General features: G+C 32.3%; 4 protein-coding genes across 4 annotated transcripts; 1 reads left to right on the forward strand and 3 right to left on the reverse strand.

Annotated features, from left to right (window-relative positions):
* Nucleotides 1–1095: 1095 nt before the first annotated feature.
* LOC100930033 (olfactory receptor 5D18-like) lies at nt 1096–2031 on the reverse strand. Its single transcript, XM_003774331.1, has one exon. The coding sequence runs from the start codon at nt 2029–2031 to the stop codon at nt 1096–1098; it is 936 nt and encodes a 311-aa protein (XP_003774379.1).
* Nucleotides 2032–13570: 11539 nt separating this feature from the next.
* Nucleotides 13571–14503, forward strand: LOC100929773 (olfactory receptor 5D18-like). Its single transcript, XM_003774330.1, has one exon. The coding sequence runs from the start codon at nt 13571–13573 to the stop codon at nt 14501–14503; it is 933 nt and encodes a 310-aa protein (XP_003774378.1).
* Nucleotides 14504–27135: 12632 nt separating this feature from the next.
* LOC100927970 (olfactory receptor 5D18-like) lies at nt 27136–28083 on the reverse strand. Its single transcript, XM_003774323.1, has one exon. It carries the CDS (start codon nt 28081–28083, stop codon nt 27136–27138), a length of 948 nt encoding a protein of 315 aa, XP_003774371.1.
* Nucleotides 28084–39388: 11305 nt separating this feature from the next.
* Nucleotides 39389–40333, reverse strand: LOC100929524 (olfactory receptor 5D18-like). Its single transcript, XM_003774329.1, has one exon. It carries the CDS (start codon nt 40331–40333, stop codon nt 39389–39391), a length of 945 nt encoding a protein of 314 aa, XP_003774377.1.
* Nucleotides 40334–72089: the final 31756 nt, after the last annotated feature.

Here is a 72089-nt window from a genome sequence, read left to right on the forward strand (position 1 = left end):
GGAACTGCCTCTTAGTCTCCTTGTATCATTATCATCCTCTCACATGAAGGAATCTATTCTGCTGATCAGAATTAGATCCCCAGCAGCCACTAGTAGGTGACTCTCATAACAATCATATTAAAATTATGTGATCTTTTTTAATGCTTTGCAGTTATGATTAGAAATATCCATCAATTTGTATATATTTATTTATACCTACAACAATATTTCTGGACATATATATGTACATCAATGCATGTGGATGGATTACATATGCATATAGATGTTTATGTAAATATGTACATGTATCTGTGCATAAACCCACATAATATGAGTCTAATTAATGCATGTCACTGGGGAAAGGGGGATTAGAAAATATTTCAGCTCTAGAAGGTAGTGCTACTACTAATCAGTATAGAAAACTAGAGGTACAAAAAGGTAGAAATAGTAAAGTAGTACATTTCAGAAGAGTGGGATACATCCACTATTTTCAGAAAATATTGCATTCCTGTTGGGTACTTTACAATTGTATTAAATTACATGAACTTATTTCTGAGTGTTTGGTGATATCCATTCTTCTTCATTATGATCAACAATAATTTCTCAGTATCTTATTATTTGGCATAACCTCTCCTGTATCCAAAATATTCAGTCACAAGCTCCTAGATATGGATTAAGAATTATAGATAGATCTATATCTAAAAACCAAACCTAGAAGACCATATTTGACTAAATATCTGGTCTTAATAATGTAATTGTATTTTGTTTGTTATTTTAAGGAAATAATATTTAAGCTGATGTATTGGTGCCCAATCTATCCTACACAATAAAGATCAAAGGTATTTGGATTTTGTTTTCAGTGTTTATATTCTTCCTTCTCTTATGCAAGGACTCACAACAGTAGAACACAGTTAAGTAGCTAAAACCCTATACAACAGATGAGGATAAGAGGTACTGAATGTATTTTTTTTTCATTTAAGGGAATAGAAGTATCAATTCAAGTAGCATATTTAAATAACAGGTGTTTGTATTGTTTTCCACTTTTTGCTATTGGTTTAGTTGCTGTTATTTTTGATAGTGCTGGTGATAAAGGTGATGATGATAATTTAGCGAAAATCATTTTTTGTTCATTAACTTCTTGAGTGTTCCCTTCACTTCATTGTTCCTTAGACTGTATATAAGGGGGTTCAGCATAGGAATGATCACTGTATAGAGAACAGAGCCCAATTTAGTGGTAAACCAAGAGTTTTTAGTATTGGGTATACAGTAGAGGAAAAGGACTGTTCCATAGAAGACTCCAACAGCTGTCAGATGAGAAGCACAAGTGGAGAAGGCCTTATGCCTTGCCCTAACTGAATGCATCTTCATGACAGTTACAAAAATAAAAATATAAGAAGAGATTATTACCATGAGTGTGCTCAGCATATTAAAATTTGCAAATATAAAAAGTATCAGCTCACTGAAGTGTTTATCAGAGCAGGAGGCAAAGAGTATGCCAGAATACTCACAGACAAAATTATTAATAATGTTAGTCCCACAAAAAGATAATACAAGGAGAGAGTAGGTGAAGAGCAGAGAGAAGAGTATGCCCCAGGAGTATGCTGCAGACATCAGCAGGACACAACGTTTCTGGGATATGATAACCATATATAAAAGGGGATTACAAATGGCCACAAAACGATCATATGCCATCACTGCCAACATGAAGGTGTCAGTCAAAGCACAGTTAGCAGCAAAGAAGAATTGTGTGATACAAGCAGAAAAAGGCATTGCCCTATCTTCTGCAAGTAAGTTTTCCAGCAGTTTTGGTGCAACAACAGTAGAGTAACAGAAATCCACAAAGGATAAATGTTTAAGAAAAAAATACATTGGTGTATGTAATTTGGTGTCCATAATAATGATTGCAATCATTCCAAGATTACCCAACACAGTGATCACATAAATAGTCAAAAATATCAAAAAGAGAAGAATCTGAAAGTCTGGGTAATCAGAGAATCCCACCAGAATGAAAATGACTGGAGCAGCACTGTGATTTTTACTAGATGTCATCATGGCTGAAGTTGAAAGGAATTTTATAATATATCCTGAAAAGAAGAATAGTGCAATGAGAGGGTGGTACAGCTCAATAAATAAAGGCATTTAGAGAACATTCAATGAAATCACGTTTCCATCATGAAAGCCAAGATTTCCTAGTAGATAAAAGATCAATCTTGAATTCAGAAAGTCTTAGATTCTTATCTTCTTTGACACATACTAACCTGTGATTCTCCCACAAATACTTAACCTTTCAATGTTCAAGGCAACTCACTAAAACCTCAAAGTGACAGGTCAAATATCAGACTAATTTGGAAGTTTTATGTCTATAATGAAATTAATTTATGTCAAAGAAATAATAGGTCTACAAAAAGTAATACTAATTCATTTGTGAAATTAGATTTTACTGAAAACTCAAATAAATTTGTGTTTTGTGAAAATTTTCATAAAGGATAAATGAAGAAAGGAGGGAATAAGAGGCACTCATAATTTAGAGGAGAACAAAGGACAGAAGTAGAGAGAAGAGGATATATTATGTGTGCAGGTGAACAGGGGGGTAGAATTAGGGGTGACTGATAGGCTCTATCATGTTTCTGAACGTGACAGCCATAAAACATTTAATAGTATGAAATGATGCAAATGGAAGCAATGTCGAAATGCTGTAAATTCTGAATGGAGAAAATCCAAAAAATATGTTTCTTTCCTTATTAATTTTCCTAGCATTTATTTCCAGATAGGAATAAAACAATCATTTATTTTTATCTTTATTTCTTTTCAATTTTCTCTACTCAATTTTTTGATACTCTTCCTGCAATGTCATCATTTAACTTAGTTATCAAAACTTCTACATGTTATTATTTATAATTTCATTTTTCTTTCAAGTATATTTTCAAACAAATATATGTGTGCATCTGTGTGTATGTGTGTATATATGTATATCTATCAATATGCATACATATATATATTTCTCTATATAGAGATATCTATCTGTCTGTCTGCTATTTAGTTTGTTATCCTCTTGCTGAATTATTATGTGATTTCTTAGCAGTCATTGGGAATTATAGGAAACACTTCATATAAATTTCAGAACTTATATTTCTGACTTTTATAAATAGTCTACATTTTCTCAAGCTATACTATATGGAAAAATTAGCCTCCTATTACTTGATAATAATAATGTTTGTTAATTTTTAATATACTCACCAAATACACTTAAATCTGAAAATTCATTAAGTATTTACTCTATAAATTTTGAAAAAAAATTTATAAAGAAAAGCAAACTACAATTGGTGTTAAGTGACTTGCCTAGGGTCACGCAGCTAGGAAGTGTTAAGTGTCTGAGGCCAGATTTAAACTCAGGTCTCCTCACTTCAGGGCTGGTGCTCTATCCACTGTGTTATCTAGCTGCCCCAATTCCATTTTCTTTTCCTATGATCCTCTATTTGAAACTTTCCCAACCTTTCATTGTTATTCAGTTTTTGACATTCAATTTTTAAAATTGTTTTATGCTGAAAAAATATCTTCTTCCACAACCCTATCTCTGTAATGTTCTCCTAAATGAAGGCACTTTTTCAGCTAAAGTATACTAATCATAATTTCCTGAAATATAACATTAATCCTTTCTGATTTTATTCATACAATTGCTCCTACCTGTAATGTAGCTCTGATCTTCAGCAATTATTCTCATGCTACATTTCCTTCAGGATTTATTCCAGTTTGACCATTCATAAAGATTTTCTCAGTAGCTAGCCTTAATTAACTGCACTTTATCTTAAAATCAATTATATATAAGATATATAATTATATAATTATATAATTATACCAATTATATATAAGAATCAATGGGCATTTAATTTGTGATCTCTGACTTCTGCATTTGTGTATTTGTGTGTGTGTGTGTGTGTATGTGTGTGTATGTTCCCACATGCACTATGAGACTTTGAATTGAGAAGCTAATACTTCTTAGCATCCTTGTGGCTTAGCACAGAGCTCATGAGACAATAACTATCTCTTTAATATTCAAAGATGATAATTAAAAGGATAATATGAGAACAGTACCTACCTTCTTTGCCTGGCAGTTCCTTTCAGATCAAAAGATTTGCAGAAATTTTCTAATAGCAATCTTTGTTTTTTAAATAGGATTTTAAATAGTAAACAGAAGGGGTTTTCTAGATATATCTATAGTAATCAAAGGTTAATTCTTAAATCCATGGATCAATGAATATTGAACTTGTAAATGGTAGCCAAAATGACCATTAATAGAAAATATCTTGTTCCCCAATATTTTATCAAAATCAGAAATAACCCAGTAATGAACATTTGAATCATCTATGAAAATGGAAAATTAAACCACATTTTGAACTGACTGTAGCAAAGCAATAAATGTCTCTACATGTACAGCAAAACTCAGAGTGAGAGACATGTGTTCCTGTTGTGGAAATCACCTGGTTCTGCATGGATGCTGCCAGTTTTATTTGTATCTAAACAAACAGTGTGAAAGAGATGCCAGCAACTAATGAATTTGCCTGGCTAGGGTTCAAACAAATAATAAGTGGAAATAATGCCTTTAGAGAATTGTATTTCCTTGAAATCAGAAGGAATGGTTACTATCAGAGGTTTATTTTCCATTCATACTATTTGAAATTGAATAAAATCTCTTTTGCTATTATTAATGAAGAACTCTCCTAAGATGAAGCAATAGGGAAAAAGTATAATCCAAAATATTATAAATATAATTGTCCTCCTTAGTAATTGACCTGTAGTGGGGTTGAATTTGGACTGCCCAGTATAAGAACATTATAAACAGACTCACCCAAATAGGATAAAACGAAGGATAACAGAATTACTTCTACCCTTATTATTTTTAAAATTATAGCTTTTTATTTACATGTTATATGCATGGGTAATTTTACAGCATTGACAATTGCCAAACCTTTTGTTCCAATTTTTCCCCTCCTTACCTCCATCCCCTCCCCCCAATGGCAGGTTGACCAATACATTCTATCTTTATTTTAATAGATTTATTACTCCCCTAGTTTGCTTCCAGTCTGAGTTAAAACCCCACCTCCTACAGAAGCATATTCTGATATCCTTTTAATCGTAGTCTTTTAATCCATTTTAATTTTCTCTAATTAATCATATAAAATCAGTATATATATATATATATATATATAGAGAGAGAGAGAGAGAGAGAGAGAGAGAGAGAGAGAAATATGAATGTTTTGTGTTTTTTTCTTTACATTACACAATCTTCTTTAATTAAGAAACTATTTTATCTTTCTTTGTATTTTTAGTGCTTGGCATAGGTTTCACACATTGAAGTCAGTTAATCACAGAGGATATTTATATATAGGAATTGCTAAGGGTCACATGATGTAATAACCGATTTATAAATCTTATGTCATCTAATTATTATAACAACCTTAATTTTTTGTGCAAACTATATAAACTACATAATCATTTGGAATTAATCCTAGTATATGATGCAATATGCTGATTTATAATTAGTTTCTCCTATACTATTTTCAGTTTTCTTAGTAGTTTTTTGTTAAACAATGAATTTTTGTTCTAATAGCTTACATATTTGTTTATCATATCAAGGATAATTTATTATAATATATTGTATAGCAACAGTACTCTATTAATAAAACCCCCTATTTCTTAGTTAACATAAGATTATTTTGATAATTACTATTTTTTAATAAAAATATCATTCTTATCAAAGAAGTATTCTACTTGGGCACAATTTCCACAATAAAATAAAAATATGTGAATTTAAATAATATATGGCAGGACAAATAAAAAAGTTCAACCAAACTAAACAGATATCCATCAATTAAGAAGTATCTATTGAACATGTTTAAGTGCTACAGATATAGAACAAAAGAAGCAAACATTTTAATGTTCTTACTTTCTAACATTGTAGTAATAACAACTCTTATTTTAATACTTTTTTATTAATTTATGAACTCTTTTGTAATAACAAAACTGAAAGCTATATATATATATATATATATATATATATATATATATATATATATATATATTTCCTTCAGGAGTTGATTAATAGCTTGTTCTATTTCTTTTTCTTAAATGGGAATATTAAAGTAATTTATTTCTTCTTCTGTTAATCTGGGAAATCTATATTTTTGTAGTAATTCCTCCATTTCAATTAGGTTATCAAATTTATTGGCCTAAAGTTGAGCAAAATAGCTCCTAATTATTATTCTAATTTCCTCTTCGTTGCTAGAAAGTTCTTCCTTTTCATTTTTGAGACTAGCAATTGGATTTTAGTCTTTCCTTTGTCTAATCAAATTAACTTAATCTGTTTTGTGTTGTTTTTTCATAAAAGAACTCAGTTTTACTTATTAATTCAAAAGTTTGTTTTTTATTTTCAATTTTATTGATCTCATTTTATTTTTAGAATTTGAAGTGTGTTATTTTATTGGGGGTATGTATGTATCACTCTTCTTTAAATGCGTTTCTTATAAGCAATATGTTGTAGGATTCTAGTTTTTAATTCAGTCTGCTGTCAACTTCTGCTTTATGGGACAGTTCACCCCATTAATATTTAAAGTTAAAACTACTAATTCTGTATTTCCTGCAATCTTATTAAACCCAAATTATACTTTTCTCTTTTCTTTTCCTCTTTCCCTCCTTCCCAGTATTTCACTTATGAGCACTACTTGCCTCAATCATTTCTCCCCTTTTAGAGAACTTTTCCCCTTTCATATACCTTTCACCTAGTATTTCTCTTTTCTCTTCTATTTAGCCTACCCCTTCCTTTTCCCCCTTTCCCCTCTCACTTTCCTATAAGATGAGACATTCCTCCAGGTAAAACCAAATATATCAAATATTCTTTCTTTGAACCAAATCTGATGAGAGTAAGGTTCACACAATGTTCATCACCCTCCCTTCTCTCCCTTAATTATAATGTTAGTGTTTTTTTTTTTTTTTTTTGCATCTTCCTGAGATGTAACTTCCCTCATTTTACCTCCAATTTCCCCCTTTTTTCCTGTTAAAATCCCCTTTCCATCTCTGGTTTCTTTTTTATAACAGTAAAATCAGATTGTGCATATACTCACAATGTATGCCCATGACAGAAATACTGTTTTCAAGAGTTTTCTTTTTTCTTTTCTTTTTACCTTTTTATACTTCTCTTGTATTCTATATTTGGAGGTCAAATTTTTTGTTTAACTCTAGTCTTTTTATCAAAAATATATGGAAATCACCAGTTTTATTGAATATCCATCTTTTTTCTCTGAAAGAAAATGCTGTTTAGCAGGATAATTTATTCTTGGCTGTATTCTATGTTCCTTTGCCTTTTGGAATATCAGATTCCAGGCTCTTCAATCCTTTAAAGTGGAACCTGCTAGGTCCTGAGTAATTCTTATTGTGGCTCCTCGGTATTTGAATTGTTTTTTTCTGGCTGCTTATAATGTGTTTTCCTTCATTCAATAGTTTTGCAATTTAGCTATGATTTTCCTTGGTTTTTTAATTTTGGGATCTCTTTCAAGAGGCATGAATTCTTTCAATGGCCATTTTACCTTCTGATTCTCTGATATCTGGTCAGTTTCCTTTGATGATTTCCTGAAAAAATAGTGTCTAGGCTCTTTTTTTCATCATGTATTTCAGGGAGTTCAATAATCTTTAGATTGTCTCTCATAGATCTATTTTCCAGGTTGGTTGTTTTCCCAATTAGGTAGTTTACATTTTTCTATATTTTTCTTTTTTCTTTTTTTTTTTTTTTAGTTTTGCTTGACTGATTCTTGTTGTCTCATTGAGTCATTCATTTCCATTTGTTCAATTCTGAATTTTAATGAATTATTTTTTCATTTACTTTTTTTTTACTTCTTTTTGTATTTGTCCAATTGGATTTTTAAATGAGTTGTTTTGTTCTATGGATTTTTTCCCCATTTCACAAATTCTGTTTTTTTAGGAGTTATTTTCTTTTTCACAAATTCTGTTTTTTTTTTTTCGTATGTTTGGGTGCAAACTCCACAGGGTGGCTAGGAAACAGGGAGATTTTTTCTGGGAGTTGCTTTCCTTTTCCATGTTATCAAATCTAACTTTCAAAGATTTATATGCCTTTTCCAAACTCTCTTGCATATTTTTCATTTCCTTTCCCCGCTTTTTTCTTCTAGCTCTCTTTTAAGATTCTTTTTAATTTCTTCTAGGAGAGCTTTGTGTGATGGGAACCATGCTTCATCTGGAGACAATCTGCCTTTAGTCTTCTCAGGGTTTGAAATCTGTTCTCTTTTGGTATAAAAGCTGTCTATCTTCACTCCTCTTTACTTTTTTACTCATTTTATTATTATTGTTATTATTTTTAAGTTAAGGTCTGCCTTTAGGGCAGGGGAGGTTTTCCAAGCACCTGCAGCTGTGCTGGATCAGAGCTGATTCAGTCCAGATGCTGGGTGGGCGTGGCCAGGTCCTGTGAGATTCTGGCATTTGGGGGTTCACTTTTGATCTTTTGTTTTTGTGTTAAATGTTTTATAACTTCTCTGTTGATCTAATGGCTTGCAACTGGGGCAGGGTAGCCAACACTGCTGTAGATTCCTCCCCATAGATTCTCTGCCTCATGGATTCTGCACCACCTGGAACTTTGTGTTATTTATGCAGGCATTTGTACTCAGCTACTTGTGTTTTGCTGCCTCCCTTCCATTTCTGATTGAAATAGATCTTTTCTGCTCTGTTTCCTCCCTGTAGATTATCCACCATGTGGAGTCTGCACCCAGACACACACAAATCCTTTCCCCTCCTTGCAGAAACTGTACCACCCCTGGACTCTGCACTGTCTCTGCTGGCATTTGTGCTCAGCCTTGTGCTTGGCTCTCTACTGTTTCCAATTGAGACAGACCTTTTCTGGTGATCTTCAAAATTATCTTCTGCTGATATTTTGTTGCACTCCCAATATTTGTGGCTTCAGCCAGTCCAGAGATAATTCAGAGGCTGGATTAGTGTGTGGGTTGTAGTAGTGTAGAGTGGTGTAATTAGTGTGAGGGTTGTAGAGACAGTTAGAAAAAAAAGTGTGTCACCTCTGCCATCTTGGCCCCATGTTATTCTTAAAGAATGAATTTCATTATATGAAAAAGAATCTGGCTATATAGTCCAAAGTATTTCTAGAACATAAAACTATTAATTGATTATTAAAGGACAAGAATCGAGAATTGTGTTAAAAGTGACTGAAATCCCAGTGTCCAAACAAGAATATGGCCATAATAAAGCTCTGAAGAATCTCTACCTTACTTCTTAAGCTAGAAGAGGAGCAGGTGGATGACATAAGTGGAAGAAAAAAATATTGTCTTTAAAGTCCAGAGCTCATTTTACAGCTTTGTGACTATAGATGAATCAGTAGAAAACTAGGCCTATCTTTTTCTTACAGGGTTCTTTTGACAGAAAGTTAATCATAAAACTTAAAACACCAAATAACTGAGAATTATCTTTTTGTAATGCTTCTACTAGTTAACATGCTTTCTTTGGAAACAGATAGTCTTATGTAAACTTAGTATTCTCTCTCTTTACTTAGTACAGTATCTGCTTAACAAATGAGTGTTTAAGGAATTGACTTTTGATTTTTTACTGTTAAGAAACTCACTGCTGTCTCCAATGTGAAAGTAAACACATTTATCCCATAATAGTGAAAGAAAGCATGAGGCTTACTTGGAAATATTTAGATGATTTGAATCTAATGCAAACTCCTTAAAAAATTATTACTTAGGGAAGTGATGTGAAAAAATTTAACTTTATAGAGAAATGGAAGTTATCATTATTAGAAATATTATTACCATGTGAGTTATTATTTGGTTTAGCTCTTCCACTTCTGTAATCTACAAAACATAATTATTTTGATTTTGTTTATTATTCATGCCAGTGTCAATAAAGCATTAAAGTAACTAACCAGTGCTTATGGATAAAGCATTGGACCTAAAATCACAAACATCTGAATTCAAAAGTGACTTCTTATAATTTGCTAGCTTTGTGATTGTAGATAAGTCACTTATATGATATTTACTTAAATTTCTTCATCTGTAAAATGAGGATAATAAAAGAACATGTTTCCAAGAGTTGTTATGACTCAAATGAGGTGTGATCGAAAAGTGATTAACATAGTTCTTGGTACTTAGTAAATGATGTATAAATGTCAGCTATGACAAAGTGCCTAAAATGATTCAATAACTAATTCTAATCACTAGAAATACAAAGAGATTTTTGTCTCAGATTTAAAGGAACTAGTTTCATATAAAGAAGAAATCATAAAAATAATTTGTCTGTATGTATGTCAATATCTTATATGATTAATTGGAGATAAATAAACTAGAGAAATATTAAAGGCAAGTCAGGAAAAGCTTTAGTAGAAGGTAGGATTTTAACTAGTACTTGTAATAAATTAGGGAAGAAATAGGCCAAATAAGGGAGGAAGAAATTCCATATTTTAAATCCAGACTGTTACCCTGTTTTTGATGTTGTAATGTCTTATCATAGTCTTATGCTGAAAATCCACCATTCAGCCTCATCATGGATCAATTATTAAGTTAGATGACTATAATATTTTAAATGAGAATTATCTCTTTGTTTTATTTTGGGAGTCTTCATTAATATTATTAAAAAGAAATTTTGGTCAATAACAAATGATATGATTAGAAAATAAACTTTTAGTAACTATCCCATATTTCAAGGAAATACTATTCCCTAAAGATTGAATTTCATCTGATTATTTGTTTGGGCCCCATCCAAGAAAGGTCATTAGTTTTTGGCATCTATTTCACAATGATTGTTGAGATACAAGTAAAACTGACAACATCCATGCCAGAATCAGGTGACAGGCACAATAGGAATAGGTATCTCTCATTCTGAACTTTACTGCCAAATGTAGAGGCATTTGTTGTCTTTATATAATAAATTCAAAAAGTGGTTTAAGTTTCCATTTTCATTATTTAAAATTTATTTAGATTATTTAAATTTTGTTTATTAATTCTCATCAAATTTATGGGAGGTATTATTTTCTATTAATGGCCATTGTTTGCTACCATGTACAAGATCTAACATTCATCACTTGCTAATCTGGTGATTATAGTAGATGTGCCTAGAAAATTCCTTCTATTTCTTTTTTCAGAATCAAGAAATTAGTCCCAGAAAATTCATACAGATCTCTTGATTTCAAAGAACCTGCAGGGCAAAAAAAGGTAAGTCCTGTTCTCAAATCATCCTTTTCACTATCATCATTGTACATTTAGTGGATAGTTATTGTTTGGAGAACATTTTGCTAAGCTCCAAAGATGCTAGGAAGTATCAGGGTCTGAATTCAAGAATTCACAATGGAGGTGGGAAAAGAGGATAGATATACAAAAAAACACATACAGATGTCAGAGAACACAAACTAAATGTCTAATGATTACTATAGATAATCTGGGCAATTGGTTTTAAGAGAAATGCAGTCATTAATGCTCCTACTTTGAAAATACTTGTCAAAGAAAGAAACCCTATCAAAGAAAAAACCCTCAAGAAAAGAGTGCATGAGGATCAAAAGCATTTAAGGCAGTGATAATTAAATGACTAAGATAATGAAGATGAAATATTTCAGGGAAGTATTATTAGTATATGTTAATTAAAATAATACCTTCATTAAGGAAAATATTATAGAGATGAGATTATAGAAATGGGTACCTTTTAGTTCTAATGTTTTATTCTCAACATCCCTTTGTACAACTAAAATTTTTTGAGCATCCGTCCAAAGATTTTTTGTTTATATGTGTTATATTTATATGGATTATGTTTATAAATATTTACCATATTAGAAATAAAATCTCATTTTTAATTTATAGATATTCTGAAAAGATTTCAGAGATGCCCAGGATTCTATGGATCACATTTTGAGAATCACTTGCTTAGATTTAAACAGGACCTCAATGTCAGGAAATCGAGTTGATGATTGTTTTTAGCTTTCCAGATAGTCTGGTATACAGATTGAACTATACAGTACTTATTGAAACAAGTCTCAGAAGAAGTTTCAGAGGTTCAGATTTCTGACTCGCAATCTTCTGATGTTCCATATGAACACTTTTTTCTCATTTCTGCTCAAATAATCCTAAAGTCAGAGGAAAGTCCTGGTTCTTTTATTTACTCCTATCATCCTGTAATTTGTACTACATCTGTTCTTGCATATGTCAACATTTTAAAGCAAGAACCAAACAAGTTGAGAAAAATTGCCTTCTGGGCAATGATTTTTTTTTAACATATTAAACATCACTATTGTCCAACAGCATAGATGGAGGAAGGCTTTTGACTATGAAAATTTCATTAGAAATCATAATTTGTTTAGACCAATAAGAAATTGCAACTAAGGGTTCAGAAGGATTCAAATACAAAACTTTATTTTACAAATGTGATGTTCTACTTTTTAAACTTTTTTAATGCTTTATCATTAAAGAATTGATAATTAATGAATTCTTAGATATGTATACATGTTGGAAATAAATTCACAATAAACAGAAAGAAATTCACCAGGTCTGTTCTTCATTCTATAAAGTTTATAACAATATAGAAGATTCATGAAAGTAAGAAATGCAAGTTCTGAAGTTTATCTGAAGTGCTTCTTATAAGTTCCACCCCATGCTGTGAAATTACATAGTAACTCACTAAGAGGAGGAAAGAAAAAATGTATTTTAAAATGGAGGAAGCAGAGAAATAAAATGAAAATGGGAATATGTAGTATTTTAGAAAACTAAGTTAAATCATGAGACTAAGACAGAATTAAATAGGTAGAAAATTGCTTGCATAACATCTAGAAGTTGAGTAGGAAAAATTGAAAAGGAAAGATGCCTGTGTATGATTATTTTGTTTTATTTCTGTCTGGAAATGCCAGGAAAAACAAAAAGAAAGAAAGAAAAAAAGAAACTTATTTCTTTGAATTTTCTTTATTCAGAATTTTCAACATTTGGACAATGTTTCCATTTGCATCATTTCCTGTTTTATGACTATCATGCCCAGAATCGTGATAGATTTAGTCACTCACCCTTAATTCTATCCCTTCTCAGAATGCAAGGATAACATTTCTTTTCTCCTCAGCTCTCCTTTCCTCTAAATTATAAGTCCATCTTATTTCCCCCTTTCCTAATCTATCCTTTTTGAATTTCTTGCAAAACTCAATTTGATTTGAGTTTTCAGTAAATATTAATTTCACATGTAAATTATTTTATAATTAAGAGCTAAACTTTCTTTGATATAAATAGGTTTCATTGTGAAATCAACTCTTTAAAATAAATTGGTATCTGAATTGTGACATGGAGTATGAGTGAGTTTCCTGAGCCACTGAGAGATGAAGTAATTATTTCTGTGTCACAGGTTAATACATGCCAAAGATGAGATAAAATCTGAGGGCTTTCGGACCTTATATCTACTAGAAAATATTATCTTTCAAGGAGAAAATGTTGAATTGCTTTAAGTGTCTATTATAGCCATAACTTATTTTAAGCTCTGTTCATCTCATTACCTACTTTCTTCTTGTTGTATATTCTGTTTTCCAGAGTTTAATTTCAAATTGTATTCAACTTTCACCATGATGTCATCTTACAAAAATCAGAGTTTTCCAGTCATATTCATTCTCTTGGGATTCTCTGACTACCCAGATTTTCAGATTCTTCTCTTTCTCATATTCTTGACCATCTATGCAATAACTGTAACGGGGAATCTTGGAATGGTTGCAATCATTGCCATGAACCCCAAATTACACACGCCAATGTATTTTTTTCTTAAACATTTATCCTTTGTGGATTTCTGTTTCTCCACTGTTGTTACACCAAAGTTGTTGGGAAATTTAATTGCAGAAGATCGGGCAATGTCTATCTCTACTTGCATCACTCAATTCTTCTTTGCTGCTACCTGTGCTTTGACTGATCCCTTCATGTTGGCAGTGATGGCATATGACCGCTTTGTGGCCATTTGTAATCCCCTTTTATACATGGTTATCATGTCCCAGAAACGTTGTGTCCTGCTGATGGCTGCAGCATATTCTTGGGGCATATTCTTCTCTCTGCTCCTCACCTACTCTCTCCTTGTATTATCTTTTTGTGGGACTAACATCATTAATAATTTTGTCTGTGAGTATTCTGGTATACTTTCTGCCTCTTGCTCTGATAAGCACTTTACTGAGATGATACTCTATATAACTGTAAATTTTAATATGTTGAGCACACTCATGGTGATAGTGTCTTCTTACACTTTTATTTTTGTAACTGTTATGAAGATGCATTCAGTTAGAGCAAGGCATAAGGCTTTCTCCACATGTGCTTCTCACCTGACAGCTGTTGGAATCTTCTATGGAACAGTTATTTTCCTCTATTGTGTACCCAATAGCAAAAGCTCCTGGTTCACTATCAAAGTGGGTTCTATTTTCTATACAGTGCTCATTCCAATGCTGAATCCCCTAATATACAGTCTGAGGAACAAGGAAGTGAAGGAAACACTCAGAAAGTTAATGGGCCAAAAGTGACTTTTCCTTAAATAGTGTCATCATCATCCCCAGCCCCAACCAAACCACCATGAACAGAACCAGTAATTACAACATCAGTAACTAGAAAACAATAACACCTGTTGCTTAATTATTCTCTTTGAATTGATGCTTTCTTTCTCTTAAATGAACAATTGGTACATTCAGCATTTCTTATTCTTATCTGTTATATAGACTTTTAGCTACTTCATATCTGTTACTCTATTATGAATCTATGCTATAGAGAAGCAAGACTGAGAAAACTGAAGTAAAAAACATAGCTGCCCAAATCTCCTTACTCTTCAATAACTAAGGTGGATTGGCCACAATCATGACCATAAATCTTATCTCCTTAGAACAACAGGAAAATATAACTATTATTAATTTACAATTTTTGAACATTGGGTTTTCCTTGGTTCTTTTCAGTTATTCTATTCTATATATAATATTTGGTGTATGTTGGAGTTTGGAGAAGTTTTGCTAGGAAACAAGATCCTGAGAAGTGACTATGGATGATCAGTGAGGAGAATGGTAATCACGAAAAACTTAGAAACATCATCAGGTTGACATAATTCAGTACAATGATAAATTTACTATATAAAAATTATTATTTTTTTCTGAAAACAGTAATTGTACACCTTTTTCCTGAAATGCATAGAAGCATATTATTTGACAAAATCTTTTGGGGAAAATGTGAAAATAGGGTAGAATAATTAAGGATAGTTTAACATAAATATATTGTACATTAGGATAAAGTCCAAATGAATATATGATTTACATATAAAGGGTGATGCAACAAGCAAATTAGGAGAGCATGAAATAATTTATGAATCAGATCTATGTATTAGAGAAAAGTGTAAGACCAAAGAAAATAAAATTAAAATAAATACATGATTTTAATATATAACTATATATATATATATATATATATATATATAGTATACATAACACACACATAATATATATAAAGAGAGAATGAGAGAGAGAGAGAGAGAGAGAGAGAGAAAATTCCTGGTTCTTTAAATTTAAATCCTTAAATTGCACAAATTCAACTGAACCCAAATTTAAAAAGAAAGGGGGAAACTGGGATAAAACTTGCAACAAGTATCTGATAAACACCTAATTTCTCAAAGATACAGAGTAATGACTCAATTTATCATTCCCTAATTGATAATGGTTAAAGGATAACAACAGTTTTAAGACAAAGCAATCAAAGATATGTCTATTCATATAAAAATGTTCTAGATCACTGTTGTCTAGAGAAGTGCAAAATAAATAATATTGGGGTATGACTTCAAAATAATAAGTTTGGTTCATATGACAAAAAGAGAAACTTGTAAATATTGGATGCTATGTGAAAAACTGGGAGAGTGATGCTCTGTTGATGGCACTGTGAACTGATGCAATTTGAAGATCAGTTTGAAACTGTGATGAAATGGCTATAAAATTGTATATAGCCTATAATTTATTAATAGTACTATTAGATTTTTAAGCAAAAGAGACTTTTATTTAATAGGAAAAAGACTTGTTTTTACAAAAATATTTAAAGCCTCTTCTTTTGTTGTGGCTAAGAATTAGAATTCAAAGAAATATTCAACTGGGGAATGGAAATCAAATGGATACTCATCAATTGGTGAATGGCTGAACAAGCTGTGGTAAACATTTATGATGGAATATTATTGTGATGTAAGAAATGGCAACCAGGGTTTCAGAAAAAAAAAACTGGAAAGATTTATATGAACTAAATCAAAAAAAAAAAAATGAAGCAAGCAGATCCAGATCATTGTGCCCAGTAAAAACAATCTTGTATGATTAAGAAATGTGACTGTTTTAGCTATTCTCAACAATATAATGGAAGATTATAATCTGAAAGAAATCTTGATGAAGTATGCTATCTGCCTCTGGGGGAGGGGGATCTGATATTACCTGGTGATATTTTCTGAATACATACTAAAACCTGCTATTATCTTTCCTTCCTTTCCCTTGCTTCTCTCCTTTTCCCCTTCTTCCCTTCTTTCTTTATTTCTTTCCTTTCCTTCCTTCTGCCTTCCTCCCTCCTCCCTTCCTTCCTCTTTCTTCCTTTTCCTCTCTTCCTCTCTCTCTATTTCTCTCTGTCTTTCTTTGTTTCTTTCTATTTTTTCTTCTTTCCATCCTTTCTTCTTTCTTTCTTTCTTTCCTTCCTTCCTCTTTTCCTCCATTTCTTTCAATCTTTCTTCTTTTCTTTTTTCCAGTCTTCTTGTACAAAATGATTACTATCAAAATGTTTTACATTATGTGAATATTTTATATAACAGAGGGAAGAAAAGGAGGGGTAGAATCTGGAACTCAAAACTTTAAAAAGTTGGAAGTGTTTTAACATATAATTGATGAAAAATAAAATATAAAAATAAAAAAGTTTTCATCACACCTGGAAATCTATTTTTGTGGTTATATTATATATGTATATTATTATATATTCACTGTTTCTTACACTATATTCTGAGCTCTTCTTTGTACTCACAATATAAAGTGAAATGCTTGAAACATCACAATACCTATTAGATGTTTATTTCCTAGTATACTAACTAGCAATATCCCCAACTTCACAAACTTTAGAATGGAGAGGAGATTTTTTTTTTAATCACAAAAATGGTTTTAATAATAAAAGAGATACTAGGCTTAGCATCAGCATTAAACAAAAAGGAAATGAAGCATCCAAGTCATTCCATATAGTAAATAAATCTAGCAGTAGTTCTACTACTATCTAGTACTATCTATGAGTAATACTATCTAATAGTATGTAGTAATAATAGTATCTAGTAGTATCTAGTAGTAGTGTGATCTCAGTCATGATAGTAGCAACATCTCCAGAGATTCTTATCCTACATTTGACTGAGCTAAAATCACCAAGAAGGATTATTTTATGTATTCACTGAAGTTAGCAGGAGACAGAGAAAAGAAGAAATTCTTCACCTTGAAGTCCACTTTTTATAATCCCTCATATGCCATGCCAAAAGTGAAATTAAGAAGTATTTATTACATTTTCTCTATAAGCACTTATTAAGTTAATTTTCACTAAGCCTTACCCAAAATCCTCCAAGGGTAAATCATTCAATTATATGAAACTTTGTACCTAATTATACCTTCTAAAACTTTGTGAAGGAAGTCTAACTGCAAGATTAAAGTAATTTCTAGTAGATTCCTTTCTTTGAGAGTGATATAGTAGAAACATTTATTTGTTTTCTTGAATTACTTCATTTGAGAGCATACATGCCGAGTCACAGAGCAAAGGTATGGAGCCAAGAATAAGTATTGTGTTGATTGTATAGATAATATACACTTGGGTGGAAACTATGACTAGTTGGGAAGGAAAATCCAAGTTCATGAAAGTAAGATTATAGAAAGACTTGAATGCCAGGATAAGAAATCTAAAATGGTCTATTTAGTTGTGATGGTAATTTGAAACAGAAATCTTTATATTTTGCAAATGTTTATATATCTTTTTTAAATGATACACAATGTAGTGAAAAGAGGGATTGAAGTAGACATGGAGGAGCCATGAAAGAATTACAACTCTGCTATATGATGCCTGTGTGATCTTGGACAAATCATTTAACTTCTTAACTCTATCTATCCTGAAAAATGAGGGATCAGACTAGATGATTAACAAACACTAAATCTCCAACAATAAATCATAAAGCTGTAGCCATGTGTTAGAGTTACTGAGCCTACAAATCACTGAAGACATCAGAAATGCAGAAAAGTGATGAATAAGATTGAAAAAGCTGCTTAAACATTTATAAATATTTACAAAGATAAATAGATATATAGAAAAATGTTTCTTTGGAGGGGGTCTAATGTTGACTTACTTTTATTTTTGATTGGTTATTTCTTAACTACATATATGTACATATATTCATACATATATATATACACATCCATATAAACATATATACAAATATACAAGCATCCATATGTATGTGTATATTTGTATGCATATATAAGTGTATTCACACACATATTTTTATACACACACACAAAGATATGGTTGTGAGAGAGCAATAAGTATAATCTGTTTGTAGGAAATGAATTGATTTCTTTCTAATGATAATCATAAATCCTTAAAGTTTAAAGGGGAAGCTTGGTAGTAGAGTAGATAAAGCACCAGTCCTGGAATAAGGGAGATCTGAATTCAAATCCACTCTCAAACACTTACTGTGATTTAACAAGTTGATCAAGTAAAAACATCCATTTTAGCTGAGTTCCACAAATGCAAAGTGGAGATACACTGGAGAAGAAAGTGGCAAACTACTTCAAAATCTTTGCCAGGAAAACCCCACGTACCTTGGGGTCACAGAGAGTCAAACATTACTGAAAGATACCACAAAAAATCACATCAGTAAGGACACTGAGTCCTTACTATCTCCAGCAGAACTATCACAGACAACCAAAGTGACAGAGTGGATAGAATACTGGCCCTGGAGTCTCATTTTCCTGAGTTCAAATCTGGCCTCAGACACTAGCTGTGTGAACTTGGACAAGTCATTTAATTCTGTTTGCCTCAATTTTCTAATATGTAAAATAGACTGAGAATAAAATGGCAAACCATAATAGGATCATTTCCAAGAAAACACTAAATTGGGTCATAAAGATTCAGATATGACTTAAATGACACAGGAAAAGAATATTGGAACATATTAAGGTTATTATTATTACCATGTATTTCAACATGTACTAGTCATTTAACAGCTCTTACTCTATTTGTCCTCTCCTTTTATTTGTTGGTTGTTTCTTATTGTTTATGAGGCATTAATGAGTTAACTTACAGTAATCTATTTAGAACTCTAGAAATTAATCTATAAAATGAAATAATTTAGAAGGGAAAAAAACTAATAAGAAAAGCTATTGAAAATGAAAGAGACCTTGTCAATTGCCTAGCCCACTCTTTTATTGGCTTTATTGTGGCTGGAGAGAGAAGAGTGAGTTTATAGTCCAAATTTTTGAAATAGTGTGACTAAACGTGAGAGCTTTTAAATGGCTGTGTCTCTGAATTCAGGTACAATATTTTTCTACTACACAATGTTATTTCAATTATACATTTATATACCAAAGAATGGCACAAGAACCCTACCATTTATAATACCACTCACATCAGTGGTTTTGCAGATAACCAGACCTGATAACCACAACTCAAGGTCACCATTCTTGTGATTAAAAAGTCAAACTTTCCCATCAACTGGCATTCATGGGGAAAGCAGGCTTGACTATTTAATACAGGAGGACATTGTAATTCAGAGAGAAAAGATGAAGTATCTGTCAGTCAAAGTGAAAGTCTGACACAACTTTTACCACTATCTCCACCCAGATTCTGATATAGACAGCCTAGGACTCTGAATTCAAAAGTTTTGGGAATTGCAGTGTCCCCCCAACCACAAGACCTACTTCCAGTCCAGCCCAGTTAGGTCTTGTTAAAGAAAGAAATAATTGCATAGAAGGGCCTTATCTTCCTCCACATAACTTTTTTTTTAACCAATTTCCATCTACTGTCAAAAAAGCACAAAATATATTGGGGTGACCTCACTCTCTCCCAGTCTCTAACCAATAGTGCTTCCAGCCCAGGTCTTATAGCCATCCCTTTGGGAGTCATTTTTAATAAAAAAAAATCCCAGCTAATTTTAAAAACAACAACAAAAAAAACTTCTTTGTTAGGCACTGTAAATTATAGTTAGCTGCCTGCTAGAAAAATAAAAGTCACAATATTACATGAGATGTACCAGGGCTTTCCCCAAGATCATGATGGAAATATATCACTATCTCCAACTCAAGAGATTTTGGAATAATAATACTCAGTTCAATGTCTTCAGACTTTAACTTAGGGGACAATGCCTACAGAGTAACAACTGCTCCTGAAGATAATATAATTTACATCTTCTAAAGAAAAAAATAAGTTTTTGTCAGCAAAGTCCTTGGACATGACAAATAATAAGCATGCATGATTTTATACATGCAAATGACATTAAAGGAGAAAATTTCCCTTCTTCTTTGCACTTTACCCTGTAGGATAAGGAAATTTTCAATCTGACATGGAATGATATTTTAACCTTCCAGTATTATGTTGAAGATCAAATGAGATAATAATTTTAATCATTCTAGTTTATGAATTCTATGGCCTAAATAGATTGGTCTTCCTGCTGTTCCTCTCATACCACTTCATTGTCCATATCAGAAGCTTGTGTTGGTTGATCTGCACTACAACAATACACTCTCTTTGCAAGTTTTCATCTTAAGAATTTACCCAGAGTATTCACCTTAATATTATAAAAAATCATCACCTGGTGATGGTGTTGGTCCCACACCACGGTAGTGTCAGTGTCAAAATCAGAGGGGAGAAGGGTAAAATATGCAAAAATACTAAGAAGGGAATTTCCACAGAATATGGCAACAGATTAGATATGTGATAGTGAGAAGGTAAACAATGAATATATCTATGTGGGGAACATGAATAACTAGTGATAATATATATATATAATACAAAGATTCTGTCTGGGATAAGCATGAAATCATGCTCTATGGCTAGCATCTTGTTTTCCACCCTGTTCCTTAATTCCTGTTCCCCTCACTGATGTACTTGTCTAATTTGTGATCATGTAGAAGAAAAATAACCCACTGTGGTTTTTCTTGGATTTCTCCATCTCTATTCAGTCTGTTGTTCTTCTTAGATCTTTACTGGAGATGTTAAATGACAACTGAACCACTCATTCTAGTTTGTTTTTCCAAATGTTTTTCTTTTAAAAATAATTCCTTTTTCATCTTTTCATAGCCTGATTTTTAAAGATGCTTTTGTGTTTGACTTCTCTTTGTTTTATGAAACAGTGTTACTCATATGAAATCAGTCTTTTTTTGTTTTATACTTTGTTTTTGTTTTTTGTTGTTCTTGTAAATATGTGCAGAAATACTCTAATTGTGGATGTTTGCCTTTAATTTTCAAAGAGAACCAATGACATCATGGTGTGATACTTTGACTTTTGTGCACTAAATAAATAATCATAAGAAATACATCTGTAGGGTATTTTCAGAAAGAAGGAGAGTAACCATGGGTAATCCTAATAAGATCAAAAGAGTAAAAGAAAAGCATGGAATTAAGGGAAGTGATCAAGATTTCTATAATAATGCCTCAACAATAAATTTATGAATTAAATAAAACAGCAAAAATATATTGAAATTTTCAGATGAATTAATTAAAATGCTAATATTTCACTTGAGCTTTTGATCAAGGAAGAAGTACTTACTGAAGATGTAAAACTTGTCCATGACTTTTTTGGGGAGAGTTGTGGAGAGGATGTTCCAAAATGTATCCTATATGAAACTATCATCCTTATTAAATATTTATTTGCTTCTAGAACTGTGCCCAAAGGGCTATAAAACTGTGCATACCCTTTTGACCCAGCAGTGCCATTACTGGGTCTGTTTCCCTTATAAAGAAGGGAAAAGGAACCACATGTATGAAAATGTTTGTAGCAACTCTTTTTGTGGTAGCAAAGAACTGGAAAATGAGTAGATCCCCATCAATTGGGGAATGGCTGAATAAGTTGTCTATATAAACACAATAGAATATGATTGTACTATAAAAAATGATAATTTGATTTTAGAAAGGTCTGGAAAGATTTACATGAATTGATGCTGAGCAAAACAAGCAGATTGTTGTACATTTTACACAATAACAGCAAGAATGTGTGATGATCAAGTATGAAAGATTTGGGTCTTCTCAGTGTTTCAGTGACTCAAAATGATGCCAATAGACTTTGGATAGAAAATGCCATCCACATCTAAAAAAAATTTACTAAGGATACTGAATGTAAATCAACACATGTTACATTTTCTTCTTTTTTCTGTATTTTTATCTCTCCCATGTTCTTCCCCCCCCTTTTTTTGCTTTGATTTTTCTCTCCTAACATAATTTATAAAGCAAAGTATGTTAAAAATAAATAATTAAATATAATAGATAAAAGCTATTTATTTGCTTACTTTATTTAATATTTCCCCAATTACATACACAAAATCTTTTTTACATTTGTTTTGAGGTTTTGATTCTCTCCCTTATTCCACCCAAAATTAAGAAACCACATGTGAAATTATATATAACTGTAATGGGCTGAGGCTTGAGTTGATGCACTGAGGTCCCAAGCACGTGAGTCTAAATAATAATTGGACTATACTCTATTAATATATATGCTTGGAGAAAGAATGGCCCCCACCCACTCTCTGTGCAAGTCCTGATGTGTTGTATAGGAAATGGCAATTTTGGTGGGTGGAGGCAGAGGGGCAGGAAGAGAGGCGGAGAGAGACTGCTGGCTGGATTCTGGTCTGGTGGCTTCTGGTCTAGCTGACTTTTTACCTCCAATTCCCTTTTACCTCTGATCCTTCTTCACCTCCACTGAGAATAAAGATTGAAGATTTTCCCTTAACCTGAATCCCTGACTCCAGCTGATTTTAAAAGATGTGGTCATCACATATAACATTTCCATAAAAGTCAATTTGTGAAAGAAAACATAGATCTCCTACTATGATGAAAATAAAAATGTTCGAGAAAAACTAAGTTTAATAAAAGAGTGAGAGATAGAGAGAGAATGCTTCAATCCATAGTAAGATACAATCAGTTCCTTCTATGAATTTAATAAAGATTTTCATTAAAATTCCTTCTGAGTAGTCATGGATGATTTTACTACTGAGAATAGCAAAGGCATTTATACCTGATCATCCCATAACATTGCTATTATTTTGTACACAATACATTTCACTTTACTTGAGTTCATGGAGGACCCTTCAATTTTGTTTTATTTTTACTTTTTCAAAGAGCATCCTGTTCATCATTTCCCATAGAACAATAATATTCCTTCACAAACAAATAGCACAATTTCTTGAGTCATTTCCCAATTGATGGGCATCCCCTCGATTTCCTTTTTTTTTTCTCCTGAGAATAGAGTTGTTAGGAAAATTTTTCATACATATAAGTCATTTTCCTCTTTTAAAAATCTTGTTTAATATTCATGCTTACTAGTGATATTGTTAGGTCAAAGGATATGTGCATGAATTTATAGTCCTTTGTGCACAGATCATATCTTTTGATAATTTATCAATTGAGCCATGACTCTTTTTTGATATATTTATATATATTTAACTCAATGCCCTCTATCTATGAGAATTGAGACCTTATCAGAGAAATTTGCTTTGAAATTATTTTTGTAATTACTAATAACTATGTTTTCCCCCATTAGTTGACTCTCTCCTTTCATCCTCTCCCTCCTCAAAAGTATTTTACTACTGATGAATCCCTCTGTTAGTATGCTCTCTTTTATCACCCTCCCCCTTTCCCATATTCCATTTTCCTCTTATTTTCTTTCAGGATAAGACAGATTTTTATCCCCATATGGAGTATGGGTATACTCTTTGAATTAATTCTGTGAAAGTAAAGTTCATTCACCTCCACTCTTCTCCTCTTCTTCTCCTCCACTGTAAAAGCTTTTCATTATCTCTCTTTTTTTTTATCACAGATGGTTTGCACCATTTCACTTTTTCCTTTCCTTTTTTTTCTAGGAAATTTCTCTTTCACCTTATAATTTCATCATTTTTCAAAAATATATTATTCATTCATATTCAACTCATATCTGTGCCCTCTGTCTCTATATACTCCCTCTAATTATCATAATAATAAGAAAATTCTAATAAGTTACAAGTATCATCCTTCTGTGTAAAAATGTAAACATGTGAACCATTTCAAGTCTCTTATAATATCACTTTCCTGATTACTTATATTTCTCCTGCGTCTTTTATTTGAAAATCCAATTTTCAATTCAGCTTTAGTCTTTTCATCATGAATGCTTGAAAATCATCTGTGTCATTACATGACCTCCTTTTTTTCTAAAGAATTAATATCAATTGTGTTGGGTTATAATCCTAGCTCCATTGTTCTCTAAAATATCATATTCCAAGCCCTCCACTCTTTTAATGCAGAAGCTGCTATATTTTGTGTTATCTTGACTGTGGCTCCACTATATTTTAATTGTTTCTTTCTGGATGCTTAAAATACTTTCTTCTTGACCTGGGAGTTCCGGAATTTTACTATATTATTCCTAGGAATTTTCACTTTGTCATTTCTTTCATGTGCCAACTATAGAACCATTACATCATCACAGCACACTGTGCTAGTGCTAACTATAAGCATCCTGCTATTGATATGTAAATGCTTCTCTTTACTGTAAGTAGCCCTTGCTTCAAATAGAATACAGGTGGTCACTCCCTCCTTGACTTCTCAGAAAGGGTGAGAGCACCAAAAGGAGATGGGGAGTCAAACCAGATATTGTCAGTAGGTTCCCAATAGACTGAAAGGCCTTATACCTTACCCAGAGTTCCCCCACTATCTGTGGCCCTTTACAGCCTAGAACATTGTCTTGAAAAGTTTGGGTAGTTAATGCACATCTATTAAATCAAATTGTTTTTTATTCTCCCTTATCTCCTTTTTGTATACATTCTAATTATCTAGAGTGAGAATATTAAAAAAATAAGATTAAGCATGTGTTATTCTTTATCAGTGATATTCTGTTATTATTACTCTTATTTATCAATGTTTATAGGGGAATTATGGGTCTCAGTGAAGAGAGCGGGGACTTAGGCTCAAAAAGACTTGAATTCCTATGTGATTTCACACAATTTCTAGTTGTGGGTCCTTTGTCAGCTCATTTAACTTTAGTTACCTCAATTTCTTCATCAACAAAATTATCTTGAAAAGAAAATGGCAAAGCATTCCCGTATCTTCTAAGAAAATCCCAAATGAGGTCATGAAAAGTCAGACATGGTCAAAAATACCAAACAGCCACAGTTTAATCTAGGAGAAGTCATTATATATTTCACCAGGTTCAGTTTTTTCAGACAAGGACTTTTACCTTATTCTCAGAATCTTAAATGCTCTGAAATTTGCAGATAACTCTAATATAAAGGTGAGATGTGTATAATTTTTTAATCCAGAAAAAATGAGTAAGTGAAATTTGTTAGAGAAGAAATGCAAAAAAAGGGGGTAAAGGAAGAACATTGCAATGTATTCATCTATCTTCTTTTTCATCTCCATCAACAAACCTGAGAATAAGGCAATATTCTTAGAGTCTAAAATGTTTAACTTGGGGCAGAATCTTTCTTGTGGGAGATATGAATATTTCTCTCTTGTATTTAGTAAGTAGTTATTGTATTAAACCAAATTTTTTCCCCATGTTTATTTCCTCATTCAGAAATTAACCAGTCTGGGAAATCTCTCTTTGAAAATTCCTTATGCCAACATATAATCAGACAATAAAACAAATTGTAAATTTAGGATAATAGGTGAATTTCTGTTCCTTGTCTTTGCTCAGTCAGGTCAGGGGGAAATGTTGACCAACTATAATCAAGAGAGATAATATAAAAACTGATATCACTTTGACAAAGATTTGAGTGACCTGAGTCATGGACCCCAAAATAGCCTATCTCTCATTGTGTTAAACAATCCAAATTTATTGTCATCCCTCAAGAATACCTCTTCTTCCAAAAACATATACACTGCAACCAATCATTGATAATATGATTAAATTGCCCAAAAACCATGATTCTTAAACATTTTAATTGTCCTTTCTATGATTAAAATGATCACATTGAAGAAAATTTTATGTTTAATGTTTTGAAGTCATAATTAAAAACATCCACACTTCCTATAGAATGATTTATAACTAAAACAAGAATAATATTTCTAAATATATTTGTACACATATGCATTTGGATAGATGTTCATGTCAGTATACTTATATATATATATATGAATATATATGCATATATATTCATACATATTCACATATATATATATATATATATATAATTAAGTATATGCACAAACTATTAATATTTGTGAATTTAACACAAGTTTGGGAGGAAGGGGATTAAACATTTCTCAACTTTAGAAGATGCTACTTCTACCGATATTTAAAAGAAGCTAAATAAACTAAAAACAAAGGGAAGGTAGTAGTACTTTAAAACAAAAAGGGAATATTACTACTGTTTTCAGAAATTTTTGTATTTCTATAGGGTAGTTTACCATTTTACTGTATTACCTCAACATGATGGATTGTTGAGTGATCACCATTCTCCTCCCTGATCATCAATAGTCACTTCTCAGTATCTTATTTTCTAGCATATCTTCCAACTCCAACATTCACCACCTACTAGATATACATTAGAAATATCTGAAAAGACTCAGGAAATACCAAATATTCAAGAATAGTCAATAACACTGCATTTTTGCCTATTTTTAAAAGATAAAATTTGTGCTTATGTGATAATGGTGAATCCACCCTACACAGTGATGAACAGAAGGATTTAGGGAGCTATTTTTTTTCAGTTTTCATTCTTGATTTACTTTAACTTGAATTCACAAAAGTGTGTCACATAGCTAAAGGTATACACACACCAGAGAAGTATAACAGCTCTTGAATGTATTGTATTTTCATTTAAAGGAATGGAAACATCAATCAACCAGAATAATTGTCAGATGTAGCTATCATTGTCTAGCAATTTTTTTTGCCATACTTACTGCTTTTCTTGACAATTGTAGTGGTAATGATGTTAATAATAATAATAATTTAATGAGAAAACCTTTTTGTGTCCAATAACTTCCTAAATGTTTCCTTTACTTCATTATTCCTCAGACTGTATATCAAAGGGTTCAGCATGGGGATGACCACTGTATAGAAAACAGAGCCCAATTTATTGGTGAACCAACTGCTTTTGGCATGGGGAATGCAGTAGAGAAAAAGAACTGTTCCATAGAACATTCCAACAGCTATCAGGTGAGAGGCACAAGTGGAGAAAGCCTTACACCTCGCCCTAATTGAATGCATCTTCATGACAGTTACAAAAATAAAAATATAAGAAGAGATTATGACCACAAGTGTGCTAAACATATTAAAATTTGCCACTATAAAAAGTATTAGCTCACTAAAGTGTTTATCAGAGCAAGAAGAAGAGAGTATGCCAGAATAGTCACAGATAAAATTATTAATGATGTTAGTACCACAAAAAGATAATACAAGGAGAGAATAGGTGAAGAGCAGAGAGAAGAGTATACCCCAGGAGTATGCTGCAGCCATCAGCAGGGCACAACGTTTCTGGGACATGATAACTATGTATAAAAGGGGATTACAAATGGCCACAAAACGGTCATATGCCATCACTGCCAACATGAAGGGATCAATCAAAGCACAGGTAGTTGCAAAGAAGAATTGTGTGATGCAAGTAGGCAGAGACATTGCCCTATCTTCTGCAACTAAGTTTTCCAGCAACTTTGGTGTAACAATTGTGGAGTAACAGAAATCCACAAAGGACAGGTGTTTAAGGAAAAAATACATTGGGGTGTGTAACTTGGGATTCACGGCAATGATTGCTATCATTCCAAGATTCCCCATTACAGTGATCACATAGATAACTAAGAAAATCAGAAAGAGAAGAATCTGAAATTCTGGGTAGTCAGAGAATCCCAAGAGAACAAATATGACTGGAGCAGCACTGTGGTTTCTCTCAGTGATCATCATGGCTAAAGTTGAATGCAATTTGAAAATTAATTCTGAAAAACAGAATAGTACAATGAGCGAGAAATAAATAATATGTAGATCTAAATAAATTATGACAATTAAAGGACATTTAAAGGAACTAAATAATTCTTCCATAAAAGATTCCTAGTAGATTAAAAAGTAAGCTTTGAAGACAGAAAATCTTAGTTCCTTACCTTATTTCTGACATATACTAACCCTGGAACAATCACTTAACCTCTAAGTAGTTCAGACAACTCCCTAATACCCAGATTAGATATTATTGGGTATTATACTGGGTATTATAATACCTACGTTAGATATTAACTCACTTTGGAAGAGTTAATTGAAAACTGTTTATACCAAAGAAGTTAGAGGTATAGACAAAATTAATAATAAATAATAATAATTTACTTGTGAAATTTGTATTTATTGAAAACTCAAATCAAATCAGGTTTTGTGAGAAATTTATAAATTTGGGAAATTGGAATATGTTGTACTCTTAATTTAGAGGAGAGGAAAAGAGAGAAGTACATAGTTGCATTATGAAAGGGGAATGGTATTGTGGGTAAGTGACAGGATCTATCATGGTTCTAAGTTTGAAAGCCATACAACACAGGAAAGAGAGAAGCAGTGTCCAAAATTTGAAATTTTTGAATGGCAAAAATCCATTCTTTCTTTCTTTTTTTTTTTCTTGCATCTGTTTCCACACAGGAATAAAACAAAATAATTTTACATTCTAATCTTTATTTATTTAATATTTTTTCTATTCATTTCTAAACATTCTACCTATAATTTTCTGTTCAATTTTAGCTTATCATTTAATTTAGTTTTCTAAAATCCTACAAGATCTCATCTATATTTTCTTTTCTCTTCCTACTCCATCTGAGACTTAATGGAAGGAAAGTAGTTGGTATCATCTGGTCCACTCTCTGTGCCAGAGTATATAGATAGCTAACAACAACCACCCATTCCCATTTCCTGGCATTCAAGTCTTGCTTAAAAGTAAATAAAACCTGCACCTAGAATCCTGTCTCTATACTATTTTCCTCAATGAAGGTATTGTTTCAGTCTCTCTCACAAGTATTTTTTGAGTAGTTAGTCTTAATGACTAAATTTCTCATAAAACCAATTGCATAAATTATCTGAAAGAGTGAGTATGAATTCATCTTGTGGTCTCTGTTATCTGCATTTAGTTTTTTGTATATCTTTCCTCTCTTACTAGATGGACTGTGAGGTCTTGAGTCCAAATATAAAATTTACTAGCATGCTTTAGGCTTAGCACACTGTTCTGAAAACAATAATAATCCAATAAATGTTGAATGAATATATTGAAAAGGATTATTTGGGAACTGTACCTACCTCATTATCCTGGTAGTTCTTTATAAATGAAGGGATTTGCATAAGTTTTCTGGCAGCAATTCTTGTTTCTGAAAAAGGAAATAGAAAGGATCTTCTAAGCATATCTACTGTAATCACAAATTTAGGGATGGTTATTTCCTACATCCATGAATCAATGAATGCTGAGCTTGTAAATAGCAGCACACTTTGGCCATTTATAGAAAATACCACCTTCACACAAATTTGATCAAAATTAGCATCAATCCAGTAAGGAACATGTATAGTTTACAAAAATAAAAATTTAAACTACTTTTTTAAACTGACTACAGTAGGACAATAAGTGTCTTTTTATTTCAAAGGAAAACTCTGATAAAGAAGCTTATGTGCCAGTAAGTAAGCTTGTTCTGGCATGTGTTGTATTGGACTACCTTCTGTTTCAAAAAAAACATTTTTAAAGAGATGCCAGAGATTAATGACCTCATCTGGCTACGGTCCAAATAGTTAATCAAAATTTAAAAAAAAATTCACCTTTGGGAAATAGAAGTAAGTCCTTGAAATCATAGGGGATAGTAACTACCAGAACTTTATTTTCTATTCCTATTATTTGTTATTGACCAAAATGTCTTTAAACAACATTAATAAAAACTACCAAGATGAAGCATCAGAAGAAAATTATAAGTTAAAGCATTAATAATAATCATTGATAACAACAATTGACCCACAGTTGAGCTGGATTATGTCCAGCAAAAGAACAATGTAAAAAAGGATCCCAAAACAAGATAACAAGCTGGATTAAGATATAGATTTATTTCCTCCCCAATTTTGTTCTATTGATTCCCTAGTTGATGATGTTACCTTTTACAAATCCTACCTTTTAAAAAAGTTTTCTCTTTTCTCTTCTTACTAGTAGTCCTTTCTCCCTTTTAATTACCACCAATTAATTATATATCTATGTAGACATAGATATTTTGTTTTATGATTCTCAATATATTACACTCTCTTCTTTAAAACAACTATTTCTCTTTATACAATATATGGTTAATGAATTTTGGATTCATTGTATTTGAGGAATATATTCAAAATTTAATTGAATAAATTCAAAATTTAAAAAAATCATTTTAAAAGCTCTGAGGAAGTTATCTGTCTTTTATTTCTAGTGCTTAGTATAACTATTAACACATAGTCTCTAATGCTTAATAGTGATATTTATATAGCTTTTACTGTTTCATTTATTAGCTAAGTACTTTATAGATATTACCTCACTTGATTCTCATAACAACTCTGAGAAGTAAGTGCTATTATCTTCCAAATTATATGGCAAATCATAATGAAGTTATTATTTTCCAAAAGGAAAGAAGAATTAAAAAAAAAAAACTCAAAATAGGAGGTAGAGCTAAGATGATGGAGTAAAAACAGGCACTGTCACAGTTGTTCCCAAAATTGCTCCAAATTCCTGTGAATAATGACTCTAAAAAAATTATACCATCAGATCTCCTACAAAGCTTCATACAAAAAGATATTGTGGGACATTTTCCAAAGGAAGACATCTTAAAAGGTCAGCAGGAAAGACTGGCACAAGGGTGGGAGTCATCAAGAAGCATGAAGTCCCAGCAAAGGCTGAGCCAATGAAGCTCCAGTCACATCCTTAGCTCCAACAAAGCAAGATTTGGCCTTGGACTTTTGAATCAATAGCATCCCTTGTGATTTCTAGACATCTTACCAAAAGAGATACCAAAGACAACTTTAAAGGACAGAAGGAAAGATTTGTCAGTAAAATGAGAAGGTTTTGGGAAACCAGCAAACCAGGAATGGGCGAGGGTAGCTATGGCAGCAGTAGCTTCAGAAAACCTTAGCTCATAGAAAGTCTCTTTAATGACATTGAGGAAGAACTCTGTTAACTTGCAACCACTGTACAACAAAGATGTTCCTTACAATCCCCGGAAGAAAAGAATACTTGTGGTCAGGTCCCTAGAAGGATATCTGAAAAGATCTTGGGGCACTGTACCCTTCATCCTGGAGATGTAATCTTAATTTAACAAAGAGTAAAACTCCAAGTATTAGGCTGAAGAAATGAGCAAATAACAGAAAAAGATTCTGACCATAGAAAGTTACTATCGTGGCAAGAAAAATCAAAACACACTCAAAAGATAACAAAATCAATCTTAAATTCAAGACCTCCAAGGAAAAGAAGAATTGATCTCAGGTCATGGAAGAACTCAAAAGGGATTTTGAAAATCAAGTAAGAAAGATAGAGGAAAAATTAAGAAGAGAATTGAGAGAAATGCTAAAGAAAATACAGAAAGATAATAATTAGAAGCATGCCTTAAACAATAAAATTGGCCAGATGAAAAAGGTGATACAAAAGCTTATTTAGAAAAATAATTGCTTCAAAATTAGAATTGAGCAAATGGAAGCTAATGACTTTATGATCAAAAAAGTAAAACAAAAACAAAAACAAAAACCTGAAAAAATTGAAAACAATACAAAATATTTCACTGAAAATACAACTGATCTGGAAAATTGATCCAGGAGTGATACATTAAAAATTATTGGTCTACCACATATACAAAAATGTTTGTGGTAGCACTTTTTTGTAGTGGGGAAAAAAACCTGGAAACTGAATGGATGATCCCCAGATGGGGAATGGCTGAAAAAATATGTTATGTGAATATTATGGAATAGTATTGTTCTATAAGAAATGATCAGCAGGATGATTTCAGAGAGGCCTGGAGAGATATACATGAACTGATGTCATGTGAAATGAACAGAACCAGGAGATCATTATACATGGTAACAGCAAGATTATTAGATGATCAAGTTAGATGGATATGGCTCTTTTGAACAATGAGATGATTCAGGCTAGTTTCAATGGTCTTATGATGAAGAGAGTCATCTGCACCCAGAAAGAGGATTGTTGGAACTGAGTGTGAATCACAACATAGTATTTTCACTCTTTTTGTTGTTGTTTGCTTGCATTTTATTTCTTTTCTCATTTTTTTTCCTTTTTGATGTTATTTTTCTTATGCAGCATGATATTTGTGGAAAGATGTATAGGAGAATTGTACATATTTAACATATATTGGATTACTTGCCATAAGGGAGTGTGTGAGGGAGTATGGAAAGAAAAAAAAAGGAACACAAGGTTTTACAAGAGTGAATGTTGAAAATGATTCATGTATATGTTTTGAAAATAAAGAGGCTTAATTAAAAAAAATTAGTCTGCCTGAAAGCCATAATTTAAAAAAAGAGATTGGACATTATCTTTCAAGAAATTGTCAAGGAAAACAGTCCTGACAGTCTAGAAACAGAGGTTACAATATAAATTGAAAGAATCTACTGATCACTTCTGAAAGAGATTACACAATGAAAACTCCCAGGAACATCATAGCCAAAATCTGGAACTCCCAAGGTTGAGGAGAAAATATTGCAAGCATCAAGAAAGAAACAATGTAAGTATAGTTGAGCCACAGTCAGAATAAGAAAAGGTTTAGCCATTTCATCATTAAAGTACCAGAGGATGTTGAAAATGATATTCCAAAAAGCAGTGGACCTAAGATTACAATCAAGAATTGTGTACCTAGCAAAACTGAGTGTAATCCTTTAAGGGAAAATGGAAATTCAATGATATAGACAATTTCAAACTGTCATAATGAGAAAAAAAGATCAGAATTGAATAGAAAAACTAGCATTTCAAATTTAGGACTTAGGAGAAGAATAAGGAGGTAATAAGATAAGGGATATCATAACATATTTGAAAGATTTATCAATTTACATTCCTATTTGGAAAGATGACATAAATTATTAGAACTCATTATTATGGCAGTTAGAAGGAGTATATATTGACAGAGGGCACAGGTGAGAATTGACTAGGAAGGAAAACATCTTTAAAAATAAAATTAAGGGCTAAGAGGAAAATACTTGGAGAGTGGGAAAAGGAGAGCTGGAATAATCTAAATTATTTGCCACAAAGAGGATGAAAAAGCTTTGAGACTGGAAGGAAAGGAGATGGGAAAGAGAATGAGTGAACCTTATTCTCATTAGCATTGACTCAAAGAGGAAATAACATACAGACTCAATATGAGTATAGAAATCTATTTTATTCTGCAGGAAAATAGGAGGGAAGGGGGATGGAAGAAGTGGGGAGGGTCATAAAAGAGAGAATATATAGGAGGTGGAGGTGGTCAGTAGTAAAACACTTTTTTTGAGTGTGGTCAGTGTGAAAGGAGAGAGAGAATAGTATAAATGGTGGAAAATACAGTTAGCAATAGTAATTGGAAAAAGAACTTTTAAGAAAGTTTCTCTGATGAAGAGAAACACACGCGCGCACACACACATACACAAACACACATACACACTTAGCATTCCCCAATTGATAAATGAGTGAATTGAGCACAAAAAGCATATTCTTTGGCCTAGCATTACATTACTAGATTTGAATCCCAAAAGAAATTTTATGAAAAATAAGGAAACAAACGTATATGTAAAAATATATATATTAAACTCTCTTCTCAGTAAAAGAATTTGAAAGTGAGAGTTTGCCCATCAATTGAGGCATAGCTGAATAAATTTTGGCATATGATTATGATGAAATATAATGGTTCTATCAGAAATGGTGAGCAGGAGGCTCTTAGAAAAACCTGGAAAGTTCTGCATGCACTCAAGCAAAGTGACATATGTTGTTTTCAAAGTAATATCAATATTGTGGGATGATCAGTTGTAAATGACTTTGCTAATCTCAGCAATACAATGATCCAGAACTGCTCTGAAAGACTTATGTTGAAAACTGCTATCTGTACTCAGAGAAAGAACTGATTGTGTCTGAATATAGATTGAAGCATATTTTTTTTTACTTTATTTTTCCTGAGTGTTTCTTTTTTTAGGGTGGAGGGGTGAATCTATGTTTTCTTTCCCAACATGACCTTTATGAAATTGTTTTGCATACCTTCAAATATGCTTTCTTAAAGGAATATAAAATAAATAAAAATGTTTATACCATCCCTTTTTGAAATGGCAAAGATTGAAAATTTAGTGGCTGTCAATCACTGAGGAATGATTGAATAAGTTATTATATATTAATGTAATGGGATATTATTGTTCTGTAAAAATGACGCACATTACATTAGATTTAACATATATTTCTATTATATTTAACATATATTGGAATACTTGCCATCTAAGGGGGGCATGGGGAAGGGAGGGAAAATTGAAACTCAAGGTTTCACAAGGGCTAATGCTAAAGAATTTTCCATGCATATATTTTGAAAGATAAAAAGCTTTAATAAAAAAAATGAAGTATATGATGATTTCAAAAATGCCTGTAAAGGCTTATGTTATGTAATGCTAAGTGTAATAGACAGAATCAGGAGAACATAGTACACAGTAACAATAAGATTATGTAATGATCATTTGTGAGAAACTGGGCTCTTTTCCACCAGAAGGTGAATCAAGGCAGTTCCATTAGACCTGTAGTAGAAGGTGCCAGCAGCATCCACAGAGAGCACTGTGGAGATTGAATGTATATCACAAAATAATATTTTTCACCCTTTTGTTATTATTATTTGTTTTTGTACTTTTTTCTGTTTTGTGTTTTTTTTTTTCCTTTTGGTTTGATATTTCTTGTGCAACATGATGAATATGGGAATATATTTAGAAGAATTGCACATTTTATGGAGAGAAGAACAGACCTCAAATTCTGAGGTTTCTAAAGGCAAAGCAACTCCAGATGAAGCTTCAAAGGGAGACATGAGCTAGTCCCCATTTCACAAGGCTTACTTGGAAGATTGCATAAAGAATCTTAAAAGAGAGTTAGAAGAAAAATGGGAAAATAAAATGAGATCATTGCAAGAAGGAATGTAAAAAGCATATAATGCCCTACAAAACAGATATATATATATATATATATATATATATATATATATATATATATAAAATCAATTCACATAAAAACAAAACTTGTGAAATGGAAAAAGAATGCATTGAACAAAAAATTCAATTGGCCAGTCACAAAAGGAGCTACAAAAAGTAACTGAAGAAAATAATACACTAAAAATTAGAATTGAACAAATGGAAGTGAATAACTCAGTAAGACTTCAAGAATAAGTCAAACAAAAACAAAAAAATGAAAAAAAGAAGAAAATATGAAATATCTCATAAGAAAATTCTACCTTAAAGAATCAAAGGGCCTGAAGTTTAATATTCTGAAAGACAAAGAAACTTGGATTACAATCCAGAATAAACTATCCTGCTAAAATGAGCATTATCTTTCAGGGAAGAAGATGATCTTTAATGATATAGGTGAATTTCATCTATTTCTAAAGAAGAGACCAGAATTGGTCAACTGTTCTGAACAAAAAAGATTGTTCCAAATTGAATTGAAGAAAAAAACTGAGCGTGGACCACAACATATCATTTTCACTCTTTCTGTTGTTGTTTGCTTGTGTTTTATTTTCTTTCTCAGTTTTTTTTTTTCCTTTTTGATCTGATTTTCCTTGTGCAGCAAGCTAATTTTGTAAATATGTAGACATTTATTGGATTTAACATATATTTTACCTTTAACTTGTATTGAATTACTTGTCATCTAGGGCAGGGGATGAGGGAAAGGAGTTTGCAAAAAACAAAGTTTTGCAAGGGTCAGTGTTGAAAAATTACTCATGCATATGTTTTGTAAATAAAAAGCTTTAATAAAAAAGAAAAGAAATTCCCCAGTTTTGTTTCACTTTTACTTTCAGTTGCCATGGTTTAATTTGTGTAAAAATAATTTCTTTTTAATTTTAAACAATAAAGATTATATGTTTTACATTATTTAATGTTCTCTATATATTTTTGGTTTAAATTTTTTTCTCTCATCCATAAATCTGACAGATAAACTATTTCCAGATCTTTTAATTTGTCTATTATCACCCTTTAAATGGAAATAGTGTACATCTCAACTTGATCTTAGGGCCCTAGCGAATTCACTATAGTGTTCTGATAGTATGAAGGGTGAAGTGGAAAAGAAGGGATACAGTTGTGAGAATCTCATCACAATATTTCCTAGAATAAAAAGCAGGGCAGGGGATGTAGAAGAAAAAAATGATGGCAAATAGAGTATAAATCCTATACCCAGTCAATATCACTAAGCAGCTAAAATAACACAAAATAAACAATCACTTGAAACACACATGCAGGAGATTTCCAGAAAGAAATAAAATGAATGTCCAAAGCTAAACTTGGGCTTTTTCCATGATCATAGTCAGAAAGAGAAACAATAATTAGATTAAAGGAATTCATGCAATCCATGGAAAGTAAAGAGATAATCAAAGTTTCTCTAATTATTCCAAAACAAATAGTAAATATTTGAATGACTAAAACAGCCAATAACCTTACTGAAATTTTCAGATGAGCAATTAAAATTCTCATACCCCACTTTATAGGAGTTTCTCACCAAGGAGGATCCATAAGAAAGTGTTTATTCAACATTTGAAACTTGATCAAGGTTGTTTTTTTTAGCAGAAAATATTCTAAATTATATGATTTATAAAAGGAAAGGATATCCCTATGGGATATTAAATCATATGTCCCAAGAGTTGACTCCAAGATGCAAGTTGCCGTGTGAAAGCAAGAGGAAGCTTCTTTTTTCTGTGAATAGTACACAAAGGGGCCAAATATCTATGTACTTTTCCACATCGAAAAGGAATGAGCACCTTTATCCATTCAATTTGATGTGTATGTGCCTGTGTGTGTCTGTGTGTATGTGTGTGTTTCTAAGACTCTTCTGCTCATCTCACTACTTTTATTTCACCTGAATATCACTGATTGCCTAAAAGATTGTTTTGAATAAATAGACAAATTAATATGCATATTTTAAACAGAAAATTGATTTTTACTATTCCTTATCTCTGTTTTTATATAGTCTATAGAAAAAAATTATAAAAAAGATTAATTATGTGGTGTTGTGTATCATTGCTTCTCTGTTATCATTATTATCATGTGTCATTGTTTTGGGGGTAGTTAGGTGTCTCAATGAATAGAGCTGTAGCATGGAGTCAGAAAAAGTTGAATTCATACCTGACCTTAGACTTCCTAGATTTGTGACTTTGGATAGTTCACTTAACTCTGTTTGCCTTAGTTTCCTCATCCATAAAATGATCTAGAGAAGGAAATGATAAAACACTTCAGTATCTCACCCAAAAAACACCCCAAATGGGGACATAGATAGTTAAACATGACTGTAAATACCAAAGAATAATTATTTTATCTAGGACAGACTACACAGCATACTAAGTTACTTTTTAGACATGGATATTATGGTGCTCTTCAGATCTGAAACACAAAGACGATCCATATGTAAAAAGGATAATATCTATATTATTTTAGTTCAGAAAAAAAACAAAACAAAACAAAAAGTAGTACTTCTTAGAGAAGAAACACATAAAAAATTGAAAAGTGGTAATGAAGATTCATCTACCCTCCTATTCACCTATATCAACAAACCAAAAAGCAAGGCAACATTCTCAGTATTAAATGTTGAACCAGTATTAGAGATAGAGTTTTTGTTGTTTTTGGCATCTGAAAATTCAATTTTACATTATACTTTATTATGTTATTTTTGTTTACCTCAAAAAAAGATCAGATGAAAATACCCTAACAATTAAGTAGACATATAACTAGAGATGGAATAAATAATATTCAACTCATATGCATTATTATTTTTCAAATAACATAATATTTATTTTAACAGAATATAAATCTATTTAAAACAGAATTAAATTCAAAGTAGTATTTCATAATTATTTTTTTCCTAATCAGGATATGCTAGTGGTAAAATATTAACTTAGTCTTTGAAATGTAATTGAATCATTAAAAAATTGTTTGATAATTACTGCTTAGGAAATCCTCCCTCCCTGAATAAAATGACCATATTGAAGACAATTTGATCCTTTTTAATGTTATGTATTCATCATTAGAAGCAGACATACATTTTATGAAATTTTAACTGCAAGAACAACTGTAATATTTCTGAACATACATATACATGGATGCATATGGATGGGTATATATGTGCCTGTTTATATGTATATGTAAACATGTATGCATTTGTATGACCCCAAAGTATTTGTGTATAAAATGAATATCTAGAATTGGGAAGAATAGGAATTAGAATTTATCTTATCTTTAGAAAGTGATGCTTCTACTGATCTTTAAAGGAAGTTAAAAGTACTAAACGGCAGAGGTGACAAAATAGTATCTTTTAAAAAAGAGATACACAAAGAATATTTTCAGAGAATGTTGCATGTGCATTACTAAATTACACCAAGATCAGCAATAAAAAATTAATAACTATTGTGTTTTATATCTTATTTTAGGGGGGAAAGTTTTAAGGTGATGGAATGGAGGCCTAATCATACTACATAGTAAAGACTAAGGGAATTTGAGAAGTTAATGTTGGGGATTTTTTATCATTTGTTTTTCTTTCTATTTGTTTTCATTTCAGAAATAAGATATATAAAAGTGAATATTTTCAGAAAATGTTAAATTTTCATTAAGTTGTTTAAAATTGAACTGAATTGCATCAATATCAAGAACAAAAAATGAATAACACTTTGTATATTATCTGTTATTTTAGGGAGATAAATTTTATGGTGTTATGATGGAGGCCAATACACTTTAAAATAAATAGTAAAGATTAAGAAGATTTGAGCAGCTACATTTTGTTTAATTTTTCAGATTTTTGCATTTTTTTCACTTGTGTGCATTCACAAAATGTGACACATATAAAATAATTAATTCTAGATAACAGAGGAGTATTAGATTAGAGTTTCTGAATGAATTCATTGTAAATTTAAGGGAATGAAGCCATTAATTTGAACAGAATATTTACAGAATAGATGATGATGTTGCTGTTTAGTAGTGTGGCTTTCTGTTGTTGCAATTGTTATTTTTGTTTATATTGGTAGTGGTGGTGCTAATGGTGATGACAAAAATGGTATTAATTTGGTGAGAAATCATTTTTGCCCATTAATTTCTTGATTGTTTCTTTCACTTCATTGTTCCTCAGACTGTATATTAATGGGTTTAGCATAGGGATGATCACTGTATAGAAAACAGAGCCCACTTTAATGGTGAACCAAGAGCTTTGGGTATTGGGTATACAGTAGAGGAATAGGACAGTTCCATAGAAGACTCCAACAGCTGTCAGGTGAGAGGCACAAGTGGAGAAGGCTTTATGCCTTGCCCTAACTGACTGCATCTTCATCACAGTCACAAAAATAAAAATATAAGAAGAGATTATGACTATGAGTGTGCTCAACATAGTAAAATTTGCAAATATGAAAAGTACCAACTCACTAAAATCTTTATCAGAGCAGGCAGTATAGAGTATGCTGGAATAGTCACACAAAAAATTATCAATGATGTTAGTCCCACAAAAAAATAATGTACGAAGAGAATTGGTGAGGAGCAGAGAGAAGAATATGCCCCAGGTGTATGCTGCAGCCATCAGCAGGACACGATGTTTCTGGGACATGATAACCATGTATAAAAGGGGTTTACAAATGGCCACAAAGCGATCATATGCCATCACTGCTAACATGAATGTATCAGTAAAAGCACAAGCAGCAAAAAAGAAGAATTGTGTGATGCAAGTAGAAATAGACATTGTCCTATCTTCTGCAACTAAGTTTTCCAGCAACTTTGGTGTAACAACAGTGGAGTAACAGAAATCCACAAAAGATAAGTGCTTAAGGAAAAAATACATTGGAGTGTGTAACTTTGGATTAATAGCAATGATTGAAATCATTCCAAGATTCCCCATTACACTGGTCATGTAGGTGGCCAAGAACAACAAAAAGAGAAGAGTCTGAAATTCTGGGTACTCAGAGAATCCGAAGAGAATGAATATGGCTGGAGAACTGTGATTTCTATTGGAGACCATTATGGCAAAGGTTCAAAGGAAGTTGAAAGTAAATTCTGAAAAATAAAATAATAGAGGGAGATAAATAAAAGCTAGCTTTAAATAAAGGATGAAACTTAAAGGACATTTAAAGGAATTGAACAATTCCTCTAAGAAAGAGTGTTTCTTAAGAGATAAAGAGTCAAACTTGAAGATGGAAATCTTGGTTCTTTTCTTACCTCTGACATTCACTAAGCTATGACTCTGCAATAATTATTTAATTTCCAGTTAACCAGGAAATTTACTAATACCTCAAATAATGGATTGGATACTACTCCACTTTGGAAGAGTTGATTCCACATTGAATCATTTTTATACCAAAGAAGTTAATGATGGGGACAAAAATAATAATAAATAATAATAATTTGCTTGTGATATTTATATTTATTGATAAATCAAATCAGGCTTTGTGAGAAATTTATAAAGGATGTATAAGGAAACAAGAATAAATTGGACTCTTAATTCAGAGGAGAGGAAAATAGAGGAGTGCCTGCTTGCATGCTGAATGAGAAATGGTATTATGGGGAAGTAACAGGATCTACCATGGTTCTGCCTTTGAAAGTCATACAACACAGAAAATGACACAGATGGCAGCAATGTCCAAATGTTGAAAATTCTGAATGATGGAATTCCAAAGAACTAAGTTTCTTTCTTTATTTGCTTTTTCTAGCATATATTTCCATGCAGGAATAAAACAAAATAATTTTGCAGTTTAATCTTTATTTATTTATTTATTTTGGTATTCAGTTCTAGACATTCTAATTTCAATTTTTTGTTGAACTCTGGCTTATCATTTAACTTAGTGTTCTAAAAATTCTACAGGATCCCATATATACTTTCTTTTCTATTCTTATTTCATTTTATTTATTTATTTTTATTTTGTTTGTCTTCTCTCCACTCAGTTATTTTTTTGTTTATTTGTTTGTTATTCAGCATGAGGTTGGACCGATAGGAAATACTTCATATAAACTTTTGGGACTTGTATAGTTAACTTTTATAAATCTATATTGTCACAAGATATATAGAATGAAGAAAATAGCCTTTTCTGACCTATTAAACATGTTTTATGTTTTTTAATATATTCAATTAATTTGTAATACATTCCCCAAATGCACATGAATCTGAATACTCATTAATCATCTAATTTATAAAGACAAATAGTTGAGGAAGTTGTTAAAAAGTAATTAGGAAATCACACTCCAGAAATAAAGTCCATTTTGCTTCGATGTTATTTTTATTTAATCTTTTTAAAACTTTGTCTTTTTATTTCTCCAAAAATGTAGGATTTCTAAGATAGAATCCAATGATTCCTGAGATCTCTTATATTCAAAAACCTTCCCCTATTTTCAGTGTTGGACAAAGGCAAAGCCCAAGAGGTAAAAACAAAATTGAGATGGTCCCTACCTTGAAGAAACATATCTTCTACTAGATTTGTTTTTGATTTTCAAGTTTGACAAGTACAGGAATAGATTTGTACAAATAATAGAACTGTTAAGATAAATAAGAAGTCCATGACTTTCCCTGATTGTAGAAAAATTTGAGCAGAGATGAAAAAAAAAGTTCATGTCAGCATGAGAATATTCTAAGTCAGAAACCTGAGCTTCTGATGCCTTCATCTGAGCCTTGTTGGAAGAAAAGTTTTTGGTATCACCTGATACAGTCTCTGTATCACAATATCTGGATAGCTAAAGATAATCAGCAACTCCATTCCCTGACATTAAAAACATTAAAACTAATACCTACATCAAGGATCCTATCTCCATAGTGTTTTCCTCAATGAAGGTACTCTTTCAGCCTTTTTCACAAGTGTTTTCTGAGTAACTAACCTTCATGACTACATTTCTAATCAAACCAATTACATAGATTATCAAAAAGTGCATTTTTGCATCTTGTAGTTTTTAATAATCTGCATTTGTTTTTGTTTTGTTTTGGTTTGTTTTGTTTTTTTTTTTTTTGCTCATTTGCCCTTTCTTCCTACATGGACTGTGATCTGGAGTTCAGACTTTAAAATTTCCTAGCATCCTTTGGGCTCAGCACACTGCTCTGAAAATAATCATTACCCACTAAATGTTCAATGATTATATTAAAAATGATGATTTGGGAGCAGCACCTACCTCATTTGCTTGGTGATTCTTTATAGATCAAGAGGTTTGCAGAAGTTTTCTGGCAGCAATTCTTCTTTCTGAAAAGGAAATAGAAAAGATTTTCTAAGCACGTCTACTGTAATCACAAATTTAGGGATGGTTATTTCCTACATCCATGAATCAATGAATGCTGAGCTTGTAAATGGTAGTACACACTGACCATTTATATAAAATACCACCTTCCCCCAAATTTGATCAAAATTAGAATCAATCCAGAAATGTATAGTCTACAAAAATAGAAATTTAAACCATCTTCTTAACTGACTGTAGTAAGGCAATACGTATCTGTTTATTTCAGAACAAAACTCAGATGAAGAAACTTAGTGTGTCAGTAAGCTTATTCGGATACAGATTCTATTAGGCTATCTTCTTTCCCAACAAACATTGTAAAAGAGATGCTAGAGATTAATGACCTCACCTGGCTATGGTCCAAACAATAATCAAAAAAAAAAAAAAATCACCTTCAGGGAATAGTAGTGATTCCTTAGAATCATAAGGGATAGTAACTACCAAAAGTTTATTATCCATTCATATTATGTTATTGACCAAAATGTCTTTAATTAATATCAACAAAATATCCCAACATGAAGGATCAGGAGACAATTCTATGTTAAGGTATTATAAATAATCATTAATCTCTATAATTGACCCACAGTTGAGTTGGATAGTTTCTGTCCAGCGTAAGAATAATGTTAATAAGTATTCCCAAATAATCTAACCACCTGGTATTAAGATATAGATTCACTTCCTCCTCATTTTGTTTTAATGTTTCCCTAATTAATTTTTTTTTTGTTTTTTTTTTTTCCATTCCTTTCTTTTTTTTTTATTTAATAGCCTTTTATTTACAGGATATATACGTGGGTAACTTTACAACATTAACAATTGCCAAACCTCTTGTTCCAATTTTTCACCTCTTACCCCCCCACCCCCTCCCCTAGATGGCAGGATGACCAGTAGATGTTAAATATATTAAAATATAACTTAGATACACAATAAGTATACATGACCAAAACGTTATTTTCTGTACAAAAAGAATCAGACTCTGAAATATTGTACAATTAGCTCAAAAATGCATGTGTGCATAAATATAGGGATTGGGAATTCAATGTAATGGGTTTTAGTCATCTCCCAGAGTTCTTTTTCTGGGCATAGCTAGTTCAGTTCATTACTGCTCCATTAGAAATGATTTGGTTGATCTCGTTGCTGAGGATGGCCTGATCCATCAGAACTGGTCATCAACTAGTATTGCTGTTGAAGTATATAATGATCTCCTGGTCCTGCTCATTTCGCTCAGCATCAGTTCATGTAAGTCTCTCCAGGCCTTTCTGAAATTATCCTGTTGGTCATTTCTTACAGAACAGTAATATTCCATAATTTTCATATACCACATTTATTCAACCATTCTCCAACTGATGGACATCCATTCAGTTTCAGTTTTTACCATTACAAAAGGGCTGCCACAAACATTCGTGCACATACAGGTCCCTTTCCCTTCTTTATAATCTCTTTGGGATATAATCCCAGTAGTAACACTGCTGGATCAAAGGGTATGCACAGTTTGATAACTTTTTGAGCATAGTTCAAACTACTCTCAGAATGGTTGGATTCGTTCACAACTCCACCAACAATGCATCAATGTCCCAGTTTTCCCACATCCCTCCAACAATCATCATTATTTTTCCTGTCATCTTAGCCAATCTGACAGGTGTGTAGTATCTTAGAGTTGTCTTAATTTGCATTCTCTGATTAATAATGACTTGGAGCATCTTTTCATATGACTAGAAATAGTTTCAATTTATTCATCTGAGAATTGTCTGTTCATATCCTGACCATTTTCAATTAGAGAATGGCTTGATTTTTATAAATTAGAGTTAATTCTCTATATATTTGGAAATGAGGCCTTTATCAGAACCTTTGACTGTAAAAATATTTTCGCAGTTTATTGCTTCCCTTCTAATCTTGTCTGCATTAGTTTTGTTTGTACAAAACTTTTCAGTTTAGTATAATCAAATTTTCTATTTTGTGATCATAATGATCTCTAGTTCTGCTTTGGTCATAAAGACCTTCCCCTTCCACAGGTCTGAGAGGTAAACTATCCTATGTTCCTCTAATTTATTAATAATTTCATTCTTTATGCCTAGGTAATGAACCCGTTTTGACCTTGTCTTGGTGTATGGCGTTAAGTATGGATCAATGCCTAGTTTCTGCCATATTAGTTTCCAATTTTCCCAGCAATTTTATCAAACAGTAAGTTCTTATCCCAAAAGCTGGGATCTTTGGGTTTGTCAAAGACTAGGTTGCTATATTTGTTGACTGTTTGTCCCTTGAACCTAATCTATTCCACTGATCAACTAATCATTCCTTAGCCAATACCAAATAGTTTTGTAACTGCTGTCTATAATATAATTTTAGATCTGGTACAGCTAAGCCACCATCATTTGATTTTTTCATTAATTCCCTTGAAATTCTTGACCTTTTGTTTTCCATATGAACTTTGTTGTTATTTTTCTAGGTCATTAAAATAGTTTTTGGGAGTCTGATTGGTATAGCGCTAAATAAATGGATTAGTTTAGGTAATATTGTCATCTTTTTATATTTGCTCCCCTTTCAAGAGCATTTAATATTTTCAATTGTTAGATCAGACTTAATTTGTGTGAAAAGTGGTCTGTAATTTGCTCATAAAGTTTCTGATTTTCCTTGGCAGATAGATTCTAAATATTTTATATTATGAGTAGTTACTTTAAATGGAATTTCTCTTGTAACTCTGACTGTTGGATTTTGTTAGTGATAATAAGAATGTGATGACTTATATGGGTTTTTTTATAACAGCAACTGCTAAAGTTGTGATTATTACTAATAACTTTTGCAGAATCTCTGAGGTTCTCTAAGTATACCATCATGTCATCGGCAGAGTGTAATTTGGCTTCCTCATTGCCTATTCTTATTCCTTTAATCTCTTTCTCAGCTCTTATTATATAGCTAATTTCTAATACAATATTAAATAGTAACGGTGATAAGTGGGCAACCTTGTTTCACTCCAGATCTTATAGGAATGGTTGACGTTTGTCTCCATTACATATGATGTTACTGATGGTTTAAATAGATGCTGCTGATTATTTTAAGGAAAATTCCATTTATTCCTATACTTAAGTGTTTTTAAAGGAATGGATGTTGATTTTATCAAATGCTTTCGCATCTATTGAGATGATCATATGAGTTTTTGTTAATTTGGTTTATTAACATGGCCAATTATATTGATAGTTTTCCTATTATTGAACCAACCCTGCATTCCTGGTATAAATCCTACTTGATCATAGTGTATTATCTTGGAATGATTTTCTGTAGTCTTTTTGCTAATATCTTATTTAAGATTTTAAGCTAATATATTCATTAGGGAGATTGGTCTATAATTTTCTTTCTCTGTTTTCAAGCCTACCTGGTTTTAGGATCAATTACCATGTCTGTGTCATAGAAGGAATAGGTAGGACTCCTTCATTCCTATTTTATCAACTAATTTATATAGCATTGGGCAATTGTTCTTTAAATGTTTAGTAAAATTCACATGTAAATCCATCTGGTCCTGGGATTTTTCTTAGGGAGTTGTTTATTGCCTGTTCTATTTCTTTTCTGAAATGGGACTATTCAAGCAATTTACTTCCTCCTCTGTTAGTCTGGGAAGTCTGTATTTTGGAGTATCATCCATTTCACTTAGGTTATCAATTTATTGGCATAAAGTTGAGCAAAATAACTCCTTATTATTTTCTAATTTCCTCTTCATTGGTGGAAAGTTCTCCCTTTTCATTTTAAGACTACTAATTTCATTTCCTCCTCCTTTTCTAATCAGATTTACCAAAGCTTATCTATTTTATTGGCTTTTCATAGAACCAACTCTTAGTTTTATTAATTAGTTCAATAGTTTTTTACTTTCAATATTTTTAATTTCTCCTTTTAATTTTAGAATTTCCAATTTAGTATTTGATTGGGGTTTTAATTTGGTCTTTTAGTTTTTTAGTTTGTAAGCCCAATTCATTAATCTTTCTTTCTCTGTTTTATTCAAGTAAGCCTCTAAGGATATAAAATTCCCTCTTATTACCGCTTTGGCTGCATCCCACAAATTTTGATATGATGTCTCATCATTGTCATTATCTTAGTGAAATTATTAATTGTATCTATAATTTGCTGCTTCACCAATCATTCTTTAAGATGAAGATTGTTTAGTTTCAATTACTTTTGGTCTATTTCCCTAACTTTTTGTTGAATGTAGTTTTTATTGCATCATGATCTGAAAAGAAAGCATTTACTATTTCTGCTTTCTTGCATTTAATTTGAGGTCTTTATGTCCTAATATGGTCAATTTTTGAATGGGTTCCATGAACTGCTGAGAAGAAGTATATTCCCTTCTATCTCCATTCAATTTTCTCAAAGATCCAACATACCTAATTTTTCTAATATTCTATTTACTTCTTTAATTTCTTTCTTATTTGTTTTGTGGTTTGATTTGTCTAATTCTGAGAGAGCAAGGTTGAGATCTCCTACTATTACAGTTTGTTGTCTATTTCTTCTTGCAACTCTCTTAACTTCTCCTTTAGGAAGTTGAGTGCCATACCACTTGGTGCATATATGTTTATATTGATATTGCTCGTTGTTTATTCTACCCTTTAGCAGGATGTAGTTTCCTTCCTTATCTCTTTTAATTAGATCAATTTTTACTTTTCCTTGATCTGAGATAAGGATGGCTACCCCTGCTTTTCTGACTTCACCTGAAGCATAATAGATTTTGCTCTAGCCTTTTACCTTTACTCAATATTTATCCCCCTGCTTTAAATGTGTTTCTTGTAAACAACATATTGTAGGGTTCTGACTTTTGATCCAGTCTGCTATCTGCCTCCTCTTTATGGGGGAGTTCACCCCATTCACAATTACTGAGTTAGAATTACTAAATCTGTATTTCCTGCCATCCTAACCCCAGATTGTGCTTTACTTATTCTTGCCTCCCCAACCCTCTTTCCCCTTTAAACTTATGTACCCCTCTTGTATCACAATACTTATCCTCTTATAATCCCTCCCTCCCCCTTTGAGTCTTTGCCCCTTCCTTATTACTCTTTTCTTTTCCTTTTCCTCTCCTGTTTTAATGAGGCGAGAGAATTTTCTCTAAAACAAATTCAATTATTTTTGCTTTGAGCAACTCTGATAGAAGTAAGATTCCACTGTTTCCTCCCCTCTCAAAATTCCTCAGATATGATAAGTTTCCTTAGCCTCTTTGCGGGATGTAGTTTCCCTCTTTTTATCCCTCCTTCCACCTTATTCTGCCATCATCCTCTTTCCATATCTACTTCCCTCTTTTATGTTATATCAGTACAATCAAATTATACATGTATTCTTTTGTATATCCACAACAGAAATACAATTCTCAAGGTTATTTTTACCTTTTTCTGCATCTCTTTGAGTTTCTTGCGAGATCAAATTTTTGTTTAGTTCTGGTTTTCTTCAGAAACAAATGGAATTCATTTGTTTCATTAAATCCATCTTCTTCCCTGGAAGAAAATGCTCAGCTTAGCTGGTAGTTTATTCTTGGCTGCATCCAAGTTCTTGTGCCTTTCAGATAATCATCTTCCAGGCCCTTCTTTCCTTTAATGTAGAGACATAGATCTTGGGTGATCCTTATTGTGGCACCTCATCGGTATTTAAATGGTTTTTGGCTGCTTTAAAATTTTTTCCTTAATCTGATAGTTCTGAAATTTTGCCACAATATTCTGGGTTTTATTTTAGGGTTTTCTTTCAGAAGTTTTCGATGAATTCTTTCAATGCCTATTTTACCTTCTGATTCTATTACATCTAGGCAGTTCTCTTTGATGATTTCTTGTAAAATAGTATCAGGCTCTTTTTTCATCATAGTTTTCAGAAGTCCAATAATCCTCAGATTACTCTCCTAGATCTATTTTCCAAGTCTGTCATTTTGCAAGTAGATAATTCATGGTTTTTCCAGTTTGTCATTTTTGTTTTTGCTTGACTGATTCTTGCTGTCTCAATGAATCATTAGTTTCTATTGTTCAGTTCTAATTTTAAAGAATTATTTTCTTCATTAACTTTGTTTTACTTCTTTCTGTATATGTCAATTGAGTTTTGAATGTATTGTTTTGGTCTGTGGAATTTTTCCATTTCACTAATTTTTTTTTTTTTTTTAGTGAATTATTTTCTTTTCAATTCACAGATCCTACTTTCTTGCGTGTTCTTTGTCTTTTCAATTCTGGATCCTACTTTCTTGCAGTTCTTTGTCTTTTCAATTCCACAAATCCTATTTCTAGTGAATTCTTTATTTCAATTCACAATTCTTACTTCCTAGATTTCTTTACTTTTTCAATTTATTTCAGGAAGTTGTTGCTCTCTTATAAGGCTTCTCTTTCCTTTCATTTATCTTCTAACTCTTTTGGGACTTTTAATGGTCTCTTCATGAGAGCATCATGTAAGGAGGACAGTCTGATGCATTTTTGCTGTTTGAGGTCTCTTCAGGTTTGCTTGACCTGCTCTTTTCTGCATAGAAGCTGTCGATCGTTCTTTTCTTCTTTTTATTCATGTTTTAAAGCCTTTACGGTAGGTCTCCTAGGCAAGGGGGTTACCAGCTTCCTCTGCAGAGCAGGGAAAGATGTAAACCAATTTCCGGCTCCAAGGTATGGGAGTGCTCTGAGTGAGAGTTTTCCCTTCCCCCAGCAGGAAGTGGATTCAGCACTGGCCGAGCTATTGAACTGCTTAGTAGGGCTGATAGCAGACTGGATCAAAAGTCAGAACCCTACAATATGTTGTTTACAAGAAACACATTTAAAGCAGGGGGATACATATAGAGTAAAGGTAAAAGGCTGGAGCAAAATCTATTATGCTTCAGGTGAAGTCAAAAAAAGAATAGCATCCTTATCTCAGATCAAGCAAAAGTAAAATTGATCTAATTAAAAGAGATAAGGAAGGACACATCCTGCTAAAGGGTAGCATAAACAACAACAATATCAATATTAAACATATATGCCCATGTGGTATGGCACTCAACTTCCTAAAGGAGAAGTTAAAGAGTTGCAAGAAGAAATAGACAACAAAACTATAATAGTAGGAGATCTCAACCTTGACTCTCAGAATTAGACAAATCAAACCACAAAACAAATAAGAAAGAAATTAAAAAGTAAATAGAATATTAGAAAAATTAGGTATGTTGGATCTTTGGAGAAAATTGAATGGAGATAGAAGGGAATATACTTTCCCTAATTAATTTTAAGTCCCCAGTTAAAATCCTATCTTTTACAAAAGCTTTTCCTTATCCCTCCTCAATGATAATCCTTTCTCTCTTTTAATATCCACCAATTTGTCATATATCTACCTATGGATAAATATTTTATTTCTTTTATGAGTCTTATTATATTATTATCTTCTTTAAAACTACTATTTGTATTTATACTTTAGATGATTAATGAGTTCTTAGATTCATGTGCAATTGGAGAAATATATTCAAAATTAATTGAATATATTCAAAATAAAAACTGATAAGAGGAAGCTATTTCTCTATTTCTAGTGCTTAGTACAGCTATTAACACACAGTTTTAATGGTTAATACTAATATTTTTGTAGCTTTTACTAAGTTTCATTAATTATCTAAGTACTTTATAGATATTACCTCACTTGATTCTCATAACAACTCTGAGAAGTAGGTGCTGTTATTTTCTCAATTTGACAGAAAAGTAAACTGAGGCAAACAAAGGTAAAGTGACTTGTCTATAGCTATATAACTTGTAAATTTTAGAATATGATTTTGAATTCAGAGCTTTCTGATTCACTCTCAACTATAGCCTTAAATGACTGAGCAATTGTTAGTCAACAACTTAACCTATTCTTCTAAGAGTTATGACCACATCAATAATAGCTAACATTTATATGGCTTTTTTTCTGCTAGGCATTGTTTTACTGAACAGTTAGGTGGTATTATTATTGCATTTTTACAGATAGGGAAACTGATGCCCAGAGTTCCCTGACTCAAGGCTCAGATTTCTCTCCATTGCACTGTAAAAAATGAGGTTGAGCTAGAAAATCTTTAAATTAGTATTCCAGACTGATTACATGTTAAATGTTTTAAAATCATTTCCCAATCTATACTTTACAATCCTATGGAGTTTTACACAATATCTAAGTATTTTTTAAAAATCCCCTGGATTGTAATGAGCTGAAGCTCAAGTTGATGCACTAAGGTCCCAAGCACGTGAAGCTAAATAGTAATTGGGCCATACTCTACTAATATATGTTTGGAGAAAGAATGGCCCCCGCCCACTCTTTGTGCAAGTTTTGAGGTGTTGTATGGGAAATGACATAAGGACAATTTTGGTGGGTGGAGAGAGAGGGACAGAGAGAGAGGCAGAGAGATTGCTGGTTTGGTTCGTGTTGTGGCTGCTCTCACTTTCTGTTGCCATTCCCCCTTCACCTCCACAAAGAATAAAGATCAAGGATTTTCCCTTAACCTGAATTCCTGACTCTGACTGATTTTAAAATACTTGAACATCACACTAGATAAGCAAGGAAGGTTCCCTATTATCTGGCTCACTGAAATTGCTCCTTCATGCTGATAGCTATAATGGAAAACAATCTATCATGAAGCTAGTAGGAAAAGGTAATGATAACTTAAAGTATGGGATTTTAGGAATTTGATGAATTATTTTCCTTCCAGACATATCTTTTTCATGAACACCATAATGTAGTAAATATCTTCCAGGGAAGAAGAAGTAAGAAGAAAAAACAAATAAACCAGGAGGTAGAGAAGACATTGTACAGTAAAGGCAGGGACTTTCTCAACTCTCCCCCAAATCACTCCAAATTCTTTTAAATAATAACTCTACATCATATTTGATTCAAAGAAAGAATATTAGAATAGCTTCACAGAGAAACATTTCTCACCCTATAAAGAAGGGGAAAGGGAATAGGGGGAGGCTAATAGAAGAGAGAATAGAAGGAGAAGAAGAAAGGTATAAGAAAGGAGGAAGTGATGTAAAAGAGGAGGGTTATTTGAGAGAGATACTAGGCAGAAGCAAAATATTGAAGAGGAGAGAAAAGACAAAAAGAAAAAGAAAAGTATAACTTTGGGAAAACAAGATGATGGGAAATATAAAGTTAGTAATTTTAATTATGAATGTGAAAGGGATGAACTCCCCTACAAAATGGAATCAGCTAGCAGACTGGATTAAGAGCCAGAATCCTACAGTATATTGTTGACAAGAAACACATGTAAGCAGTGATACATTCAGAGAAAAGATAAAAGGCCAGAGCAGAATCTATTATGCTTCAGTAAACACATACAGACACACACACACACACACACACACACACACAAACACAAACACAGGGGTAGCAATATTGATCTCAGATCAAGCAAAAGCAAAACTAGATCTAATTAAGAGAAGTAAGGGAAAAAAAACTACATCTTGGTAAGGGTACCATAGATAATGAATTAATATCAATACTAAAATATATGCACCAAATGGCATTACATCCAAATTCCTAGAGAAGTTTAAAAAGCTGCAAGAAGACTATAGCAAAATTATACAAGTTGGAGATCTCAATCTTGCTCTCTCAGAACTAGATACATCAAAGCACAAAATGAATAAGAAAAAAAAGTTAAGGAGGTAAGTAGAATTCTAGGCTTCTGGGCTTATACCCCAAAGAGATCTTTAAAAAGGGAAAGGCATCCATATGTGCATAAATGTTTGTGGTAGCCCTTTTTGTGGTGACTAGAAACTGGAAATTAGATGGATGTGTATCAACTGGAGAATGGCTGAATAAATTGTTGTATATAAATGTTATAGAATAATATTGTTTGATAACAAATAACTAGCAAGATGATTTCAGAGAGTTCTGGACTTACATGAACTGATGCTAAGTGAAATGAACAGAACTAGATCATTATGCACTTCAACAACAATACTATATGATGATCAAATATGATGGAAGTGGCTCTCTTCAACAATAAGATGATCCAAATCAGTTTCAATTGTTAAGTAATGAATAGAACCAGCTATACACAGCAAAAGAATTATGGGAAACGAGTGTGAACCACAACATAGCATTTCCACTTTATTTGATATTGCTTACTTTCATTTTTATTTTCCTTCTCAGGTTATTTTTACATTCTTTCTAAATCTGATTTTTTCCTGTGCAGCAAGATAACTGTATAAATATGTATACATATATCGTAGTTAACCTATACTTTAACATGTTTAACATGTATTCGACTGCCTGAGATCTAGGGGAGGGAGCAGGTGGAAGGAGGGGGGAAATTAGAAGAAAAGGCTTCTCAAGGGTAAATGATGAAAAATTAGCCATGCATATATTTTGTAAATAAAAAGCTATAATAAAAAAGAGAAGATAAATATAATAGAATTTTGGAGAACATTGAAAGGAGAAAGAATATTTTTTTCCCTCAACAGTACAAGAAACCTATTCAAAAATTGACCATGTATTAGGCATTAAAATCTCAAAATCGAATTCAGAAAGGCAGAAATAGCAAATTCACTATTTTTTTTCAGATCATGATGCGATAAAAATTACATACAATAAAAGGCCAGGGGAAAATAGACCTAAAATTAATTGGAAACTGAATAATCTAATCCGAAAAATGAATTGGTGAAACAAACAAACAACAACAAAAATATAGAAACAATCGATAATTTCATTCAAGAAAATGACAATAATGAGACAATGTACTAAATTTATGGGATACAGTCAAAGCAATCCTTAGGGGAAATTTTATGTCTCTAGATGCTTACTTCCATAAAGCAGAGAAAAAGAAGGTAACAAAATTGGGCATGCCATTAAAAAGGCTAAAGAAAAAAGAACAAATTAAAAAATGCCCAATTAACCACCAAATTTAAAATTCTGAAAATAAGAGTACATTAATAAAATTAATAAACAAAAGGAAGAGTTTGTTTTATAAAAATCAACAAAATAAGCATTTAGTTAATTTAATTAGAAAAAGGAAAGAAGAAAATCAAATTGTTAGTATCAAAAATTAAAAAAGATAACTTCCCATCAATGGAACTGAAATTAATTAGAGCAATAATTAAGAGGGTTTATTTATTTATTTTTTTTTGGCCAGCTCTATGGCAATAAATCTGATAAACTAAGTGAAATAGAGGAATACTTACAAAAATGTAGTTTGCCTAGTTTAACAGAAGATAACTTATTTAAATATTTCCATTTTAGAAAAAAAAAAATTTAAAGAAGCTCTAAAGCAACTCCGTAAGAAAAATCTCCAGAGTCAGATGGACTTACATGTGAATTCTATGAGACATTTAAAATACAATTAATTCCAATACTATGCAAACTATTTGGAAAAATAGGAAAAGGGGTTCTAACAAATTCTTTTTATAACACAGACATGGTGCTGATACCTAAATCAGGTAGGGTCAAAACAGAGAAACAAAATCATAGAACAAATAAAATAAAAGCAAAGAGATTACAGCAAGTTATACTCAGGATAATACACCATGACCAAAAGGATTCATACCAGAAATGCGGGACTGTTTCAATATTAGGAAAACTATTAGCATAATTGACTATATCAATTACCAAACTAACAAAAATCATATGGTTATCTCAATAGATGCATAAAAAGCACTTGAAAAAATACAACATCCATTTCTATTAAAAACACTAGAGTGTAAGAATAAATGAAGTTTTCCTTAAAATGATCACTAGCATCTATTTAAAACCTCAGAAAGCATCATAAGTAATGAAGATAAATTAAAACCACTCCAAATAAGATTAGGGGTAAGAAAAGATTGCCCACTATCATCATTACTATTCGATATTGTTTTTGCAATAAAAAGAAAAAGAGATTAAACAAATCAGAGTCTATAATGAGGAAACTATATTATTACTCTTTGCAGATGACATGCTGGCATGTTGGAATCCTTACAAATTGTTAAGTCATTAGAGTTGATAGAAACAATAATTATCTAATTTAGCATGGTTCAATATGATTGATCTGACCCTATGAAGAGATGCTATGGGCCAGAACTTGAAACAAGCTACTAAGTAGAAGTGATAAAAACAATGTTTGTGTTCACACCTTTAGAGAGCTCATATAAACAAGAAGCTATTAGGGCCAGAGAGCACTCTGGGAGGAAACCTATAATCCCACTCTTGGAGAAGGAGCATAAATAGAGCTCAGTAAACCAGTCAAGTCAGTTCAGTTTGGAACATTGCCAAGAGTCAGAAAGGAACATTCTGGGAGATGCAGAAGCCCACAAGCCCTCTCTCAGAGGCAAGTCAGATTCATTCCATCTTCCACCTTCGTGCTGGCTGGGGGCTGAAGGGAGCAAACAGAGGACTAGCAGCAAGAGCTCTTGGAACCAAGGAGAGAGAAGGCCTCCAGAAAATTAGCTGAGCCCCAAGTGAAGGAGATAAGATTTTGGAAGAGACAATAAAAGACTGTACTTTAATCCCCGGCTGCATTTGGAGTGATTATTGATCTGAACGGATACTAGGGCTACCTCCCCAAGAAACCTGCTCCCAGAGAGAACCATTATATTTAAAAGAAGAAAAACACCACACTGGTATACTTAGAAAATCCTAGAGAATCAACTAAAAAACTACCAGAACTAATCCACAACTTTAGCCACATTACAGGATACAAAATAAATCCACAGAAAGCATCAACTTTTTTGTATATTACCACCAAACTAAAGCAACAAAAGATACACAGAGAAATTCCATTCGAAATAACTGTTGATAATATAAAATATTTGGGAGTCTACTTGCCAAGGAAAAGTCAGGGACTATATGAACACAATTACAAAATATTTTTCACACAAAAGTCCAATCTAATCTCTTGGGAAAATATTAATTACTCATGGGTAGGCCGAGCTAACATAATAAAAATGACAATACGACCGAAATGAATCTACTTATTCAGTACCATACCACTCAAACTCCCAAGAAATTACTTTACCAAGCTAGAGAAAAATAATAACAAAAATCATCTGGAATAACAAAAAATTAAGAATTTCAAGGGAATTAATGATAAAAAAAAAAAACATAAATGAAGGTGGCCTAACTGAATCAGATCTTTAAACTATATTATCCAGTAGCAGTCATCAAAATTATTTGGTACTGGCTAAGAAAAAGTGGTTGATCAGTGGAATAGTTTGGGTTCACAGGACAAAGTGGTCAATGACTACAGTAATTTAGTGTTTGAACAATTCAAAGACCCAGCTCTTGGGATGAGAACTCACTATTTGACAAAAACTACTGGGAAAATTGGAAACTAGTATGAAAGAAAGTTGACATTGACACACACCTAACATCATATACCAAGATAAGATCAAAATGGCTTCATGATTTAAACATAAAGAATGATATTTTTAGCAAACTAGAAGAACAAAGGCTAATTTACCTCTTAGATCTTGGAGAAAACTATGCCAAAGAAGAAGTGGAGTACATAGTTTAATACAAAAAAAAATTTTTGATTATATTAAGTTAAAAAGTTTTCATACAAATAAAATCAAAGCAGATAAGATTAGAAGGATTGCAATAAACTGAGGGAAAGAAAAATTACATTCAAGGGTTCCAATAAGGGCTCATTTCTAAAATCTATGGAGAAGTGCTTCAGATTTTTCAGAATTCAAGTCATTCTGACAATCACCTCCCACAAAAGGCTCTCTTCCTTTATAGTCCCTCCCTCATTCTTATACCTTTCCCCTACTATTTCTGTTTCCCTTCTCTTAGCCTCCCCCTTTCCTTTCCCCTTTCTACTCCCACTTACCAATAGGGTGAGATAAGTTTCTTTATGATCAAAATTATCTGATATTATCTCTTTGAGACAAATCTGATGAGAATAAGATTCACACAATGTTCATTCTTCTCTCTTCTTTCCTTCAATTATAACATAATTTTATATATATATATATATATATATATATATATATAAAACATTATTATATATTATATATTTATATATATAATTATATATCTTCTTGGCCTCTTCATGAAATGTTTTTTTTCCCCTCATTTTACCTCTATTTTCCTCTTTTTGCAATACAATACCCTTTCCACCTCTAGTTTTTTTATATTGTATTATATTATAAAAGTGCATATTATTTACATTATATTTTATATCATAATTATATTATGTTATTTTTCATATTATATTATAAAATCAAATTATACCTGCATTCTCTAAGTATGATCATAACAGGGTTATAGTTCTCAAGAGTTCTTTCCTTTTTACCTTTTTATGCTTCTCTTGAGTTCTGTATTTGAATATCAAATTTATTGTTAAGCTCTGCTCTTTTCATTAGAAATAAATAAAAATCACCTATATGATTGTTTATTCATCTTTTTCCTGAAAGATAATGCTCAATTTTGCTGGATAATTGATTCTTGGCTGCAATCCAAATTTCATTCAAGGGTCCCGATAAAGGCCTGATTTCTAAAATATATAGAGAATTGCCTTAAATTTATAAGAATTCAAGCCATTCTCTGATTGATAAATGGTCAAAGGATATGAACAGGCAATTTTCAGATGAAAACATTAAAACCATTTCTAGTCATATTGATCAGAGAAATGAAAATTAAGAAAACTCTGAGGTACCACTACACACTGCTCAGAAATGACAGGAAAATATCATGACAAATATTAGGAGTAATGTGGAAAACTGGGACACTAATACATTGTTGGTGGAGTTGTGAGCTAATTCAACCATTCCAGAGAACAATTTGCAACCATTCCCAAATGGCTATCAAACAGTGCATACCCTTGATCCACCAGGGTTTCTACTGGGCTTATATACCAAAGAGACTTCAAGTAGGGAAATGGACCCATGTAATGGGCTGAGGCCCATTGATACACTGAGTTGATGCACTGAGGTCCCAAGTACGTGAGATTAAATAGTAATTGGGCTATACTCTATTAATATACATGATTGGATAAAGAATGGTCCCTGCCCACTCTCTGTGCAAGTCCTGATGTGTTGTATAGGAAATGACGGTTTTCGTGGGTGGAGACAAAGAGAAAGGAAGAGAAGCTGGGAGAGATTGGCCTGGGTTCCATGCTTGTAGCTGCTGGTTGTGTGGCTGTTGGTCTAGCTAGCTTCTTGACTCAGCTGCACACATTGCTATCACTGATTCTCTTCCACCTCCGATCTTTCTTCACTGAGAATAAAGACTGATGATTTTCCCCTAACCTGAATTCCTGACTCAGGCTGATTTTAAAATACTCGGTCTTCACAGACCCAAATGTGCAAAAATGTTTGAGGCATCTTTTTGTAATGGCACAAAGCTGGAAACTGAGTGGATGCCCATCAGAGCATGGAACAATGAGTTATGATATTTGAATATCAGTGAATATTGTTGTTTTAATAATAAATGATTAGCAGGATGATTTCAGAGAAGCCCTGGAGAGACTTAAATGAACTGATGCTAAGTGAAATGAGCTGAACCAGGTGATTGTTATACATGACAACAGTAAGATTATAAAATGATCCATTCAGTTGACTGTGGCTCTCTTCAACAATGAAATGATTCAGGCCAGTTCCAATGGTCTTGTGATGAAGAGAATCAACTGCACCCAGAAAGAGGACTATAGGAACTAAGAGTGCATCACAACATAGTATTTTCACTCTTTTTGTTGATGACTGCTCGCATTTTGTTTTCTTTCTCATTTTTTTTTCCTTTTTGGTCTGATTTTTCTTGTGCAGCATGATATTTGTGGAAATATGTATAGAAGAATTGTACATGTTTAACATATATTGGATTGTTTGCTGTCTAGCAGAGGAAGGGGAAAGAATGGAGGGAAAAATTATAACACAAGATTTTGTAATTGAAAATTATCCATGTATATATTTTGAAAATAAAAAGCTTTAAAAAATAACGACTAAACAAAAGATAGCATCAGAACCCCTATAAAAACATTGTGGAACATTTTCCAATTGAAAACAGCTTAGAAGGTTAGCAGGAAAGGTCTGTTGCACCAAGGTGGAGTCCATCAAGCAGTCTCCAGGTCCCATGAAAGGCTGTGCCATTGCATCGCCAGTCACACCCCTAGCTCCAACAAAGCAAGAACTGGTCTTGGGCCTTTGAATGAGCAGCATCCCTTAGCCCAGAAACACCAAAGACAACTTGAAAAAGTCAGAAGGAAAAATTTGTCAGTAAGATGAGAGGGCTTTGGAAGATCACCAAATCAACAGCAATTGTGAGTAGCTATGAAAGCAGCAGATTCAGAAGGCCTCACCCACAGAAGGTCTGTTTAACAACACTGAGGAAGAACTCTGTTAATTTATAGCCAGTGTAAAACACAGTTATTCCTTGCAATCCATGGATGAAGTGAATATCTGTGGTCTAGTCCATTGAAGGATCTCTGAAAACATCTTGGGAAAAAGCACCCTCCACCATGGAAATATTGTATTACTTTAATAAAGAGTAAAATGCCAATTATTGGGTGGAAAAATGAGCAAGCAGAAAAAAGATTCTGACCATATAAAGTTATTTTTGTGGCATGGAAGATCAAAACACACTCAGAAAAAGATAACAAAGTAAAAAATTCTAGGAAAAAAAGAATTGGTCTCATGGGAGAATTCAAAAGGGATTTTGAAAATAAGTAAGAGAGATAGAGAAAAAATTAAGAAGGGAGATGAGAGTAGTGCCAAAGTAAATACAGAAAGATAATGATTAGGAAAATGCCTTAAAAAGTAAAAATGGCCAAATAAAAAAGGTGGTTCAAAAGTTTACTTAGGGAAATAATTGCTTGAAAATTAGAATTGAGCAAATGGAAGATAATAATTTTATGAGAAATCAAGATACAATACGAAGAAATAGAAAACAATGTGAAATATGTCATTGGGAAACCACGGATCTGGAAAATAGATCCAGGAGAAATATTTTTTAAATTATTGCTATCTGAAAGTCATAATAAAAATAAAAGCTTGGACATTGTCTTTCAAGAAATTATCTTTTTTTTTTAAATTTAATAGCCTTTTATTTACAGGATATATATATGGGTAACTTTATAGGATTAACAATTGCCAAACCTCTTGTTCCAATTTTGCACCTCTTACCCCCCACCCCCTCCCCTAGATGGCAGGATGACCAGTAGATGTTAAATATATTAAAATATAACTTAGATACACAATAAGTATACATGACCAAAACATTATTTTGCTGTACTAAAAGAATCAGACTCTGAATTATTGTACAATTAGCTTGTGAAGGAAATCAAAAATGCATGTGTGCATAAATATAGGGATTGGGAATTCAATGTAATGGTTTTTAGTGATCTCCCAGAGTTCTTTTTCTGAGCATAGCTAGTTCAGTTCATTACTGCTCCATTAGAAATGATTTGGTTGATCTTGTTGCTGAGGATGGCCTGATCCATCAGAACTGGTCATCATCTAGTATTTTGTTAAGTATATTGTCTCCCTGGTCCTCTCTTTCCTCAACATCGTTCTTAAAAGTCTCTCCAGGCCTTTCTGAAATCATCCTGTTGGTCATTTCTTACAGAACAGTAATATTCCATAATTTTCATATACCACAATTTATTCAGCCATTCTCCAACTGATGGACATCCATTCAGTTTCCAGTTTCTAGCCACTACAAAAAGGGCTGCCACAAACATTTGTGCACATACAGGTCCCTTTCCCCATAATCTCTTTTGGGATAAATGTGTCCTACTGGATCGGGTATCACAGTTGGATAACTTTTGAGCATAGTTCAAACTACTCTCAAAATGGTTGGATTCGTTCACAACTCCACCAACAATGCATCAATGTCCCATTTTCCCACCCTCAACAATCATCATTATTTTTCCTGTCATCTTAGCCAATCGACAGGTGTGTAACAATCTTAGGTTGTCTTAATTTTTTCTCTGATTGATAATGACTTGGAGCATCTTTTCATATGACTAGAAATAGTTTCAATTTCTTCATCTGAATTGTCTGTTCATATCCTTTGACCATTTTTTCAATTGGAGAATCGATTTTTAAATTAATTAATTCTCTTTATATATTTTGGAAATGGGCCTTTATCAGAACCTTTGACTGAAAATATTTTCCCATTTTTGCTTCCCTTCTAATCTTGTCTGCATTAGTTTTGTTTGTGCAAAAACTTTTCAGTTTGGTATAATCGAAATTTTCTATTTTGTGATGTAATGATCTTAGTTCTAACTTTGGTCATAAGACCTTCCCCTTCCACAGGTCTGAGGGGTAAACTATCCTATGTTCCTCTAATTTAAATAATTTCATTCTTTATGCCTGGTCATGAATCCATTTTGACCTTATCTTGGTTACGCGTTAAGTATGGATTGCCTAATTTCTCCATATTGTTTCCAACCAGCAATTTTATCAAAAGTAAGTTCTTACCCAAAAGCTGGGATCTTTGGGTTTATCAAAGACTAGGTTCTATATTTGTTGTTTTATACCTTGAACCTAATCTATTCCACTGATCAACTAATCTATTCCTTAGCCAATACCAAATAGTTTTGGTAACTGCTGCTCTATAATATAATTTTAGATCTGGTAAGCTAAACCATCATTTATTTTTTTTTCATTAATTCCCTTGAAATTCTTGACCTTTTGTTTTCCATTGAACTTTTTGTTATTTTTCTAGGTCATTAAAATAGTTTTTGGGAGTCTGATTGGTATAGCCTAAATAAATAGATTAGTTTAGGTAATATTTCATCTTTATTATTTTGTCCCCTATCAAGAGCATTTAATATTTTCAATTGGTTAGATCAACTTAATTTGTGTGAAAAAGTGGTCTGTAATTTTCCATAAAGTTTCTGATTTTCCCTTGGCAGTAGATTCCTAAATATTTTATATTATCAGTAGTTCTTTAAATGGAATTTTTTTTTGTAACTCTGACTGTTGGTTTTGTTAGTGATATATAGAATCTGATGACTTATGTGGGTTTATTTTATAACCACAACTTTCTAAAAAGTTGTGGATTATTTCTAATAACTTTTGAGAATCTCTGGGGTTCTCTAAGTATACCATCATTCATCGGCAAAGAGTGATAATTTGGCTTCCTCATTTGCCTATTCTTATTCCAATCTCTTTCTCAGCTCTTATTGCTATAGCTAGCGTTTCTAATACAATATTAAATAGAATGATTGGCAACCTTGTTTCCTCCAGATCTTATTGGAATGGTTGGTTTGTCTCCATTACATATGATGTTACTGATGGTTTTAAATTTGAGTCTGATTATTTTAAGGAAAAGTCCATTTATTCCTATATTAAGTGTTTTAATAGGAATGGATGTTGGATTTTATCAAATGCTTTTCTGCATCTATTAGTTGATCATTGGTTTTTTTTAATTTGTTATTAACAGAATTAATAGTTTTTCCTAATATTAGACCAACCCTGCTTCCTGGTATAAATCCTTTGATCATATGTATTATCTTGGAGATGATTTTCTGTAGTCTTTTTGCTAATTCTTATTTAAGATTTTAGCATCAATAATCTTGGGAGATTTGTGTATAATTTTTCTTTCTCTGTTTTCAGCCTACCTGGTTTAGGTATCATACCATGTCTGTGTCATAGAAGGAATTTGGTAGGACTCCTTCATTTCCCTATTTTATCAAATAATTTATATGCATTGGGGCCAATTGTTCTTTAAATGTTTGGTAAAATTCACATTAATCCATCTGGTCCTGGGGTTTTCTTAGGGGAGATGTTTTTCCTGTTCTTTTCTTTTCTAATTAGGACTATTCAAGTAATTTACTTCCTCCTCTGTTAATCTGGGAAGTCTTTTTTAGGTAGTATCCATTTCATTAGGTTATCAAATTTTTGGCATAAAGTTGAGCAAAATAACTCCTTATTTTTCTCTAATTTCTTCTTCATTGGTGAAAAGTTCTCCCTTTTATTTTTTAAGACTACTAATTTCATTTCCTCCCTCCTTTTCTAATCAGATTTACCAAAACATCTATTTTATTGGCTTTTCTAAACCAACTCTTAGTTTATTAATTAGTTCAATAGTTTTATTACTTTCAATATTTTAATTTTCCTTTTAATTTTAAATTTCAATTTAGTATTTGATTGGGGTTTAATTTGGTCTTTTTAGTTTTTTTATTAAGCCCAATTCATTAATCTTTCTTTCTCTGTTTTTATTCAATAAGCCTCTAAGGATATAAAATTCCCTCTTATTATCCTTTGTATCCCACAAATTTTGGTATGATGTCTCATCATTGTCATTATCTTGGTAAATTATTAATTGTATCTATAATTTGCTCTTCACCCAATCATTCTTTAAGATAGTTTTTAGTTTCCAATTACTTTTGGTCTATTTCCCCTAACTTTTTGTTGAATGAGTTTTTATTGCATCATGATCTGAAAAGAAAACATTTCTATTTCTGCTTTCTTGCATTTAATTTTAGGTCTTTATGTCTAATATATGGTCAATTTTGAATAGGTTCCATGAACTGCTGGAAAAGTATATTCCTTCTATTCCCCATTCAATTTTCTCCAAAGATCCAACAACTAATTTTTTCTAATATTCTTTTACCTTTAGTTTTTTCTTATTTGTTTAGTGGTTTGATTTGTTAATTCTGGGGCAAGGTTGGAATTCCCTATTACAGTTTTGTTGTCTTTTCTCCTTGCAACCTCTTAACTTCTCCTTTAGGAAGTTGGTGCCATACCACTTTGCATATATTTTAATATTGATATTGCTTCGTTGTTTTGCTCCCTTTGAGGATTAGTTACCTTCCTTATCTCTTTTAATTAGATGAATTTTTACTTTTCTTGATCTGAGATAAGGTGCTACCCCTCTTTTTTACTTTAGAAGCATAATAGATTTTCCAGCCTTTTACTTTTCTCTATATGTTCCCCCTCTTTAAATTGTTTCTTTAAACAACATATTGTAGTGTTTGACACCCAGTCCTATCTGCCTCCTCTTTTGGGGGTTCATCCCATTCATTTCGTTAAAATTCTAAATCTGTATTTCCTGCCATCCTAATAACCCCAGATTGGCTTTCTTATTCTTCCCTCCCCAACCCCTCTTCCCCTTAAAACTTATGTACCCCTCTTGTATCACGATACTTATCCTCTTTATAATCCCTCCCTCCCCCTTTGAGTCTTTCCCCTTTTCCCCTCTTTTCTTTTCCTTTTCCTCTCCCTTTTTTAATGAGGCAGGAAAATTTTCTCTAAAACAAATTCAATTATTTTTTCTTTGAGCCAACTCTGATGAGGGTAAAGATTCCTTTCCCCCTCTCTAAATTCCCTCAGATATGATAAGTTTCCTTAGCCTCTTTGTGGGATGTGGTTTCCCCTCTTTTTCCCTCCTTACCTTTTTGCCATTCCCTTTTCCATATCTACTTCCCTTTTTATTTTATCAGTACAATCTAATTATACATGTATTCTTTTTGTATATCCACAACAAAATACAATTCTCAAGGTTATTTTTTTTCTGCATCTCGGTTCTATTCTTGGAGATCAAATTTTTTGTTTGTTCTGGTTTTTTCTTCAGAAACAAATGGAATTATTTGTTTTCATTAAATTCCATCTTCTTCCCTGGAAGAAAATGCTCAGTTAGCTGGGTAGTTTTTCTTGGCTGCTTCTCAAGTTCTTGTGCCTTTCAGAATATCATATTCCAGGCCCCTTTTTCCTTTAATGTGGAGCCGATCTTGGGTGATCCTTTTGTGGCACCTCGTATTTAAATTTTTTTTTGGCTGCTTGAAAATTTTTCCTTAATCTGATAGTTCTGAAATTTGGACAATATTCCTTGGGGTTTTATTTTAAGGGTTTCTTTCAGAAGGTGTTCGATAATTCTTTCAATCCCTATTTTTCAGTTCTTTTCTGGGCAGTTCTCTTTGGTGATTTCTTGTAAAATAGTATCAAATCTTTTTTTCATCATAGTTTTCAGAAAATAATAATTCAATTTCTCTCCTAGATCTATTTTAAGTCTGTCGTTTTAAGTAGATAATTCGTGTTTTCCAGTTTGTCATTTTTTTGTTTTGTGACGTTCTTGCTGTCTCAATGAAAATTAGTTTCAATTGTTATTCTAATTTTAAAATTATTTTCTTCATTACTTTTTACTTCTTTCTGTATATGTCCAATTGAGTTTTTGAATGTATTGTTTTGGTCTGTGGAATTTTTTTCCATTTCACTAATTTTTTTTTTTAGTGAATTATTTTCTTTTTCCAATTCACAGATCCTACTTTCTTGCGTGTTCTTTGTCTTTTCCAATTCACGGATCCTACTTTCTTGCGAGTTCTTTGTCTTTTCCAATTCACAAATCCTACTTTCTAGTGAATTCTTTATTTTTTCCAATTCACAATTCTTACTTTCCTGAGATTTTTTTATTTTTTCCAATTCACCAATTTTGTTTCCCTGCACTTCCTGGGAATTTTTTAACTTTTCCAATTCGTATTTCAGGAAGTTGTTGCTCTCTTGTAAGGCTTCTCTTTCCTTTCCCCATTTATCTTCTAACTCTCTTTTGAGACTTTTAATGGTCTCTTCTATGAGAGCATTATGTAAAGGAGGACAGTCTGATGCATTTTTGCTGTTTGAGGTCTCTTCAGGTTTTCTGACCTGCTCTTTTTCTGCATAGAAGCTGTAGATCGTTCTTTTCTTCTTTTTATTCATGTTTTAAAGCCTTTAGGGTAGGTCTCCTAGGCAAGGGGGTTACCAGCTTCCTCTGCAGAATAGGGAGAGATGTAAACCGATTTCCGGCTCCGAGGTATGGGAGTGCTCTGAGTGAGAGTTTTCCCTTCCCCCAACAGGAAGTGGATTCAGCACTGGCCCAGCTATCAAACTGCTTAGTAGGGCTGAGTGTATTATTGATTGCCCTAGGCTAGAGACAAAGGGGTGAAAGTGTCACTGCCCCAGGCCGGAGCCTCTTGTGGGACTGTGAGTATTAGCAGCTGACAGCAGACCACAGACCGCAGACCGCAGACAGCCACAAACTCTGCCCAGCGTCTCTGCCTGATGCAAATCGGCCCTGGAAAAGCTCTATGGCCCCAAGCCGAGCTCCCCACTGCACAGATTGGAGGCTAACCCGGGCTGCGTCCTCCTGCTGTGCAGGATCACAACTGCCCCAAGGAAAAGCCCCATACTGCGGGTTAGGGCTGCGCGCTTGTGCTGAGATCTGTGCTTTCACTTTTGGTTGAGGCTCTCCTCAGAACCTAATTTCTCTCCCAGTCTGCGCCGATCTCCCCCCTGGCCCCGGAACCAACCTTTTTTGCCGAGACTGCAGATTTTCTTCAGCCGGTGAGTTGTTCTACTTCTTATCTTTACAAATTGTAGCAGTCAAGACTATTTTTGAGGCTCGATATAATATTGATAAAGAGGGTAAGAGAAGAGCTTAGAAAGTCTCGTGTGTCTTCTCCGCCATCTTGGCTCCGCCCCAAGAAATTATCAAAAAAAAAAAAAATTGTCCTGATATTCTAGAACCAGAGGGTAGAATGGACATTCAGAGAATCCACCAATTACTTCCTGAAAGAGATCACAAAATGAAAACTCCCAGGAATATTATAGGCAAAATCTTAAACACCCAGATCAAGGAGAAAATATTGCAAACATCCAGAAAGGAATAATTCAATTATAGTGGAGGCACAGTCAGGATAAGAAGACTTAGCAACTCCTTTATTTAAAAGACCAGAGAACTTGGAATATGATATTCTATAGAGGAATGGAGCTAGGATTATAACCAATAATCATGTACCTAGCAAAAATGAGGATAATCCTTCAGGGGAAAAAGTGGATATTCAATGATATAATTCAATTTCAAACATGCATAATGAAAAAAAAAACTGAGATGAATAGAAAAAGTAGATTTTCGAATATTGGACTCATGAGACTCATAAGGAGGTAATCAGGTAAGGGATATCAAAAGGGACTTATCCGTTTTATCAGTTTATATTCATATTTGGAAGGATGATACTTGTATTTATTAGAACTTTATCATTATTATGAAAGTTAGGAGTTTATATAGACAGAGGGCACAGTTGTGAGTTGAATATGAAGAGAAAATATATTTAGCAAAACAAATTAAAGGGTGAAAGGAAAATATTGGGAGTATGGGAAAGGGAAAACTGGAATGATCTAAATTATTTGCTCCAAAAGAAGCAAGAAGGATCTTTGACAGTAGAGGAGAAGAAGGAAATGAAAAGAATACTGAGTGAACCTTATTCTCATTAGAATTGGCTGAAAGAGGAAATAACATATAAACTCAATATGAGTATAGAAATCTCTTTTACCCTGGAGTAAAGTAGGAAGAAAGGGGGATAGAAGAAGTAGAAAGGATCATAAAATAAAGAACATATTGGAGAAAGAGGTAGTTAGTAGCAAAACACTTTTTAAGCAGGATCAGAGTGAAAGGAGAGAGAGCATAGAGCAAATATGGAAAAATACAGTTAACAATAGTAATTGGAGAAATAATTTTTAAGAAAGTTTCTCTGACAAAGAACTCCTTAAATATATTTGTAACTGAGTCATATTTATATTTATTAAATCATTCCCTAATTGATAAATGAATGAACTCCTTTGACCTATTAATTGTGAAGTCCAAAAGTAATTTTTAAAAAATAAGGAAACAGACATATATGTATATAAATATGTAGACCAGCTCTCTTCTCATAGAAGTAATTGGAAACTGAAAGTATGCCCATCAACTGAGGAATGACTGAATAAATTTTGATTACGATGAAATATAATTGTTCTATGGGAAATGGTGAGGAGGATGCACTTAGAAAAACCTGGAATGTCCTGCATCCTGCATGAACTCAAGCAAAGTGAAATGTATTATTTATGAAGTAATTCAATATTGGGGAATGATCAGCTGTGAAAAAATTTTGGAAATCTAAGCAATACAATGATCCAGAATGAATCTGAAAGATTTATGATGAAAAATGCTATCCATAATCAGACAAAGAAGTGATTGTGTTTGAATACAGATTGAAGCATACTCCTTCTTTATCTTTATTTTTCTTGAGGGTTTCCTTTGGGGGGGTGCAGGATGAGCAGTGAATTTATGTTTTCTTTCCCAACATGACTTTTATGGAATTGTTTTACATAACTTTACCTATGCCTTCTTTTTTTAATAGCTTTTTACTTACAAATTATATGCATGGGTAATACATATGCCTTCTTAAAGGCAGTGGTGGAATGTTTGTAGCATCCCCTTTTGAAATGTCAAAGACCTAGGAATTTAGTGGCTGTCCATCATTGGTGGAATAGTTGAATAAGTTATGGTACAAAAATTCAATGTTATATTATTATCCTGTAAGAAATGATGAGTTGGCTAATTTCAGAAATGCCTTACATGATATGTACATGTACATGTACATATAAAAGACTTACATGATATGATGATAAGTGAAATAAACAGAATCAAGAGAACATGGATCAATTTTGATAAACTTGGCTCTTTTCATCAATGAGGTCACTCAAGGCAATTCCAATATATCTATGGTGGAAGGTGCTATTGGCATTCAGAGAGAGAACTGTGAAGATTGAATAGGGAATAAAATAGTATTTTCACTTTTATATTGTTGTTTGCTTTTGTATTTTTTTTTTCCTTCTTTGTGTTTTTTTTTCCTTTTGGTCTCATTTTTCCTGTGCTACGTGATGCACATGAGAATATACTTAGAAGAATTGTACAAGTTTAACTTATAAAGGATTGATTGCTGTATTTGGAGTGGAGAGGGAGAAAAATTTAGAACACAAAGTGAATGTTGAAAACTGCATGTATTTGGGAAAATAAAATACTATTAAAAATAAAGGAAGTGGCTGTGGGGAAAAAGGGGACTAAAAACTTTAAAAATAAATGTAAAAAAATTATTTTACATGTAACTGGGTCCAACAGAAGGATATTTTTCAATTCCTTAAGTTTCTATGAAAAAAAAAAACTGTGACACAATATGCCACCAGTAAATTGAGTATTCCAACCTAGAAAATCCAGATGTCTAGCTTATTCCAGTATCACTGTCATCCAGGAATAATCTCATAAATTTTTCATGCTAATCTTCAACACTTCAAAGTATTTCCATATATAACTTTCTACTGCTTTATATTTTCCCCTTCATTCTTTAAAAGTACAATTTTCAGCTTATTTCACTCATTCATTCTTCTCTCCCCTAAACCAAAATAAATTTGATTGTATATATTAACTTTTATATCATATTGCTATATTTTTATCATAATTCCTGAAGATATGTTCTCCTTAAATGTGGCCAATAGTTGGCATTTCAAAAATTCTAATAAATTGTCATTTTTTGAAAATGTTTATATGATTGCTGACCTTGTATAAAGATCAAAAATGTCTTGCCTATCACAACTTATTTGTGCTTCTTCCCTCCATATCTGCACCAAATTTTCATTTATATGATAAGTCAGTATATTGGTATGTGAAAACCGCTCGATGTAGTATAAAACCTGTTAATTAAACACAATTAGAAATTTACCATTCATTTCCAACTGTTCCTGAACTTATTTGGGATTTTCATGGCTAAGATATGAGAGTGCTTTGACATTTTCTGCTCCAGCTCATTTTACAAAGAAGAACTAAAATAAATAGGTTTGTGGCTTGCCTAAGATGAAACAAGTGTCTGAAGTTGGATTGGAACTCATTGAGACTGGATCAGTGTTCTATACACTGTATCACCAAGCTGCCCCTTGTTGTTTTAGTCTTATATTCTCATAAACAAGGTAATTAAATGATTTGTCCAAGATCATTTAATCCAAACTCTTCCTCATATATTCTTCAGAGGCAGAGCTGGATCTGCCTTCTTATGCTCTTATAGTCTCCACCGTACTAAATGAATGTGTATATATCTGCATTGTATACGTATACATATAAAGTCACACTAATTTGCAGGATAGTTAAGGAGTAAACAATAAAAAAAAATTAAGTAACTGGTAGGTCAATGCTTGACCAAAAAGTAAAAAATAAAATACATAAATATGTGTATATTTATATGTGTCTGTGTGTGTGTGTGTGTGTGTATAATCTTGCCCACTGAATTGATAAAGAAGATGTGGTTCCTTCTATTTTACAGCAAAGCTCAGAGTAAAAGAATCATTTTACTCTCTCTGAAACCTGAATATAGCACTTATGCTGAGGATCTTACATTTGTCTTTAATCCTTTGAAACCTAAGCCTTAGATTCTCTATTGTTTTTATATGTTTACAATTTTTAAAAATGCTTCTGCTATGTCAGTTTCAGAAAATGGAATTTTCTATAAAATAAGTCTCAAAGGTGGAAATTTTTCCACCTTCAAAAATATTAACATAGATTTAAAAGATAAAGGGAAGGGAGGAGAAAAATAGAAAGAAACAGAAAAAAGGAAAAGAATTAAAGAAAGAAAAAGAAAAAAAACATTATTCCATCTGTTTTCAGACAATTCAAACAATATCACTTTTTTTTGTTTGTTTTTGTTGTTTTTTTTTTTTAATGGAAGTAGATATCATGTTTTATCATGAGTCCTTTGGGATTTTCGTAGATGATGTTGCTGAGAATAATTGTTATTCACAGTTCTTTATTGTAGAAGTCTGTTGTTTATGTGCACAATGTTTTCCTTCTTCTACTCACTTCTCTTTCCATCAGTTCATGTAAGTTTTTCAGTATTTTTCTGAAGTCTTCCTACTTGTCATTTCTTACAGTGCAATACTATTTCATCACACTCATATACCACAGGTTGCTTGGACATTTCCCAATTGATGAGCATTCCCTGCATCTTTAATTCTTAGCCACAACAACAAAAGTTTGTATTATTGAAAAAAATAGCTCTTTTTTTCCTTTTTTTTTCTTTTTAATCTTTTAAATCATATCTTTAGTTTACAGATGTAGCAGATTTAGTACCAAATTGCTCTCTGGAATGGTTGAATCGGTTTACAAGTCCACCCCAAATTCATTAATATACCATTTTTTCACATACCATGCAACTTTTATTATTTTTATTTTCTGTCATATTAGCCAATCTGATATTGTGAAATGGTACTGCAAAGTTGTTTATTTTGCATTTCTCTAATCAAAAGTGACTTAGAATATTTGTACAAAACTGTAAATAATTTTGCTTTCTCCATTTAGTCCCCACGGTTCTCTCTCTGTTTGCAGATGGTTCTCTTTATCACAAGACCTTTGAAACAGGCCTGAATCATCTCATTGTTGTAAAGGACCATTTCCATCAAAATTGATCATAATATAATCTTGCTGTTGCTATGTACAATGATCCCCTGGTTATACTATTTTTTTTAAGAAATTGTTATTTTTTTTCCTTTTTTTTTTTCCTTTTTTTTTTACCTTTTTATGGTACTCTTAAGTTCTGTATTTAAACATCAAAATTTCTATTTAACCCTGGTCTTTCCACCAGAAATAAAATAAATTCACCTGTTTCACTGATTGCCCATCTTTTCCCCTGAAACAGAATGCTTAATTTTGTGGATAGTTGATTGTAGCTACATTGCAAGTTCCTTTACCTTTCAGAATATTAGATTCCTTTAAACCTCATTTAAAGTTGAAGCTGCTAAGTCATGTGTAATTGTGATTACCCTTTATATTTGAACTGTTTCTTTCTGACTCCTTGCAATATTTTTCCTTGATCTGTTAATTCTGAAATTTAATTATGATATTCCTTGAAGTTTTCATTTTGGGTTCTCTTTCAGGAGATAGTGAATTCTTTCAATGGCTATTTTACCCTTTGTTTCTAGGAGAGTAGGGCAGTTTTCCTTGATGATTTCCTCAAGGATGATGTCTAACCTAGATCTATTTTCCAGATCTTTTTTTTTCCAATGAGGTATTTTATATTTTCTTATATGTTTTTCATTTTTTTTTTTTTGGTTTTGTCTGACTGACTCTTGAAGTCTTATTGAGTCATTCATTTCCATTTGTTCTGTTCAAACTATTGCTGAATTATTTTCCTCAATAAGATTTTTTATCTCTTTTTGCATTTGGACAGCTGAACTTTTAAATGAATTCTTTTGTTCATTGAATTTTTTTCCTATTTCGCAGATATTGTTTTTCAATGAGTTGATTTCTTTTTCAATTCTATTTTTAAGGAGACATATGATTTTCCCATTTCCTCAAATCTATTTTGTAAGGAGTTACATGGTTTGTTTTTCATTTTACTAAATCTATTTTCTAAGTGGTTTTCTTCAGATGGTTGCTGTATTTCCTTTTCCCCTTTTTACTTCCTGCAAAGTTTTGATTTTTTCTGCATTTTTCTTCTAACTCTCTTTTAAGATTCTTTTTTAATTCTTCCAAGAGAGTTTTGAGAGATGAGGACTCAAAACCCTTTGGGGCTTCATTGGGAGAAAAGTTGCCTTTAGTGTTCTCAGACTTTGAGATCTCTTCTCTGTCTCCATCAAAGCTATTTATGGTCAGAGTCTCAATAAAGAGAGTAGGAGCATGGAGTCAAAAGAACTTTTATTCTTATCTGGACTCAGGCAATCTCTAATTCTGTGACCCTTGGAAAGTCACTTACCTCTGTTTCTCAGTTTCCTCATCCATAAAAATGTCTGGAGAAGAAAATGGCAAAACACCCCATTATCTTCCAAGAAAACCCCAAATGTGTCATGAAGAGTTGGTCATGACTTAAAATACTAAAGAATGATTGTTTAATCTAGAAGAACAGACTACAGACAGCA

Source organism: Sarcophilus harrisii, chromosome 6 (genome assembly GCF_902635505.1).
Source record: "Sarcophilus harrisii chromosome 6, mSarHar1.11, whole genome shotgun sequence".
Classification (NCBI taxonomy): domain Eukaryota; kingdom Metazoa; phylum Chordata; class Mammalia; order Dasyuromorphia; family Dasyuridae; genus Sarcophilus; species Sarcophilus harrisii.

Coding starts and splice junctions, on each gene's coding strand:
- LOC100930033 (XM_003774331.1), bottom strand. CDS start 2,031: ATGATGACATCTAGTAAAAATCACAGTGCTGCTCCAGTCATTTTCATT.
- LOC100929773 (XM_003774330.1), top strand. CDS start 13,571: ATGATGTCATCTTACAAAAATCAGAGTTTTCCAGTCATATTCATTCTC.
- LOC100927970 (XM_003774323.1), bottom strand. CDS start 28,083: ATGATGATCACTGAGAGAAACCACAGTGCTGCTCCAGTCATATTTGTT.
- LOC100929524 (XM_003774329.1), bottom strand. CDS start 40,333: ATGGTCTCCAATAGAAATCACAGTTCTCCAGCCATATTCATTCTCTTC.